The sequence below is a fragment of the Misgurnus anguillicaudatus genome, chromosome 4 (genome assembly GCF_027580225.2).
Source record: "Misgurnus anguillicaudatus chromosome 4, ASM2758022v2, whole genome shotgun sequence".
NCBI classification, from domain to species: domain Eukaryota; kingdom Metazoa; phylum Chordata; class Actinopteri; order Cypriniformes; family Cobitidae; genus Misgurnus; species Misgurnus anguillicaudatus.
The window spans coordinates 10,108,562-10,180,650 of NC_073340.2; the positions used below are offsets into that span (position 1 = coordinate 10,108,562).

The 72,089-nt window shown below is 40.1% G+C and overlaps 2 protein-coding genes and 2 long non-coding RNA genes across 5 annotated transcripts in view; 2 read left to right on the forward strand and 2 right to left on the reverse strand.

Annotated features, from left to right (window-relative positions):
- Positions 1-8,977: 8,977 nt before the first annotated feature.
- LOC129421409 (uncharacterized) lies at positions 8,978-22,018 on the reverse strand. Its single transcript, XR_012369214.1, has 3 exons — positions 21,886-22,018; positions 10,850-10,901; positions 8,978-9,103 (listed from the first exon to the last, which is right to left on the reverse strand). It is a non-coding gene; the product is annotated as an uncharacterized lncRNA (long non-coding RNA).
- LOC141363696 (zinc finger BED domain-containing protein 4-like) lies at positions 12,522-16,557 on the forward strand. The gene is made up of 4 exons (XM_073866652.1): positions 12,522-13,129; positions 13,258-13,463; positions 13,572-13,770; positions 14,795-16,557. Exons 1-4 carry the CDS (start codon positions 12,791-12,793, stop codon positions 15,077-15,079), a joined length of 1,029 nt encoding a protein of 342 aa, XP_073722753.1. The 5' UTR covers positions 12,522-12,790; the 3' UTR covers positions 15,080-16,557.
- On the forward strand, positions 18,533-20,022 carry LOC141363633 (uncharacterized). Its single transcript, XR_012369113.1, has 3 exons — positions 18,533-18,937; positions 19,108-19,675; positions 19,890-20,022. It is a non-coding gene; the product is annotated as an uncharacterized lncRNA (long non-coding RNA).
- A 35,505-nt stretch (positions 22,019-57,523) lies between the features above and the next one.
- The window catches only part of top2a (DNA topoisomerase II alpha), a 17,240-nt gene continuing 2,674 nt past the window's right edge, over positions 57,524-72,089 (reverse strand). The window contains exons 7-35 of one of the 2 annotated variants that reach the window (XM_055176141.2): positions 71,925-72,089; positions 71,633-71,806; positions 69,964-70,065; positions 69,733-69,870; positions 69,469-69,607; positions 69,232-69,389; positions 68,930-69,055; positions 68,734-68,844; positions 68,540-68,645; positions 68,239-68,348; positions 67,742-67,834; positions 67,542-67,656; positions 67,304-67,425; positions 67,076-67,224; positions 66,545-66,776; positions 66,324-66,458; positions 66,013-66,213; positions 65,703-65,898; positions 64,986-65,077; positions 64,739-64,882; positions 64,570-64,653; positions 62,583-62,780; positions 61,104-61,224; positions 60,323-60,484; positions 60,024-60,201; positions 59,738-59,805; positions 59,502-59,642; positions 58,873-59,114; positions 57,524-57,881 (exon numbers count right to left, since the gene is read on the reverse strand). The exon at positions 71,925-72,089 is cut by the window's right edge and continues 48 nt beyond it. In XM_055176141.2, the coding sequence (XP_055032116.2) occupies positions 57,738-57,881; positions 58,873-59,114; positions 59,502-59,642; positions 59,738-59,805; positions 60,024-60,201; positions 60,323-60,484; positions 61,104-61,224; positions 62,583-62,780; positions 64,570-64,653; positions 64,739-64,882; positions 64,986-65,077; positions 65,703-65,898; positions 66,013-66,213; positions 66,324-66,458; positions 66,545-66,776; positions 67,076-67,224; positions 67,304-67,425; positions 67,542-67,656; positions 67,742-67,834; positions 68,239-68,348; positions 68,540-68,645; positions 68,734-68,844; positions 68,930-69,055; positions 69,232-69,389; positions 69,469-69,607; positions 69,733-69,870; positions 69,964-70,065; positions 71,633-71,806; positions 71,925-72,089 (4,146 nt within the window). In that variant the 3' untranslated portion in view covers positions 57,524-57,737. Of the gene's footprint in view, positions 57,882-58,872; positions 59,115-59,501; positions 59,643-59,737; positions 59,806-60,023; positions 60,202-60,322; positions 60,485-61,103; positions 61,228-62,582; positions 62,781-64,569; positions 64,654-64,738; positions 64,883-64,985; positions 65,078-65,702; positions 65,899-66,012; positions 66,214-66,323; positions 66,459-66,544; positions 66,777-67,075; positions 67,225-67,303; positions 67,426-67,541; positions 67,657-67,741; positions 67,835-68,238; positions 68,349-68,539; positions 68,646-68,733; positions 68,845-68,929; positions 69,056-69,231; positions 69,390-69,468; positions 69,608-69,732; positions 69,871-69,963; positions 70,066-71,632; positions 71,807-71,924 lie in introns of both variants that reach the window. The other variant, XM_055176140.2, reaches the window with a different exon arrangement.

The window sequence follows — 72,089 nt, forward strand, 5'->3', positions numbered from 1 at the left end:
CTCGGTCGAGTCAAGTGCCAAACGTGTCGGCACGACTCCGTCGAGCCCGTCCCAACGTTGCCGACGCGACTCGGTCGAGTCAAGTGCCAAACGCGTGGGCACGACTCCGTCGAGCCCGTCCCAACGTTGCCGACGCAACTCGGTCGAGTCAAGTGCCAAACGTGTCGGCACGACTCCGTCGAGCCCGTCCCAACGTTGCCGACGCAACTCGGTCGAGTCAAGTGCCAAACGCGTGGCCACGACTCCGTCGAGCACGTCCCAACATTGCCGACGCGATATGGTCGAATCAAGTGTCAAACGTGTCGGCACGACTCCGTCGAGCTCATCCCAACATTGCCAACGCGACTCTGTTGAGTCAAGTACCAAACTTGTCAGCACGACTCAGTCGAGTCAAGTGCCAAACGTGTCGGCACGACTCCGTTGAGCCCGTCCCAACGTTGCCGACACAACTCCGTTGAGCCCGTCCCAATGTTGCCGACGCGACTCGGTCGAATCAAGTACCAAACGTGTCAGCATGACTCGGTCGAGTCAAGTGCCAAACGTGTCGGCACGACTCCGTCGAGCCCGTCCCAACGTTGCCGACGCAACTCGGTCGAGTCAAGTGCCAAACGCGTGGGCACGACTCCGTCAAGCCCATCCCAACGTTGCCGACGCGACTCGGTCGAGTCAAGTGCCAAACGTGTCGGCACGACTCCATCGAGCTCGTCCCAACGTTGCCGACGCGACTCGGTCGAGTTAAGTGCCAAACGTGTCGGCAAGATTACGTCGAGTCAAATGCCAAACGTGTCTGCACGACTCCGTCAAGCCCGTCCCAACGTTGCCGACGCGACTCCGTCGAGTCAAGTGCCAAACGTGTCGGCACGACTCGGTTGAGTCAAGTGCTAAACGTCTCGGCACGACTCCGTCGAGCCTGTCCCAACGTTGCCGACGCGACTAGGTCGAGTCAAGTGCCAAACGTGTCGGCACGACTCCGTCGAGCCCGTCCCAACGTTGCCGACGCGACTCGGTCGAGTCAATTGCCAAATGTGTCGGCACGACTCCATCGAGTCAAGTGCCAAACGTGTTGGCACGACTCCATCGAGCCCGTCCCAACGTTGCCGACACGACTCCGTCGAGTCAAGTGCCAAACGCGTCAGCACGACTCCGTCGAGCCAATGTTGGGACGGGCTCGACGGAGTCGTGCCGACATGTTTGGCACTTGATTCCACGGAGTCGCATCGCCAACATTGGGACGGGCTCGACTGAGTCGTGCCGACACGTTTGGCACTTGACTCGACTGAGTCGCGTGTCAAACGTGTCGGCACGACTCCGTCGAGTCAAGTGCCTAAACGCGTCGGCACGACTCTGTCGAGCCCATCCCAACGTTGCCGACGCGACTCTGTCGAGTCAAGTGCCAAACGTGTCGGCACGACTCCGTCGAGCCCGTCCCAACGTTGCCGATGCGACTCGGTCGAGTCAAGTGCCAAACGTGTCGGCACAACTCTGTCGAGCCCATCACAACATTGCCGAACCGACTCGGTCGAGTCAAGTACCAAAAGTGTCAGCACGACTCAGTCGAGTCAAGTGCCAAAGGTGTTTGCACGACTCCTTCAAGCCCGTCCCAACGTTGCCTACGCGACTCGGTCGAGCTCGTTTCAATGTTGCCGACGCGACCCGGTCGAGCTCGTCCCAACGTTGCCGACGCGACTCGGTCGAGTCAAGTGCCAAACGTGTCGGCACGACTTCGTCGAGCCCGTCCCAACGTTGCCGACGCGACTCGGTCGAGTCAAGTGCCAAACGTGTCGGCACGACTCTGTCGAGCCCGTCCCAACGTTGCCGACGCGACTCCGTCGAGTCAAGTGCCAAACGTGTCGGCACGACTCCGTCGAGTCAAGTGCCAAACGTGCCGGCACGACTCGGTCGAGTCAAGTGCCAAACGTCTCTGCACGACTCCGTCGAGCCCGTCCCAACATTGCCGACGCGACTCGGTCGAGTCAAGTGCCAAACTTGTCGGCACGACTCGGTCGAGTCAAGTGCCAAACATCTCGACACGACTCCGTCGAGCCCGTCCCAACGTTGCCGACGCGACTCGGTCGAGTCAAGTGCCAAACGTGTCTGCATGACTCCGTCAAGCCCGTCCCAACGTTGCCGACGCGACTCAGTCGAGTCAAGTGCCAAACAAGTCGGCACGACTCCGTCGAGCCTGTCCCAACGTTGCCGACGCGACTCCGTCGAGTCAAGTGCCAAACGTGTCGGCACGACTCCGTCGAGCCCGTCCCAACGTTGCCGACGCGACTCGGTCGATTCAAGTGCCAAACGTGTCGGCACGACTCCGTCGAGCCCGTCCCAACGTTGCCGACGCGACTCGGTCGAGTCAAGTGCCAAAGGTGTCGGCACGACTCCGTCGAGTCAAGTGCCAAACGTGTCGGCACGACTCCGTCGAGTCAAGTGCCAAACGTCTCGGCACGACTCCGTCGAGCCCGTCCCAACATTGCCGATGCGACTCGGTCGAGTCAAGTGCCAAACGTGTGGGCACGACTCCGTCGAGCTCGTCCCAACATTGCCGACGCAACTCGGTCGAGTCAAGTGCCAAACGTGTCGGCACGACTCGGTCGAGTCAAGTGCCAAACTTCTCGACACGACTCCGTCGAGCCCGTCCCAACGTTGCCGACGCGACTCGGTCGAGTCAAGTGCCAAACGTGTCTGCACGACTCCGTCAAGCCCGTCCCAACGTTGCCAACGCGACTCTGTCGAGTCAAGTGCCAAACGTGTCGGCACGACTCTGTCGAGTCAAGTGCCAAACGTGTCGGCACGACTCGGTTGAGTCAAGTGCCAAACGTCTCGGCACGACTCCGTCGAGCCCGTCCCAACATTGCCGACGTGACTCCGTCGAGTCAAGTGCCAAACGCGCCGGCATGACTCCGTCGAGTCAAGTGCCAAACGTGTCGGCACGACTCCGTCGAGCCCGTCCCAACGTTGCCGACGCGACTCGGACGAGTCAAGTGCCAAACGTGTCGGCACGACTCCGTCGAGCCCGTCCCAACGTTGCCGACGCGACTCGGTCGAGTCAAATGCCAAACGTGTCGGCACGACTCCGTCGAGCCCGTCCCAACGTTGCCGACGCGACTAGGTCGAGTCAAGTGCCAAACGTGTCGGCACGACTCCGTCGAGTCCGTCCCAACGTTGCCGACGCGACTCGGTCGAGTCAATTGCCAAACGTGTCGGCACGACTCCATCGAGTCAAGTGCCAAACGTGTTGGCACGACTCCATCGAGCCCGTCCCAACGTTGCCGACGCGACTCGGTCGAGTCAAGTGCCAAAGGTGTCGGCACGACTCCATCGAGTCAAGTGCCAAACGTGTCGGCACGACTCGGTCGAGTCAAGTGCCAAACGTCTCGGCACGACTCCGTCGAGCCCGTCCCAACATTGCCGATGCGACTCGGTCGAGTCAAGTGCCAAACGTGTGGGCACGACTCCGTCGAGCTCGTCCCAACATTGCCGACGCGACTCGGTCGAGTCAAGTGCCAAACGTGTCGGCACGACTCGGTCGAGTCAAGTGCCAAACTTCTCGACACGACTCCGTCGAGCCCGTCCCAACGTTGCCGACGCGACTCTGTCGAGTCAAGTGCCAAACGTGTCTGCACGACTCCGTCAAGCCCGTCCCAACGTTGCCAACGCGACTCTGTCGAGTCAAGTGCCAAACGTGTCGGCACGACTCCGTCGAGTCAAGTGCCAAACGTGTCGGCACGACTCGGTTGAGTCAAGTGCCAAACGTCTCGGCACGACTCCGTCGAGCCCGTCCCAACATTGCCGACGTGACTCCGTCGAGTCAAGTGCCAAACGCGCCGGCACGACTCCGTCGAGTCAAGTGCCAAACGTGTCGGCACGACTCCGTCGAGCCCGTCCCAACGTTGCCGACGCGACTCGGACGAGTCAAGTGCCAAACGTGTCGGCACGACTCCGTCGAGCCCGTCCCAACGTTGCCGACGCGACTTGGTCGAGTCAAGTGCCAAACGTGTCGGCACGACTCCGTCGAGCCCGTCCCAACGTTGCAGACGCGACTAGGTCGAGTCAAGTGCCAAACGTGTCGGCACGACTCCGTCGAGTCCGTCCCAACGTTGCCGACGCGACTCGGTCGAGTCAATTGCCAAACGTGTCGGCACGACTCCATCGAGTCAAGTGCCAAACGTGTTGGCACGACTCCATCGAGCCCGTCTCAACGTTGCCGACACGACTCCGTCGAGTCAAGTGCCAAACGCGTCAGCACGACTCAGTCGAGCCAATGTTGGGACGGGCTCGACGGAATCGTGCCGACATGTTTGGCACTTGACTCCACGGAGTCGCATCGCCAACGTTGGGACGGGCTCGACTGAGTCGTGCCGACACGTTTGGCACTTGACTCGACTGAGTCGCGTGTCAAACGTGTCGGCACGACTCCGTCGAGTCAAGTGCCTAAACGCGTCGGCACGACTCTGTCGAGCCCATCCCAACGTTGCGACGCGTCTCGGTCGAGTTAAGTGGGACGGGCTCGACAGAGTCGTGCCGACGCATTTGGCACTTGACTCGACGGAGTGGCGTCGGCAACATTGGGACGGGTCCGACAGAGTCATGCCGACGTGTTTGGCACTTGACTCGAGGTCAGATACGCAGCTAGTGGAAGTGCAAGAAAGATGTAAATAATGCAACGCTGACTATTATACAGCATTTTAATGACGAGAAATATAAAACCTCAGTCATTGTCAAGGTGACAAGACAAAAACATTACTGCATCTGAGCCACATGGGTGTCCAAATTTAATGCGCTGCTTTCACTCCCTCAAGTAATTCACTTCCCGTTATTCAGCGTGTTTATTAACAAAATTCAACGCCACTTTTTAATTCTTTAAGATATATTTTTACTGTATGATTAGATTCACTGTGTTGAACCTAAATGGAGTTTAAATGAGCCCATGTTCATCTTTTGGCTTAAACATTTTATTGAATTTGGTCATAAAGCCTAATAAAAAATACCCTTTGAAGTCATCAAAGTTAATTAAATAACAAAAGAAGAAAAAATCACTCACTCGTCCTGACTGTAACTTCTGTGTTGAGCTCTGCTATTTAAAGTGAGTTTAAGGTTTATCATGGAATTTTGATTTCCTGAACAACTTTTACTAAAGTTACTGCAGTCAACAAGAAGCCTTTTGCTTCATTAACAGACAGTAAATCAGATGTGAGAAGTTTAAAATTAATAAATAAATCTTACAGTTAGTATAATGCATGCAGTAATACATGCAGGGCAAGAAAAATATTTATCTAATGTGGGGTAATGTGAAGTGATCATAGATTAATTTATGCTTTTTTAATAATTACAGTGTTCTTTAAAGCAACACTTTGTAGTTTCCATGTAAAAATGACTTACAGCTCCCCCATGTGGTTGAAAAACGCAACAGTGCCTGGTATCAGACACTCTTCTGCAGGCAGGGGGAGGGGCGGGGCTGTGTGCTCTACCCTCCACCGCCACTTTCAGAGTGTGCTTGTAGCAGCTAGGAGGCTGCTCAGGTTGCAGCAACAGTACAATTTGTCCAGTTAAAAGTTGTTCTATCACTGAAATAATTTTAGAGACATTATTTAAAGGTAAAAAACTACATAGTGTTGCTTTATTGGGATATGGACCCCCTAAAGTAGCCTTGGCCAACCCATTTCTACAATTCTAGTTTCAGCACTGCATTACTGATGTTGTATTTCAGCATATTAAGTGTATAATAAGTGTGTGCATATTGTGAATTAATTTAATAAATAAATTATTGATTGAAATTGTTGCAATATAAATGGCTAATGTACGGACCTATGTAACTCCAGTAATTTTGCACAAATTCAACAGTAATATTCCGGACCTGTGTCAAAGGTGTAACAATGCTAAGGGCACTTTTTTCCATTGCATTTGGGAGTGCAGCTATATACAGCAATTCTGGAAAGATGTAAAGGTCATCAAATTTTAGACATTAAAATATTGTTAACACCCTTGACTTTTATACTTCATTTGTACCCTGTGGAAGTTAAACTTAAAAAAAAGAATATTATTTTTTGGATATGTGCTTATTACAAGCTAAACGGCTTATTTCTCTACATTGGAAATGTGTCAATGCTCCTGACATAAGACGCTGGCTTAAAGACATTAGAGAATCCATATCTGGATTCTCTAATGTCTTGAAAAAGTATGTTACATTCTAAAGGATTAATATAAAACTTTTGAGGAGATATGGAGTCCTTTTGTACAATTTCTTAAAATGGAGGAATTTGATGTTTAAAGGCATTTAGAAAGAATGTGGAACACATGCATAGACTGCAAAATATTGTAAAATTTTAATAGGGTCAGCGTATTGGAATTGATACTGTAAATGTTATTTTCCCTTTTTATGTATGTTTTTTTCTTTTATGTTTTGTGTTTTTATTCATTATATATTATAAAAGCAATAATTATTTTATAATTTTATTTTCTATCATGACTTATTGTCACTATTAGAATTAGGCTACTATCTTATTATTTCTCTAATCTTTGTTGGTCCTTTTATGTTTTGTCTTGTTGGTCGTAAGATGTATGTATATAATACATAAATGTTAAAAATCTAAAAAAATAAAAAATAAAATTATTGATAGCCTTCAGTTAATTCACTAAAATTATCCTATATTCAGTTAGCCTATGTTTATTTTACTGACACAGTCCAGTGTGCCCAGAATAGTAAAATAATTATTACAATGTATTCCTAATGACCAACACAAGTCTTCTGCATACTGACATGGTTTGAAAGCTATAGTTATTTGATTCTTTGGTTTTCTGATGTATTAAAATTCATATATGTATAGCAGAGAAATAAGATTTTTATGGACCTCTGTATTTATAAAATCCTGCATATGGCCCTGGACTCCTTCAACATATTAGTTCAATGCATTCTTTGGCACCTTTACTGAAGGCCGTGCAAGGACAGTTTGAGGGACAGTGGCCCAAACCAAAAAAGCGCTAACGTTATGTAGAGGTGCATGGTACTATTGATATATTTTTAATAAAACGTGTCTGTAGTGTGTTATAGATGACTAGCATAAGTGATTATAATGTAACCTCCTAATACCCAAGCTTTGGTTTGGATTTTAGATTTCTTCCAGCTATTTTGGGGTTAGGAAGAACAAATACATATAATATCCAAATATTTTTCTTTGAACATGAAGCAGTGTAATTGTTCACGTTTGTGTACAACAGGTTCCAGTTACACAGAATTAAGTATTTTGGTGCTAAACAACAATAAAATGTGATTTCCACGTATGTGGACACACCAGGTCTTGGGAGGTTAAGATAAATATACTTAATTACAAGAATTAAAGTTTGACAAACTGCTAAATATTCTATTATACGACTTACCGGCTGGCTTGATGGAGATTTGAATCCAGTTGCAATGTTGAATTGCCTTTAGCAGCCTTCCAATCCTTAACCCTCTGTCTCTGTCTACTTTTTTGTGAAGGCATTGTTGGTTGGTTTTTTGTCTACAAATTGTGCCAGCAACAACAGACATTTTTTGTTACTTATATTAGATCCCTACTGAAAATTCCAGCTAAAACCAGCATAAGCTGGTGAGCTGGTTTAAGCTGGTCTCCCAGCTTGGTTTTGCCAGGCTGAGAAAACCAGCTTAAACCAGCTACCAGCTTATGCTGGTTTTGATCGGTTACATTAATTTGATTGTAATTCTAAGTGTGGATTTTTATTGTTATTTGATTGCTAAGTTGCTTTCACTTTTAGAAGACCGAGAGCAAATCATTACAAATTACTAATTCAGCGGATCGACAACTGAAGTAATGTAATGAACCTACCTGTTAATGCAAACGAACTTCGGGAACTATCGCCTCCACTATGATTGTGAGAAAGATGCTGCAGAGCGGGCGGGAAAACACGAAGTGGATCATCGAAATCAGTGGATCTTTAGCGGAGCGGTTGAGCCACCTGACTGTTTTTCTTTTTACCATAAAATAATCCAACAGAGTGTAAACATATCGGTTACTACAGTAACCTCGGTTCCCTGCGAGACCGGACGTTCTATGTGACGTTTTACATTCTATAATGAATTATGTCATCGTGTCACGTCGTGAGGGACGGGGAAATCCCTTATATTTACAACTGTATACTGTTTGATTTCATTGAATACACACTATATATTTATCTGAGATTTCATCTCAAGACTTTTCTCACTGATTTTATCTTTGTCAGCCGAACCCCATTGACCTAAATTATTTACTTGAAATCCCACTGAGAATATAAGAAAATATTTCAAAATTTAATAGCATTTTTGTGTTAAACTTTATAAAGACATTTATTCCGTTTTAAAGTTTTTATGAGTGGTATTTGGTACATAAAACACATCTGTCCATTCCAGTTTTGTATATCTTGTAGTGTTGTATAGTGACATGACATGAAGATTACATTTTGATAAAATTAAGCATCATAAAAATAATATATGTTGTTAATATATGTATTTTATGAAGAAAAACAGCTTGCTTAGATTGTAGTAGTATACAAATATCTATTTATAAAAATATTTTTATTCAAAAGTTACAACAGAAAAATAAAAACTTCACAGACAAAAAAGCTAAAGATTTGATGAAAATGTCAACAGCAATCACTAAAGGGATAGTTCACTCAAAAATAAACTCTGTCATCATTCACCGTTTAAAAACTGTATGAGTTTTTTTAAACACAAAAGAAGATATTTAGATAAAGGATAATAGGAACACAATCAACAGTATCCACTAACTTCCATAGTAGGATAAACAAATACTATAAAAGTCAATGGATCCCGTCCACTGTATGCTCATCATCATTTATCAAAATGTCTTCTAAATGGCAAAACATAAAAAAGTGCAACAATAATTAATATTATAATTAATTAAAAAATTTAAGTATCAACTTTGACAACATTTTCTCTTAAAAAAACTGAAGTGTACAGTTATACAAAGCTCTTCTCTGTTTATTCACATCACATTCTTGCGGGTGATATATAACTTAAAATCACACAGTCTGTTAAAATAAGCTAATAGGATTCATAATTTTCTAGTAGCTGGTCACTTCAGTACAACATGGTAACCATCATTACTTTCATCTGCAATCACACAGGTAAAAAAAGAGGTAAAACATTAACCAAATACAGTATTATAATAAGCACAAGGACATTATGAATTAAATGTGAATCCATTAATTGGATTGGTGTTTTACATTGTAGCTTGTTATTTAAGTCAGAACCATTCAATTACAGTGGCGAACCGTGAGTACTTCAGCTGGGCCTTCAAAATATGCAATGAAGTGCAAATGCCTCTCCATGAGCAATTACGCATGGCGCAATAAATGAAAGTCACAAATTTAATGGATAGGTTCTACTTACTACACCGCCTTAATTCTTAAAAACAGGAAAATGGAGACAAGTGAGCATGGGGGAAAAACACCAAAATAAATTGAGAGTAGTTTGTTTTTCGTAAATTTTAAAATTCAGAATATAATACTAGGCTATTCGTATTTCGTTAAATTATACAGTGAACGTGTAAAAATTCTGAGCACGCAAAGTTAAATTACAGAATAGGCATCGTTTGCTTTTAAATGCAGTTTTAAAGTTTAAAATTACTTTAACTGATAAACACAAATACAGACTCTGCTGCTCTGTAAATTTGCATTTAACAAGCTTAAATTATGTTCTTTAATTTTTGTTTTTTGTAAATATATATTTAGCTGTAGGATAGCTTGTTAATCTTTTTTCATAAGGGGAAATATAGCACCCTGCGTTCTCAGTGCACCTCCTTGTGGCTTATATTTTATAACTGTTATAATATAACCAGGGCTCGCAAAATCCCTAGCCCGAGCCCCGGTGAATGTTTTTGCATTCTCTGAGATTTAGTTAGGTAATTATATTGTATGTAATTTGGCGTCGCCTGTCAGTCATTACTATCCTCAAGTGAAACTGTCAGGAAGTGAAAGTATAATTAAACTCATTATTTTTCTCGTGTTCACGTCTGATATGCGCAGCACAGCTGCACGCGCATCTCTCGGCTGTGCTCTTCACGAGTACCCGCTTAAGTAATTTCGTTTTTACCTCAGCCCTATCAAACTAGCCACAACGTCAATCACGTTTTCTGCCATTTACCTCAACCACTCTCACCGCAGAGATTCGGGCCATTAGATGGTCTATGATTAGGGTCTATGATTAGGACGACTTCTTCTTTGGTGTTTTACGGCAGCTCGCATCCAGTTTGTTGCATGATTAGGACTTCATGAAGGCTTACAATGTTTTGTTTTTTACCCGCCCACTTGAAATCAAAGCGTGATTGGTCGATTTGCCCGTCACTCTCCACACCAAAACACATAGCTTGGCCTTCCTTGGGATTCTTGAAGTCCTAACCAATGAATGAGCCAGTTTACCGGGCCTTAATAGAGACAGACGATTCTGATTGGATATGAACCTGACAGTAAGCTTAACGTTAGAACATAGATGAGAGAAAATATATTACATGTATTAAATTAAATTAAATATAAATTTAAACATGTAAAAACATATTTTTATTGAATACTTTATTATTTATTAGTATTATTATAAAAAATATTTTTATTAATTTTTTTAGGCCTTCTCTGAAGGCGTAGAAGGCCCTGAAGGTTCCCCACTGTTCAATTACGACACAATCATATTGTATTCTTAAAAACACACTGATTTACTTCATATTTGTATCTATTATATAAAAGTCCTGCTTATAAAAGCACCTTTAAGCAACGGACATCTGGTTTATTTTCTCCTGATAAGTACAACCTGGCAAACAAAAAGCTATCAGTATAGTTGAGATAAGTGTCATGTCCATGAAGTTACCTTTCAAAGTGCTGATTATGAAGCTGGTCTCCTCTGTGAAGTTCTGCACCATCTGAACAAATAGACCCTTTGCACGTGACGTCACGCTCTACTCGCGCGAATTATGGACGCCATGATGGACGGCGGAAGTGCTATGTTGTAGACGGACGGCAAGCCGAAAAAGTACGTGTTTGTGTTCGTTAGGGTCATTAAATGGTTATTTCGTGTTGCTATGATGCACCTACCATTACAAAAAAGTGGCATAAATACATTATTTTTACATGAATGTTATTGTTTAATGCTGCAGTGACACCATAAATTTCATAGCTGCCAACTCTTACGCATTCACCGTGAGACCCACGCAATTGACCCCATTTTCACGCCATACATCCATTTTCACGATGTAAGTAGCTAAACCAGTGCTCGCAGTACTGACACTTTTATATTTTAGCGTACCTTCACTGTCTTTTGCGTGCCACCTTCTCATGTTGCTGGTACTTTGCTGCAAAGAGTCAAAGAGTAGGGCTGGGAATCGATTCCAAAAAGAATCGATTCTTCGATTCCGAGGCATTGAGAATCGAGAGTCGATTCCAAAGGTTGGAATCGATTCCATAAGGGGAATCGATTCCATTAAGGAGAATCGACTCCTCTTTAAGATTGATTTTTAATACAAATCGCGGCCATGGTTCCGTTCTTCGTACGTGGATTACTCCGTTAGCTGGATTTTAATGGTGATTTGGCTTGATCTTGGATTATTTGGTTCTTCGAAGCTCATCCTCAAGTTGCTGTCATAGCAACCGGTCCGTAAGATGCTCGGGAGCAGGTTTACTTCATGTAAACAAGATTAGATCGCACCTTTTTAATCAGAGGTGATACGTAAAGTCTGACGCATTCATGTATTCTCCATTATACGAGCGCAATCTGCGTAAGATGCACGATTAATATGAAGAGCTTTTCAAATTCAACACGTAATAAAAAAGGTTAGATTGAATATAACGATGTTATTTAAAATATATATAATATAAAAAAGCTGTACTTGTGGAACTTGTTTTTGTAAAGCAGACGTTTTGATTATTATTCTTAAACAAATGACAAGAAAAACGTATGACCATATTATTGAAAATTGATTTAATAAAGTCATTTAATAATTTATTTAGTAATTTGTATGCTATCTATTCTTTAAAATTCTTTTTACAAAGATGTTACCCTGTCCCTTTCATGTGACAAAAAAATGCCAATAAACAATTTTTTTTATTTTACACATTTTTACATGGGTATCTTCTTTACTGCACCTTTCTGTACAGACTTAGCAGTTAATATGGACTCCTGTTAATATTGTTGCAGTCAGAAATCAGTTATATGAGAACATTGCAATTGAAGTAAACTTATTTAGTGCATTGAAGATAAATTGTTATTTAAAGAGTTGCACTTTATAATCTTTTGGTGTAGAATAACATTTACTTTCACTAATTGCACATCATATTTCATTTATCAACCCCAAGTGATCTACAAATAAAATAAAGAAATTATTAAAATAACGAAAGTATAGCCAGAATTGCCAGCTTTGTCTTTTAGGCAATGGTTTATTAACCTGGAAACCTCCATACGGACATGTAGCCCTGTCATTTGGGTTTTGGATTTATTAACGCATTTTAAAAACATTTATTGAACGCTACTTCTTCACATATTATTTGCATATCATTATCATTATAAGCTGCATATTAATATATTGGGAGAAAGCTTTTATGTGAAATCAGGTACACTGTCAGAAAAAAAAGGTACAATAAATAATCTGAGCTGAGTATATCTTATTTCTTTGTTAGATTTGAAGGAAGACACACAGCTGATGCCATAGCTACACACCTCCGCAGTATCATTCTGGAGTGGGGTCTTCAGGACAAAGTTTTTTGTGTAACTACAGACAACGGAGCAAATGTGGTTGCAGCAGTAAAAAAATTGAACATGAGACATCTGCCATGCTTTGCGCACACTCTCAATCTTATTGTAAAAGACAGTCTTGCTGCAGTCACTGAACTTGATGACTTGAGATCCAAAGTGAGGAGAGTGGTAGGATTTTTTAGATCCAGTTGCACAGCAAAAGAGAAGTTAGACAACTTGCAGAAAGACTTGAAAATGCCCCAACTGCGCCTTCTCCAGGAAGTTGAAACTAGGTGGAATTCCACCTATTTAATGCTAGAGAGGTTTTTTAACCTCCGGGAACCCCTCTCTGCAGCAATGAGCAACATGGACCTACCCATGTTTTTCCCCCAGGACTGGGCTGCAATGGCTGATGCAATTGAGGTGACCATACTTTGTATCATATTTTATATATAGACTTTGTTTGTGGGGCTTGTTTGCAGTAAAACCATTGTTTAACCTTAATTTTAAACAAAGTTTGTTTTATATTTATCTTAACTGTTTTTGTATAGGTCCTGAGACCATTCCTGGAGGTGACAGAGGAAATGTCTGCAGAAAGCAATGTCACATCCTCGAAGTTGATTGTGTTGGTGCGAAACCTGCAAAAACTGACAAGAAATATGGCAAACTCGTATGCTCCGGAGTCTGTTGGTCATAGGCTTGCAGGCTCTTTAAACAAGCACCTGACCAAAAGGTGTGGTGACTATGAATCAACTAGGTTTGTATAGATTAGTTTGTATACACACACACACACACACACACACACACACAGAAATGTATCAATTTATAACTGAAGTTGTTTAATTTGCCAAATGTACAACTTTAGATTTCTTGCAGTGTCAATGCTGCTAGATCCTAGGTTTAAGAAAGTAGCATTCGGCATTGATGCAAATGCAGAAAATGCTATACGAGCATTGACATCAGAGGCCAGCCAGCATAATGCGGAATCCCAACCAGAGGCAACAACTTCACAGCACATACAACAAACTGGGGCTAGTTGTGTGTGGTCTGATTTTGACTCGAAGGTTAGATTTTGTCATCACATTCTTGGAAAAACTGTTTATTAGGGATGTGTAATGAGATCTTGCAAGGAGTGAATTTTTGGAGGTCAAACTTGTGCAGCCTCATTTAGAAGTTCTGTAAGCTCAGAATTCATGTAGAGTAAGGTCTGAAGCGACTCGTGTGAAATCAAACAGGAGAGAAGCCATCCAGCAAAACCTTTTACAGTGCTTGTATATTGTCTTTTAATGCATTTGATAATTAATACTCAAAGTAGAACTGAAATGAAATTTATTACAAGATGATTAGTTATAACATTTCAATCTATACCAGCCGAATATTTTTCAAATCATTATTTTTATTATTGAGGATTTCTTTAAAATACAGCAAAAAGCTTCTCTTGTTCTTGTGAACCCAATCTCTGGTCTCGTGAGCTAAGTGTCTCGTCACACACCCCTAATGTTAATAAATGAGAAAATTAGAATGTCTTTTTCTACTGAATTCAGGGATTAATAGGCTAAATTTTTCTTACACTGCTTTTTAAAAAACAACCACGTTTACATGGGCACATTGGGCAGCAGTAATCAATTTTTTTATAGAATATTTTAGAAGTATTGTGATAAATGATGAAAAAGATATTTTGATAGTTGATGATAAGCACACAGGTGTTATTGAATTCCATCTTTTTTTTATTCCTACTATGAAAGTCAATGGTTGCAATCAGCTGTGTGCTTGCCATCATTTATCAAAATATTTTCTTTTCATCAGAATAAAGAAACTTGTACAGGTTTAGAGCAACAGTGTGATGAAATGATGAAGAATATTCATTTTTGGGTGAACAATTCCCTTTAATTATATTAGCGTTTACTTCGATTATGATTTAGCCGGATTAAGGTAATTTGTAATCGCTGTTTACATTTTAGTTTCTTAATCAGAGTATTGTTTTAGGCCAATCAGGTTAATATCGATGTATTGTTGTCCGTGTTTTTTAATTATGTTCCATAGAGAAAAGGCACCACTATATTCTCTTTCTCTCTCTATCTCTTTCAGGTAAAACAGCAAATAAACACTAATGTGGATACCATCACTGAAGTGAAATTGTACCTCTCGCAGCCAAATATTAGCAGAATGTCTTCGGCATTGGACTTTTGGAAAGAACAGGGACAAAAGTTCCCAAACTTACAGACACTTACAAAGAAATACTTGGCCATAATGGCAACATCTGTGCCAAGTGAGCGTGTATTTTCGAAATCTGGCGAGCTTATTTCAAAACGCCGCTCTTGCCTAAAGAGCTCTCAGGTGAAAAGGATGATGTTTTTGCATTACAATATGTAATTGGTCTAGGTTATGAGTGTGTTGAGGCCTAAAAAGGTTCTGTGTGTAAAGGCCTAAGAAAAGATTTTATGTGTGAAGGCCTAAAAGGTTCCGTGTGTAAAGGCTTAAAAAAAGATTTTATGTGTTAAGGCCTAAAAGGTTCCGTGTGTAAAGGCCTAAAAAAAGATTTTATGTGTGAAGGCCTAAACGGTTCTGTGTGTAAAGGCCTAAAAAAAGATTTTATGTGTGAAGGCCTAAAAGGTTCCGTGTGTAAAGGCTTAAAAAAAGATTTTATGTGTTAAGGCCTAAAAGGTTCCGTGTGTGAAGGCCTAAAAGGTTCCGTGTGTAAAGGCCTAAAAAAAGATTTTATGTGTGAAGGCCTAAAAGGTTCCGTGTGTAAAGGCTTAAAAAAAGATTTTATGTGTTAAATCCTAAAAGGTTCCGTGTGTGAAGGCCTAAAAGGTTCCATGTGTAAAGGCCTAAAAAGATTTTGTGTATGGCCTAAAAGGTTCCATGTGTAAAGGCCTAAAAAAAGGTTCCATGTGTAAAGGCCTAAAAGGTTCCATGTGTAAAGGCCTAAAAAGATTTTGTGTATGGCCTAAAAGGTTCCATGTGTAAAGGCCTAAAAGGTTCCATGTGTAAAGGCCTAAAAAGATTTTGTGTATGGCCTAAAAGGTTCCATGTGTAAAGGCCTAAAAAAAGGTTCCATGTGTAAAGGCCTAAAAGGTTCCATGTGTAAAGGCCTAAAAAGATTTTGTGTATGGCCTAAAAGGTTCCATGTGTAAAGGCCTAAAAAAGATTTTATGTGTTAAGGCCTAAAAGGTTCCGTGTGTAAAGGCCTAAAAGGTTACATGTGTAAAGGCCTAAAAAGATTTTGTGTATGGCCTAAAAGGTTCCATGTGTAAAGGCCTAAAAAAAGTTTTATTTATTAAAAGGACACGCTACTTTTTTGAAAGTGTGCTCATTTTACAGCTCCCATGGTGTTAAACATTTCATTTTTGCTGTTTTGGAATGCATTCAGTTGATCTTCGGGTCTGGCGGTACCACTTTTATCATAGCTTAGCATAATCCATTGAATCAGATTAGACCATTAGCATCATGCTCAAAAATGACGAAAGTTGCTCAATATTTTTCCTATTTAACACTTGACTGTTTTAGAAGAGTCAAGTTTTAAATAGGAAAAATATCAAAACTCTTTGGTTATTTTTTAGCACGATTCTAATGGTCTGATCAGATTGAATGGGTTGTGCTAAGCTATGATAAAAGTGGTACTGCCAAAACCGTGGGAATCGAATGTTTAACTCTATGGGAGCTGGAAAATGAGCATATTTTCAAAAAGTGAAGTGTTCTGTGTGTAAGGGCATAAAAGTTTGTATGTGTAATGAGTCTGTTCCTGAACTGTTTTTAGGTTTAAATGCTTTTAGGAATTTTTGCTATTTTATGATATTGGATGAAATATATGTAGGCTGCCACAAATAAATTAAAAATCTATCCACAAACATTGTGTGTGTGTGTAGGAATGCATGTAAATAAAATCTACCGCATATATGTATATGGTGAACATAGTCTTTACACTGTCTAACTGACGCAGGAAGCACGACGTGACAAATCCCCTAAGCAAATGTCTCGTTCTATTTATGACTCGCAATTAATACATCTAATAGGAAGGACAAATGGATTTGCAACAGTCGCTTTGACACGCCCGGTATAGAGTGTTTCTCGTTGTGTGGCACGGTAAGACGGGCCAATGTTAGACACTGTTCGTATAGAAAAAGAATCGAAAATAGCAGTGAGGAATCGATTCTTGGAATCGATTCTTTCGATTCCAGAAACAGGAATCGGAATCGGAATCGATTCCAAAAAATCCGGAATCGAACAGCCCTATCAAAGAGCATTTCACTTTATGTGGCGCTGCGCAGGAAGTTCGGCAGCGAGGACATCAGAGTACCGCGAGAGCAAGTCGAAATGTTACAAAAGGGTCCGCCTTTACCTTTGCTCTCGCGTTACCCTGATGTCATACGCCGATCAGTCAGCTCCGCACCAGTCGAACACACAAAGCGTCAAGGTCTGGATGAAAAGCAGAGACCTGCCCGGATTCCACGCACGCAGATACCCTCAGAAAACAGCTATTTTAATCAACCATCACTCGCGTGTGCATGTTTGCAAGCAGTACAAGCCTGCGTGATGTTTGCGGTGACAGGTTTTAATAAAAGAGAAAAAAGTCAATTGATATTTGACATCTATAAACAATAATATATACGAAATATAATTATATGGTCTTGACATACACATTATCTGTTGCTTTAGTTTAATATTAAACTACTCATTTGGTTTATTTGATTGTGACAGTCCCTCTATCACCAATCACAAATCATCACTTTACGCTTTTCTTTCTCAGTGGATAAACTGAATCAAAGCTGCTGTTATCTGCAGTTACAGAGACCAGTAGCCTATTCATTAGATTTTAACTGAACTTTTTTGGCACTTTTATCAGAAGGAAAGCATAATAGAAGTGTATAAAATAATAGTAAAGACTCTAATCCCAGTCATTTAAATTCAGTAAAAGCTTTTATTTCAATTTAATTTCTAAAATATGATTCGATGTGTATTGTGAAACATTTTAACGCAGTCTTTCCCAACTATTTAACACAGAAATAGCTAAAATCCACACTATTATCAATTGGCAATTGGTTAGGACTTATATAAAAAATTATTACCACAAACCCGCGGTCAGCCACCCCCCAAAAAAAATCTCACTCCAAGCTGAACTCAGAAGTTGGCAGCTCTGCAGACTTTTAAAAGCCTTTAAAGTGCAACTTTCAGGTAACATTTTTTTGTGAGATAAATATATAACCTTGTATGAAAGTACCATATGAAAATTAAATGCGAAAGCAAAAAACATTTACAAAACTCTAAGCGCATAAATTTAGTAAAAAAGTTGAAATTTTCTAAGACCGCTCTCAAAATTCCTGTTTTTTTAACAACGCGTCATATTACGTAGTCAGAGGCGCTCGTCTGACAGGCTCTACATTGGCAGTGCTGCGGTTGTATTCAGCAACAGCAGTCGCAAATTGATGTGATTCTCCGTAGTTTCAATTTAGCATCGTCATGGTTAATAACTGTGTTAGTGGAGGTTTTACAAACTCCAGCCTGTCAGGACAATGAGTCCACAGGTTTCTTTTGAAGAATAAAGGCCGCGCTATCTTCCGTGTCTGTGTGTGTTTAGCGCAGCACGGGGAAAGAGACGAGAGACGCGACTTCAGTTCAGCATGTGCTTACGAAAAACGCGGTGGTGTATAGCGTTCACGTTAGATCGGAGGATTATCATCCCGGCAATATGATGGAGTTAAACATTGGATGCCGAAGCAAGAACCACGTGAGGCCTGTGTTTTTGCCGCCGCGAGAAAACGTGATTCGATCACGGTCTCTCTGAGATGCAGCTCGAAGATAACGTGAAAACTATGCACAGTAAGTCTTGTTTTTTAAACATTTGCTACTACCAAATCATTTAACATAATGATTTCATTCAAGTTTCTTATAAATATGGAAATCAACTAACTGATAACCTTAGTTTGCAAATAGTATAACCATCAAATCGAGTTACATCTTATTTACTTTGTTTGCATAGCTAATTCGTAATTCGTTTTTTGTCATGTGGTGTGTTCATGTATGTACCTAAGAAGTGACATGCTGTTATACAATTATATAAAGGTGAATCTGTTTTAATTCTAGTTGTCCAGCTACAGATGAAGATGCTTAGTATGATGAATCATCCTCTGTTGTCATGGACGAACCTGGCGATGTGTTATGGAGGAGGAAAAAACAAAAAAGACTCATCTGATGAGAAACCACTGCAAGAATCTCATCCTGTTCACACAAGTAAGACTTATTCATGTCTGTCAAAGTCAAAAATAATGTTTTTCTTTTTATTCAGGGCTGTTGGCAAGTTGTTTGCTAAAGCCAGCTGATGTCTGTTGTACCATAACCTGTATTTTTTGTTTTATATGCTATGGTATAGTAATTTTCTGCTTTTTATATACATCTTTTAGGTCTGTGCAGCATGCATGTATCAGCATTTTTGGTGACCAGTGACTTCTCTTCTAAGGGGCGTGAATTCCAAATGTGTGTTTGTTGTGACGTGTGTGAACCATGTGCATCATGCCTCTTGTCACAATACGTGCCTGCTGCACACGCGTTGAAAAGGTTTATGATAAAAAAGAAGCACTCATGTTCACAAAATACTCGCAAGACACTAACTTGACACTAAACTGTAATTACACAGGAGATTAAGTGAGTATCAGGCATACGTGAGCATATCTTTTATCATAAACCCTTTACATGCGTGTGCAGCAGATTTTGACATCACGTGTGATGCACATAAGTTTACATGACGCGCTGAACACATATTTTGAAATGACGAGCCACACACATGACGAGCTCAATGCATGTGACCAGCTTCGCAACATGCGCCCTCAAAAAAGAAGTCACCGGCCGATAATGACCCAGATCATCAAGATGTTAAAACTGTTTGGGCTTTAGAGCATCTTGTCAGCACCTTCTTCCACCATGTACACAATTTCTACCATCGTGAAGGTGTGGCAGAATGAGAGATTTGCAGTAAGCGGTTGTTTTTTGTTAAAAGATTGTAAATGTTTGAACAATAGCATTGTATATCGCTTTCAAAAAATAATATAAAGCTGACTCATCACCAAAACCATCAAAACCACTTTGACTATAATTTTTTTATCAGAACTGTATTACTTTGGTGTACACTGTTTACAGGGACAAATAAATTTAATCTATTTAAATATTCTGTTCTGGAATACTCCAGGTCACCACAGGCTCTACGAGAATGCAGCACTGTCCTGTCTTCCACTACACCTGCTCCCCTCTCCAGATCCACCCAGAGGATCAACAAGGATGAAGCTGTTGGGATCTATTAATCACATCATTCACAATTTAACATACTTCAACACATTATTATAATACCCGCACATACAGTATGATGGGAAAGATACTGAAAAATTGTTAAATGTTTTTAAATGGGTCAGATTGTATATCTTTTTTTCGGTGCTACATAAATAAAACTAAATCGAATTACAAATGCAGATCTACTTGGTATATATCTGATCTAAACTTCATAAACCAGTTTTTATACGGTAAGACAATTTGTGATTATTGTTTATTGATTGTCACAAAATGGGGGTATTCAAACCATTTATAAAGTCCTCCTTCCTCTGGAACCTGTCCTCGAATGGCTGACACATGCAGGTAAGGGTAAGTTCCTTAGACGCCCAGCGGATAACTTGCCTATGCTGTATTTAGTGGTATTGTTTGGAGATGGGAAAACTATTAATATTGTTCATTTGAATATTGACTAGTGCCAGCAAAAATTGTGACTTAGTCATGACCTCTAGGCAACTTGTAATTAAAACAAATTCATTAAGATTGTTTTAAAACAAATTTATTAAGATTGTTTTAACATTCAAATCTTTAGTTTACTGTTCATTTATACATGCATATTAAATAAATTAGTAATAAATAATCTCTGCCATAAACATACTCATTTCTACTGGCCTGGCCTGTAGCACATATGGGTTCAGACAGCTCACCTCTCCTGCGGTGATGAGCAACATCTGTATCACGTAACGTAAGTGTGGATGGATATTAACATAACTTATAAGCATTAAAAAGACAAGGTATCAATATTACCTTTGCTATTGCATGATATATGATAATAATCTGTACAATCTTGTGATCTGAGCACAGTATTACATCTCGCCAGATCACTGATCTCACCCAGACATCTGTCCTTTTCTCCTCACATAACACTTCAATTTGTCTCCTCTGACCGTTCTGTTTAATCCTGACCAGTCCCTGCACTCTTGGCTGCATAGCAAACTCATAATTGTATGGCTGTAGTTCGTCATACGAGTATGAATAAACATTTGCTCGTTCCTCAGCGTCCGAAGAACTGTCATTGCGATCCATCGTGCGCCTCTCGTGATGTCACTTCCGGTTTGGCGGTTTTTAGAGGCGGGTCTAAAATTTTCTTACAAAAATGACCCCAGAAGCCTAATTAGTGCATTTAGAAAAAAATTTTTTTTTAAGCTATTTCCTACAGTATTTTTCTGTACTTTGAGTGAATGGGTGGTTTAACTTTCAAGTTGCTCTTTAAGATCAGCACCAGTGTATGGGGATGTCCCGTTTACCACATAGTGGTACAAATCATGCGGGCTGAAGTCGGGCAGACTCGGCGATTTAATGAGGTCCGTGAAAATTGAAGGAGGAAGAAGGTAAGGGTCGGTATCCAGTCCCGCTATCTCTAACTTCTCTAAATAGCGCTTTTTGTGAGGACCTACCAAATGCCCTACCTCGACCGATAACGGCACAACAACTTCCTTAATATAAGAAGCCATGTATTTTAGTGTAATATATATTTAAACTGTTTAAAACTAATAAAAAATCCCGCTCGTCTATTACTAATCAACCTAGTGCGTCAGTGATTTTGCCGTCCAGCATGGCGTCGTCACGTGGTCTAGGTCACGTGTTTGCAAAGGGTCTATACAGTATTTGTATTATATTCGTGGATAATTATATTTTCAGGCTCTCTATTTTAACAATCAGTAGCTGGATTGATTAGATTATGAAGGAAAGGTCTGCTGCTAACATGAAAACCTGTGTGCTTTTCAAAACCATGACTTACATTGACCTGTTATTATACAGTAGCCATAAATGTCAATTAAAACTTTAAAATAAAGCTTTTTTCTAAAAAAAAGCACCCAAAACTTCTAGCTAATCTACAGGACCAACTTCTGCCCTCTTACCGCATCCGAAACCAAGACGTAAATCCCTGTCGGCCCTTGTCTGTATACATGATGAATCTGCTGTGAGGGCACATTGTATAGATTGGCTATCTTCTCAGGAAGCTCAAACACAGGAAGGTCCTCTAGGTAGAGGCAGGGGCGTTGCACAAGATCTCGGGCCCTATGCATAGGCAGACCTGATGGCCCCCCATGCCCCATCCCCATAATATATTCCAGACTTTACAGGGCCCTATCTTCCTTTGGGGCCCTGGTAATCAGTACTGGTTTTACCCCCAGTCCGACGCCCCTGGGTAGAGGGCATGGTAGACTACAAACAAAAAAATGAAAAGCCAGAGTATTAGGAATACGTCTGAATGGTATCATAAACACTTATCTCCATCAGCCCCTCCTTTGGCATGTGATTGATATCTATTCTGCAGCTGAGATACATAGAAAGTGAGACGTGGTTGTACGCACCTGACAGACAATAAAGTGAAAAGATCAAACAACATGATTATGAAGCATAAAATTTGGATCATGGTGACGGGTGAGCAGTGTTTATTTAAAGAGACAGCTCACCTCCCCTCGATTCTATTAAAAAGACAGATTCCATCAGCAGGCCCACAGATTTGAATGAAGTCGTCTCTGCTCATTTTTAGCAAATCAGAACCTGTCGTTCAAATTAACATTGTAATTTTAAGAATAATCGAGCACTAACATTTTAAGTAAAACATGGGTACTATGGCTCTGTTCTGAAATTTAATGATCTGTCCATAAAGACAGCACTTTAAACATCATAGTTGCACTCCTGACATAAAAATGTTTAGGTCAAATTGTAATCTAGTGTTGCTTTGTGGAGAAGGCTATCCCAGAATGCACTGCGGTGAGCTCACAGAAAAATATTACTGAGCTGGAAAATGTATACGTATATAAAAAACAGTGCCTTGTGCACTTTACATATAAAGTGTTAGTTGGATTGTCAATCAAGCAATGTTGGTAAAGTCCGTGGTGTGCTTCTAAACGAGTCAAAAACTCAAGACACGACCCATTGTCAAAATTTTAGTGTCCATCACTGTAGTTCATCCAAAACAAACCAGAAAGGAGACCCAAAGTGTTAAAAAACAGAATTATTATTTAATAGAGTCAGCGCTTACGGATCCCAAATAGCTCTTCATTTAGTATCACTCTGAGCTTTCTATTTTAGCACAATTTAGCAATGTAAATGGTTTGTGTGATAGTAAGCAATACTTAATTCAGTGTTTTCATAAAATTGTATACATTTTTGGTTACAATTATAGTTACTATTATTTAACTTTATTTAAATACAGAATCACAGCAAACAAATCAGATAAATAAAGGCAAAGGTCTTAACATTAAGGCACTTTAGTCTTTAGTGCAGGTTGGCATTTAGAAATATCAAATGCTTTAGCATGAATGGGCTGATGCGATTTCTCCTCTGTGATTATTTGTCCTGTTTTTGAGAAGACTCTTTGTGAGGCAACAGATATTGCAGTTCAGTGGGTCTTCAGCTCTTTAGATGAGGTGCTCCTCAAGATAGGACCTCAGTATAGCATCAGCTGTGGGATTTCTCCTTGCAGTGTCCCTTGTTGCTCGTTCTTCAAGAGAGCCTCTACACAGCCGAAGCTTGTGGTTCCTGTGAACCCGCCCCTGGTCTAACTTCTTCCTCTTGGCCCTCTGGTGGAGGAGCTGACAAGCTGCTGGGGTTGCATCTTGCTGCAGTTATTCTTTGAAGTGCCTCATCCACAGCTTTGTTGTTGCTAAATTCTAACTTTTTAAACCTTGGGTCCAGTGCAGAGTTTCATAAAGCACAGTGTTATACCCCATTCTTAGGCATTTTGTTTCCATGGATAAATAAAGAATGGTGGCCAGCTCCTTCATTCTATCCATTGTTACACTTCATTGGTGGTGAACTGTCAGCCGCTGCAGAACTTTGCAGGTAAGCATTTTGGAGGCTGTGACATAAAATACAGCAAATGTATTTGTTATGTGATACATTGTTCTTTATACAATTAATAAATAATTTGTCTGTTATAAATAGTATATTTACCCATCTTTAATTGTATAGTATTTTAACTGTATAGATCTGTCACCTCCTCAAAGGGCTCCAGTATAGTTCCTTTATTGTCTCCCATTCCTCTTGACTTAGAGCATCAACAGGAGTGTTGATGACAGCCAGGGTGGAGATTATAGCATCTTTTGACTTAAGGATGAGTTTCAACATATAAAATGTTAAGTGTGCACCTTGTAGCACACTCCTGCTTGGTCCTTAGCTCTGGCATCCCCATCTGCCGTTTTATGGATTTCAGCTTCTCTGTGGCAACCATGCTTTTGTTGAAAAACTCTACAATACCCTTCACAGGGTTCCCACACCTTAGTTAACTTCAAATTCAAGGACCTTTCAAGGACTTTCCAGGTCCAATAGCCTCAAATTCAAGGGGACACATTTCAAGTGAGAGTAAGGTTACATCGTGTTACTTTTTAAGATATATTGTTACAGTGTCCTTTCGAGGGAACTCGCACTGCGTCACTGCGGTGACACTTTGGGGCACCTCCACTGGTAAGTGCATCTGAATGTGTATATCAACTTCAACCAATGTTGTGGCTTAACGACAAAGACAGGGTGCAGGAAGTATATCGCTATATGAAATATTGCCAAAGATGGCGTTACAGTGATGCAGGAAGTATGGCAAGGGAGATGCAGCGTCTCGTTCCCTGCTCAGGGAACAACAGTTACACACGTAACCCGAGAAGTTTTCATTTGTCAAACACAACTATGCAAAAAAGCATTTTTGTATGAATCAACATTCACATACAGAAGATATAAGCATTTAAAGCGAACAGTTTAGCAAGTGTGCTTAAAAATGATATCATCTTACACTACACAGGGAATAATATGGATTTTTTTCCAGAAAACTTCTTGCATAAAACAAATTCAAGCACTTTCAATGACCTGTTTCTATGTATGTATATTTTCAACAACTTCCCAAGGCCTTGAATTTTTCCCCCCCATTCACAAACTTTCAAGGATTTTAAGGACCCGTGGGAACCCTGCCTTCACTTTATTCACAGTTGGTTTCACCACCTTCAGTGCATCTTTAATCATTAGGTTTATTGTTATTAGGTTTAAAAATGTGTATGGCTTTTGTCATGTTTGCTGCATTATAACATAGCTCACCACTTTGTCGTCACTTGCCACTTTATTTCCACCCTTTGTAACTACTCTGCCAGGTTTTCTGCAGTGTGTCTCTCTGCAAACGCAAAACAGTTTATAAAGCAAGATGTCATCTTAATGTCTTCAATAAAGTGACAAGTTGCAGTTGTTATGTAAACCGCTGAAGCTTTTTTGATCCTGTCTTGCCACAATGCATGCTCTGTGTTACATAGTTGTGGAATAATTGTTTGGGACAATGTTTTTCTACTGCTGACTGAGAACATACATGAGGTTTATGGCCTGGACAGAAGTTTTCCACAAAGGAAAATGGATGAAAGTCATTGGCTACTATTTTAGCCAGCTCCTCATCAAAACTTATCCGTTTGGCTGGGGTCATTGGTTTTAGAATAAATGTGCTCATCTTGGTTTGACCTTTTTTGAGTTTTCGGCAAGACTTGGCTCAGGGTCAGTGGATGGCAAACTCGCTTGCTCTCTCTCCTCCAGCTGCACAGATTGGTGGGCAGTTCTTAGATGTCTGTGTAGGTTTGATGTTGACTCTATACTCTAATAAATATTTTCATTGTACAAATTCTGCACTGACTCACCTTTACAGTCTCCAGTATCATTCAAATGCAGCAAGATTGTACTTCTTTTTCAGGTTTGGCTCATTTTCAGTTCACTTTTTCCCAACACACTTGCATTTGAACTCAGTTCCCCCGCCTCTCTCTGTCGCTCTGTGTACCTGGTTTATACCACTACACTCACTATCTTCAGAGCGTGTGTTTGCTTCCTTCTTTCACTTAATGGCATGATCCTAGTTTATTCTTCTATTTGATTGGCAACATGGGATGCCCATTCAAATAAAGTCCCGCCCCTGCCTGCAGCTGAAGATTTAACTCTCCACGATGGAAGTCGATTCTTCTTATTTGCTTCAAAGAAAGTTTGTAAACGACACATCACTAGACGTTTTCCATTGAACATTTCCAGACCTTAATCAAACTGAAAATCTATGGAGAGAGCTGAACAGGGGCGGTTCGTGACTGCTCATCTGAGGGGCGCTAATTCAAAATAAGTGTTTTGGAGTGTCGTGTGTGGTTCTTTTTTCAAAATATGTGTTCTGCGCTTTGAGAGATCCTGTGTGCATTACATGTTTTGTGAAAATAAGTGCCTTCTGCACATGCGTCAAAACCGTTTATGATAAAAGAGATGCTCATACAAGCAAGTCACTCCTTTAACAGTAAACTCTGATTACGCATGACATTATGCGAGTACCTGGCAAACGCGAGCGTCTCTTTTATCATTAACCCTTTAGACGCATCTGCAGCAGGCACTTATTTTGACAAAACACGTGATGCACATAGGATCCCTCGATGCGTAGAACACATATTTCGAAAAAAGAAATCACACACATGATGGGCTACTATCGCGTTTAATCAGACCCAAAAGTTGCGCGCACAAAAACACAAGCTTCCTCAGGGAGTGCGCAGAACATTATTTGCACCGAAAAGTGTCCTCGCGAGAGCAAGGGCTCCTCTAGTGTGTTTATCGTCCTCTTCAAATGTCTTTCAGCCTGACAGCTTCTACATCTGACAAAAGCCAGAACGTTGTGCATGCTGAACGGAGGTGTGCTCTCACGAGGACACTTTCCGTGCGCAAATTGTGTTCTGCAAGCTTGCGAGGATGCTTTTCCGCCGCAAATAGTGCGCGCTCGCGAGGATGCTTTTCCACGCGCAAATAGTGTTCTGCGCTTGTATCTCTCGCTCGGCCGTGGTTTTTGTGCGCACGACTTTTGGGTCTGATTAAACGCCGTAGGCTACACACATTTTGTAACAAACTTCGCATCGAGCGCCCTCAAAAAAAGAAGTCGCCGGCCGCCACTGGAGCTGAAAGGTTCGTATTGCCAAACATCAACCTTGAAACCTAAAGCTATTTCATGCATTCTGACTGTTTAACACCGTTTAAGAAATGGTTGGACGTTGGACGTATGACAGAGTATTTCTGTGCCGAATGCACTTTACCACAACAGGGTTCGTAAGTTTCTGAAAGTTCTTTTTCGAACATGAAAGATTCATACGTAACAATCTTGCTTTATTTATTTTATGTACAATTTCAGTGCAGGAAGTACAGTGGAAGTCCTTATATGGGCACTTACCTGGAATATAGCGCACGCACACATCAACCAAGAGCTGACACGAAATCAACGTCACCAGAGGAGTGTGTTTTTATTTGTGAGGGAAATCCAAGTTTGTTTATGTTCCCAATGAACCCAGAATTATAGAAGCAATGTATATAGTTTGTATATCCAGGGTAGCAAATGGGGCGGTCCCAACCATGTCATGAGTCGCAGGCATTAAGTTAAACTGCATCAAATGTGTCTGTTTTTTCTTGTCAACAACACAAACATGTAGTGAATCAAACACTCAATAAATATTGGGTTTGTTTACCCAGGGCTGGGTAACTATTAGACAGAACACATTTCTGGGTTAAAATGACCCAGTTGTTTTTACCCAACTCCTGTGTTTTTGTTAATCAACCATGTTGAATCAACCCAGCAGTTGGGTTAAAAACAAACCAATATTTTTTAGAGTGTAAGTTAACCACAGAAGTGGGATAATGTTTTGTGTGTGTTGCTTGCTTGTGACTCACTTCACCCGCGGGACGCGTCGAGGGGGTCGGGTTTATTCGGAAAGAATTGATAAAGCTGATCTGTTTTTTATCAATCTGATAAAACTAAAGACTCTTTGAATATACAAAGGATGTAATACTACTCTATAGGTACTCAAGATTAACATGAGATAAGCAAAAACAGCGGATGTAGATCTTTTCTGAAACCCCGGTATAGATGAGGATTTTTCTTTTTAAAACAATTTTTGAAACAAAAATGCAAATGCTGTAATGTAAATAGGGCCTTTCAGTGCTTTCAGACATTTTTTTATCAGTATGTATGTTCCCTGGGATCAAACTCATGACCTTTCCGGTGTTATTTCAATGCTCGACAAAGCCACAAGAACATTGTTACATGTTCATATATTTTTTACTATAAGACCACAATTTCATATTCATATCTGGAGAGAGAATTATACATTATTTATTGGTAAAGTATGAACAGAAATATACATGACAATACTTGCAATGAGCATTATGCACGCTGGCTGAGAGCATGAATCTGTCCTATTGTGTGTGTGTGTAGATGAAGTTATCTCTCAGTTTGTTTGGTTTCATGACTACAGACAACTGTGTCCCACTTTCACACAGACTCATGCTGTGTTACATCATCACAGCGGGAGACATTTTAAAGTTTAACATCCCACTCAGTACAGAGCAGAGCAGAGTGATACTGTAAAGGAGACACGGAGCCTCCCGTCCCCTATCATGGCCTCTCAGCATCCCCCTGTTTCTCTTTTATCTAACAAATCATCACCCCATCTCCTCTATCAACAACACCCATTAACTCACTATCGCTCTTTCCCTTCTGAAGTGGTTTTGTGGAGTCTGGCTGTTGTCAGATGTAGAAGCTGTCAGGCTGAAAGACATTTGAAGAGGACGATAAACACACTAGAGGACAAACTAAACAGACAAGAGTACCTGAATAACCGAAGTCACACGGGAGTTTTTATTCATGTTAATCTACCTGACAGTGAGACACAAACGATTATTCTCTCTCTCTTTCTCTCTCTCTCTCTCTCTCTCTCTCTCTCTCTCTCTCTCTCTCTCTCTCTCTCTCTCTCTCTCTCTCTCTCTCTCTCTCTCTCTCTCATTTTGTTCTAAACCTGTACACATGTCTTTATTCTATTCTGTTGATGCTTCCCATCATTTATCAAAATATCTTCTTGTGTATTCAGCAGAAGAAGAAAACTGATAACAAAATTTTCCTTTTAGGGTGAACTATTCCTTAATAAAAGGAAAACATAACTGTTTTTCAATATTTTACTATGTTTTTACCTCAGTTTAGATTAATTAATACATACCTATCTTTTTTTCAATGCATGCTCTTTTAATCTTTGTGTTAGCATTAAGCCTAGCCCCATTCATTCCAATGTCTCCAAACAAAAGTTTTATTTTGTGCCACCATACTTGTGTAACTACTCGTAAAGGGCAATTTATAGTCGTGCGTAGGTCCTACGGCGTAGCTACGGCGTAGGCTATCCGTAGCCTGTGCGTAGCTCTGCGTAGCCTGACGCGCACTTCACAAAATTTCTAACAGCGCGTCGGCTCTACGCGGACCGTAAGCGCTGTGATTGGTCCACCAGAACCCCTCCCGTCAGGTAAAAAAACTGCGTCATAGGTATTTCCGTTTGAGACGGTGAAAACAAAGATGAGCCAAGTTGAGGAGTGATTTAACTCAAACTGAAACATAAGTCGCTGTTTATTTACTTCCATCATTGCTGGTCTTCTCAAATTATACACAACAAGTTGCTATTTCTTCTTCGTTTGTGGGTTTACTTGCTTAGCTTCTTCTTCTGTGACGACTTCTGCTGCTACTGTGGTTACACGCGTGATTACTGCCAACCAGCGGTTTCGCGTGTGTTTGCACGTCGACGCGGACGGCGACGCACAAGTATAAATGAAAACCGACGCGGAACCTACGCCGTCGCTGCTACGCCGTGGGACCTGCGCGGGACTATAAGTCGCCCTTAACAGTCTTTAAATAGGGAAAACATGGAAGTGTTTGGTGGCTTCTAAATTCATCCCTGTTTGGAGCCATAGGAATGAATGGGACTAGGCTAAACACATTCATGAGGCACTATACAAAGATTAAGTGCATGCATTGACAAAAGATAGAGATGTATTAATTTGTCTAAGTTGAGGTAAGAACATAGTAAAATATTGAAAAATGGTTGTGTTTTCCTTTAATGCTGCGTTTACACCAATCGCGTTTGAGGCGTCAATATCGTGTCTACCGCGGCTAGTTTGCCGTTTGAACAGTTTGAATGCATTCGCACGTCTAGAGCAAAGTAGACGCGCGAATGCATTCAAACTGTTCAAACGGCAAACTAGGCGCGGTAGAAAAAGCAAGCATTTGTCGCGTGTCAGAGGCAAAATCCGCTTCTTGTGGGAGGGGCAAGTGCTATGCGGTTGTCTGTTTGCAAGATGGCTGATGTTGATTGTGCATTTATCGAGAGTTACCGGTTTCTATTTGGTCACCTTACTATAGACCCTTTCAAGGTTTGTAAACATTGAATGACTATCGGGTGCACGCGCAGCATGGGGTCAAACTGTTCATACCATTTAGGCTTTCGAGTTTAATTTAACAGGTCTGAAAAATGATGACTTACCTGAAATGAAGTGAGCACTACAAAACACAAGCCTCTTTGATATTTGCATTGTCCCAGTCTGCATGTTAATTGCTTGCAGCCGCAGATGTTGTATTTTTTGTTTATGAGATTATGCATGAATCGCGAAAACTTAACGGAAGACCTGGTGCGATTTTCACGGCCCACGACGTAAGTAGGCATTTTTGACGATACCGAATAATACGCAACTCAATCTGCTGTAATGGCTTTTCTGACCCCGACATGCGCAGTGGGAACCGCCTGTGACGTGAACCGTGAAGGGGTCTATAGGGGGAAAATAAACGATGCGGGTCGATAAACGTCACGTGACTCAAAAGTAAAATGTGTATTACAACTTACCAGGTTGCCCAATGTGTTCACTGACACTCTTCCAAGCGAGGTCCTTTTTATTCCTCTCTCTATAGAAATAAGAACTTGTGTCGTATAGCTCCGGGTGATTGCTCACGGACAATATCAAGCCTTCATGCTGAATGAGTGACTCCAGGCGGGGCTGCCGCTACAGCAGCAAGCAGGCTCCTGATTGGTTAACGTGGCGCAAAAATCCGCCAAAGTTCAAAATTTTCCACTCAGGGTCAGCCGCAAATTCGCGTCAAACGCAAAAAGCACCATTTGCGCGTACCCCGCTAAACGCTAAATTCGCGCCATTCGCGCGAACTAGATCTACTCGCGCAAATCGTTGAACTCGCATCTGGTGTAACACATGTTGTAACACACATACAGTATGAAACTCTAAATCTGAAATCTCAATATTTTCATGTGCTTATTTTATTTTAGGACAAAAGCATTTTTTGCATCAGTAATAAGTGTATTAAAAAAGACATAAAGCAAAAATATGCTTTTTAGCCAACAAAAGTTGGTTTTCCATCCAAGTTGGGAAAAAATGAAAATAGCACAAAAAATGGTGATGGTTTTATCCCACGTATTCATAACAAAAACAAAACTGTCATCTCCAGGGAAACTACTAATGGATTTCTGTGATCATCAGCAGATGCTTTATATCTGGGAACTAAATTGTTTCAGGCAGGTCTTGGATGTAATCCTTACCATCATCAATCAGTTAGTTTAATGACAGGTTTTGGCTCCAGCAGACGATTTAAGAACTATTAGATGATTTACACCACCACTACCACATACACGATTTTTATAGGAAAGTTTATACATCTTTATAAGAAGTAGTTTATACAGTAAGGAGTGAAACATGTATCCATCTCATGCACTTTTGGAGTTTTTATTCACATCTTGGCATTAATTAGTCATACAAAGGTATTTTTTAGCTAGACATCCCCAGTCTCCATCAACATTTGTTGTATGGAAAAGATCCTGGTGAAGTTGAGTGAGTCAAGAGCTGACCGACCGGTGTGTGATGTAATGCATAAAGTAAACAGTGAGGATCAGACAGACATGCTAGGAGAGAAAGGCCGTCTCTGGCCTCAGGCTGCGCTGGACAGCTAAACTCTTGCAGAATGAGCCAGACATGCTTGATACCACAATAGCAGATGAATATACTGTGAACAGAAGACAAGCTACAGGGCATGAATGAATGAGGGAGAGACATATGAATGAAACATCATGCTGTAAGAAGCCATACAAATACGATGAAGAGATAAGTGAAAGGAAATGAATGAAACACGAACAGCTATAGTTTTGAAGATTCATTAACAAGATTCATTGACCACAGAAGCAGCGAGCAATTTAACTTCCTGTCCTCACAGGATGCATGAGATGTGGAAACCCACAGGGGAAGGTGTCTGCTGTGAAAATTGGTCTTTTTGCAAAGCCGAGAACATGCTGTGTGTGCATGCATTAAGATTTATTCACCGCTGTCAGAAAACTTTGACCCAAGAGCTGTAAATCTGTCACGAGGGTCCGACAGGAAACAGTGTGTGAGGTTCAAGTGTGCAGTCCACCGGGTCTCCGCTGATATAAAGGAGATACATTTATAGTAATGAAACTGATCCACTTTAACACATACACAAATTCACAACCAGCTACAGCATCTTACACACATACAATACAGTGTGTGGATGAGGGGTTGAGCTGGGTCTGAAATGAATACAGATGATGACTTTATTTGACAGTCATTCAAAATCAGTGATTCATTGGGTCTCAGCAAATTTAGAAAATGGTTAGGTTACATGTATTGAATTAAAAACTGGTAACACTTTACAATAAGGTTGTATTTGATATATTTGTTAACAATATAGTTTTGCAGCATTTATTAATCTTTGTTAATGTTAGTTAATGCCAATGCAATTGTTCATGTTAGTTCATTATGCATTTTTTATGTTAACAAATTTATTAGTAAATGCAGAAATTAAAGTGGCAATCCGTTACATTTATCAGTGAAAGGTGGTGTTTGTAAATTTTAGCGGCATCTAGTGGTGAGATTTGCGATCAACAGTTCACGCCTCAATTTCAAAACGCATATGGTAGCCGCCACAGGACAAACATGTCGTCGTCTAAGGCTATGTTTACATTAATGCATTTACCTTTTAAAACGCATTACTTTTGCCACGTTTACGCCTTTCATTTATAGTACGCCACCTTTTTCGACCCTCATAAACGGAGTCGTTCGTAAACGCTGAAAATCCTGTTTTTAGTTTGAGAACTCCAGGGTTGCGCTGAGTGTAAATGAACATAGACGGAGTCTTATGTAAACAAACAGCTGATGTTAACGTGACAGCGCATCATTTTCAAAGTAAAATTTTTTTATTCAGGTAAATGGAGGTTTGCAACAGAGGTTTTGCCAAAAATAGTAAACATCTACCAACCAGCTATTATAAACGCTATCAGATTGTTTTAAAGGACAAGTTCTGTATTTTACACTTAAAGCCCTGTTTTCAGATTGTTTATGATGAAATAAAACGGTTTTGACTGAAATTTCGACATATGCGGCTGCCCCAAGAATTTTCGGGTGTTTGTGTTTCAAAGCTTGTCCTTTAACATGTATCCTTATAGATAATGTCTGTTTTATATTTATGTTTGAGTATTGTTGGGTTTGAATATTGTTGTAAAGTTGTTTATGTTTTGTTTAAATTTAGTTAGCTTATTACAAAAGATAGACTGTCATTTAAACGCCGTATAGGGCTTTGTAAAGGCCAATATAAAGGGAGAATTGTAATGGGTCAGACAATATTTTCGAGTTTAATTTAAGTTCCCCTTCGAGGGAACTCGAGCTGCGTCGCCGAAGCTACGCTATGGGAACGCCCTCTGCGTGATTGCGTCTGAAGCACGTATGTCAAATCAGTCCAATGGTCAAGTGACACGTCATAGGCGGGTGACGTGGGAACCAGGAAGCTATAAAAAGAGCACCCAGCAAGCCAACTTCAGCTCTTTGTGCCTCAGCAAGCGAGTGTGTGTCATGTCTAAGTCCAAACAAAGTTTTAAGGAGTGTGCTTCCCCGTGTCCTCGTTTCATTACGAGCGAGGACTCGCATCATCTCTGTGTTATGTGCCTCGGGGCACAACACGCACGATCGTCTCTTGAGAGGGGTGGTTGTGCACATTGTGATAGGATGCCGCTCCGTACGTTGCGCTCGCGGCTCGCACTCTTCGAGGAGGGTGGTGAGCCGCGTGTTCCCCACGGTTCTGGCCCCGCTGCTGCCGAGGCAGAGCGGAAGCTGCGATCGTGGGGATCACAACTAGATCTCGCGGACGAGCTTGAGACGGGTCTTCCCCTTTCTCAGCCTTCACCCGCGGGATCTAGTGCCCCGTCTCTGGATTCGGAAGCCCGCGCTGCGGTTTCTTCCGCCCAGGGCGGGAGCCCCAGATTTGCATTTATCGTCATCCGAGGAAGTCGATATTATGTCTGTAGACGTGGTGGACGCTGAGGAGCCCTCTCATTCGTCCCCCGCGTTCGATGATTTATTGGAGGTTGTCACTAATGCCGTGGCTCGCTTAAAATTAGACTGGCCGGCGGAACACAGAGCGCGCGTCCTCAGAGCATGTTAGACGAGCGCTTTTTAAAACAGAAACCTCAACCTTCGCGGCGCAACATGCCTTTCTTTCCTGATCTCCACAGCGAGCTGTCGAGATCATGGAAAGCCCCGTATTCAGCCCGTGTTCATACCCCTCACGCCACCATGTATTCCAACATTGTGGGGATGGGTGAACACGGATATTTAACGATGCCCCGGGTGGAGCAGACGCTTGCGAGCTATCTCTCCCCCGCTGCGGCGTCATCATTGAAATCACCTTCGCTTCCCACGAAACCGGTTCGGTTAACTTCATCGTTAGTGGGTAAAGCTTATAAGTCTGCAGGGCAGGCTGGGGCTTCACTGCATACCTTAGCTGTCTTGCAGGCGTACCAAGCAGAACTGCTTAAAGATTTAGATGCCGAGGCGGGGGGTACGTCTGATATATTTAAAGAGCTTCGTCGAGTCACTGATGTGTCACTCAGGGCGATTAAAGAAACTGCGAAAGCCGTGGGTAGATCGATGGGAGCTCTCGTAGCCACGGAACGCCATTTATGGCTTAATCTTTCTGAGCTTAAATCCTCAGATAGGGCATTCCTTTTAGACGCGCCTGTTGCGCCCTCCGGTCTTTTCGGCGATGCCGTTAATACTGTCGTCGAGAGATTTGCGGAGGCTCGTAAGCAGTCGGCGGCGTTCGAACGCTATCTCCCCCGCCGTGCTCTTGATTCTAGGGCTGCTGGGCGGGAGCAGCCATCGACATCATATAGAGCATCGCAAAAGCACAGTGTTGCCACTCGTGGTCCCCCTCAAAAGAACTGGGGTTCGGGCGGTCGTACTCAGACATCATCCAAGCAGAAAACAGACCTGAGGGCTGTTATTATGGCGAGGAAGGCGTCGGCTAAAAAGAAGTCCTGAGGGACGTAGTGTCATATTTCCGAGGGCAGCCCCCAATCGGGGAGAGCCGGCAGTCACCTCACAACACGGTGCCCGTCTCTTCTCGATGCCCTCGGGATGCCAGTGTGTTAACCCCGCCGCAGTGTGTGTTTCGGGGCACAGCGGCTTCATATTCTTGTGTGCCTCGTGCGCGGGGCACGCAACACCTCTCTCCGAGGAGGGAGGCATTAATATCACCCAGGTTGAACCCTGCCAGTCTGGTTCAGGGCACCGGGAAAAGTTTAAGCAGTACACAAAAAGCCAGTCTCGAGAGGCTGGTCCCCCTTATAGAAAATTTGGCAGCGTGGAAACTCCTGCCAAACGTGTCTCAGTGGGTTCTGCAAATAAAAGAAAAAGGTTACAAAATTCAGTTTTGCAACCAGCCACCCCAATTCAACGGCGTGTTATCTACCATAGTGGGTGCTGGGCAGGCTCTAACAATGGAACAAGAAGTAGAAACTCTCTTGTGCAAGGAAGCCATAGAATGTGTTCCTCCTCACAACAGGGAGTCAGGGTTTTACAGCCGCTATTTCATAGTTCCAAAGAAAGACGGGGGGTTGCGTCCGATTTTAGATCTACGTCATCTGAACCGGTCTGTTGCAAAACTAAAGTTCAAGATGTTAACTATAAAGCAGATCGTCACACAAATCAGATCCGAGGACTGGTTTGTGACGATAGATCTAAAAGACGCGTATTTTCACATATCTATCCTCCCGCAACACAGGAGATTCCTGAGGTTCGCCTTCGGGGGCGTGGCTTACCAATATCGGGTTCTCCCTTTCGGTCTATCTCTGTCACCCCGTACATTTACAAAATGCATGGATGCAGCGCTGGCTCCATTACGACTCCGGGGCATCCGTGTCTTAAACTACATAGACGATTGGCTAATTTTAGCCCAATCAGAGAGTATGGCAGCGCAGCATCGAGATGCTGTGCTGACCCACATGAGAGAACTGGGGTTAAGGCTAAATGCAAAGAAAAGCATGCTCTCTCCAGTACAGAGGACAGCTTTTCTTGGCGTTATATGGGATTCAACGACAATGCAGGCACATTTGTCCCCTGCTCGTGTGGAATCCATTCTTTTGGCTGTAGGCAGAGTGAAGTTAGGCCAGTCACACACTGTAAAACAATTTCAGAGGTTGTTGGGGCTCATGGCAGCAGCGTCCAATGTGATACCCCTTGGGCTGCTTCACATGAGACCGCTACAGTGGTGGCTCAAAACCCAAGGGTTTTCCCCGAGGGGCAACCCGTTCCGTCTGATCAAGGTCACGCGCAGATGTCTTCGTGCCTTAGATCTTTGGAAGAGACCATGGGGTCTCTCCCAAGGTCTGATGTTGGGGGCTCAGTACCGTCGAGTTACACTGACAACGGATGCTTCCCTCACAGGCTGGGGAGCAACTATGGGGAGCCATCTGGCTCATGGATTATGGGGGGCCAGACAGCTCAGCTGGCATATAAATTGCCTAGAGATGATGGCAGTGTTTTATGCCCTGAGATGTTTCATCCCTCACCTGCGGGGCCATCACGTGTTAGTCCGGACAGACAACACGTCGGTAGTCGCGTACATCAACCACCAGGGGGGTTTGCGTTCACGCCCTTTGTACAAATTGGCGCGGCATATCCTTCTGTGGACACAGGGGAAGTTGCTGTCCCTCAGAGCAGTATACATTCCCGGGTGTCTGAATCGGGGAGCAGACGTCCTGTCGAGACAGGGGCTGAGGCCCGGGGAGTGGAGGCTCCACCCTCAGGTGGTGGAGTCCATCTGGACGAGATTTTACCAGGCGGAAGTGGATCTGTTTGCGTCCAGAGAGACGACACACTGTCCGCTATGGTTTTCTCTCACACATCCAGCACCGCTGGGACTGGATGCCATGGTTCAGCCATGGCCGAGGCTACGGCTGTACGCTTTTCCCCCGATCGTTCTGCTCCCGGGAGTTCTGGAGAGGGTTCGTCGCAACAACGTCCGCTTGTTGTTGGTAGCCCCATTCTGGCCGAACCGAATATGGTTCTCGGACCTGGTGTCCCTCCTCGACGGCTCACCTTGGGAAATACCCGTCAGGAGGGATCTCCTCTCTCTGGCGGGTGGCTCGATTCTTCACCCCCGCCCAGAGTTATGGAAACTGTGGGTCTGGCCTCTGAGGGGGCTAGACTCATAGATTCTGGTCTCTCAGCTGAGGCTGCTGAGACCATTCTTCACTCCAGAGCTATGACGTGTCACTTGACCATTGGACTGATTTGACATACGTGCTTCAGACGCAATCACGCAGAGGGCGTTCCCATAGCGTAGCTTCGGCGACGCAGCGTCTCGTTCCCTTCTCGGGGAACAATGGTTACATTCGTAACCCGAGACGTTTTGTTTGCTACTTTAAAATGATTTTCGTTTCATATAATTTGTCTCTAAATTTTAATCGATGTTTTGTTGATAAGTTTTGTGAATATAAATTAATAAAAACAAAAAAATCAATGTCATATTAATATTTAATGCTCGTTTAGCCGATTGCGCTTTTTGCTATTTCTGTGTTGCTAGCGGAGGACATGCACGGACCTCGCATACTTTTAAAAATTAACGTCATATTAATTTTTAATACTTTAGCCGGCCACATTTTTTGTCGGAGAACGCGTGTGAGGGAACACACACACGACAACGACAGGTAAGGGAAGATAATTTATTTGGTGTTTTTCTGAAGAATACAGTCAGTTCGTACAAAATGTACTATAAGACCATAAATATGAGCTGCGAACAATGAATATCATAAATATAACAGCGTGAAATGGCTGAAGAGGAACTCCCTACATTAAAGCAAAAAGCATTTCTGTAGGCTAAAGCTATACTTCACCTCTTTTTATGTTTGATTGAAGTTTGCATTTGCTGAAAATTTATTTTTGCTTCAAGTTCGCTACTATTTAGTACTGTTCACTTGAATGCTTCCTTTTTAAATCATAAAGACCTTTCTGTTTGGTTTATAACATCAACATTAACCTATTAATCATATTAATATTTTGTAGGGGGGAGCTAGAACAATAAAAGACTTTCCCAAACACATTTTTATAGGTTCAAAAATGGTGTCTGTTCTAGTTGCCAGCAAAGGATCCAGGTATGACTTTTTTTGTCAATATTGCACACCCCTAGGCTGCGTAAATGCGCAAAGGTAAGCTATTATTAGAGTAATAAGATATTTTAGGCTTTTATGCACATGCCCAGTTACGTGATTGGTCATGTTTCATGCGTTTATGGTCATGTATAGTGTGGATGAAGATTTTTTTTTAAATGCCAGTATAAACGAGGATCGTTTTCATTTTAAAATGCCTTTTTAAAATGCAAATGCTCTAATGTAAACAGGGCCTAAGACAACGTAGGGACGAAAGCAGTTTGTCCGTTTAGGGCTACTGTAGAAACATGACGCGACTTCTATGTAAGGGGACCCGCAGTGTATGTAGTTAAAAATGACTCATTTTACACCACTGATAATATAAGTATGTATATTAGATTGCATTTCTGTCAAGAGATCCTTCTAAAAGTTATACAATGCAACTTTAAAAGTGAACAAAAATCTGTGTTTAAGGCTATATCCACACAAAGCCGGTGCATTCCCTATCCGATCATTTTTTTTCCTTGCTCTAAAAAATAATCCGTAAACACGAAACCACTGAAACCGGTGTAGTATATATGCCGGACCAGTATGGGGCGCTGTAATTCTGCTACAGATATACACTATACACGGAGAAGAAGACTTTGAGCATGCGCATAACCAACGTATGGTGTTGTCCATTATCGCTTGTTGGTCACCACAATTGCATAGAAGCAATAGATTTTGCTGTAATAAAGCTAGTAGGCTTTAGTTGCTTCTGTAGCACAAACACAATCACATAGTCCGCCGTTATTGTTGTTGCTGTTACGTGTGACGCTTCCGACACGTGATGTGATGACGTTTTCGCTTCACAAAATATACGGATTGGCTGTACAGACGAAACCGCAAGGGTGTCGGTTTCAGATTTATCCACTTTAGGACCAGGTTTCAAAAAATAGCGGTTTCACTCTCTGAAATCGCCGGATCCGTGTGGATGAAATGCCAATACGATAACAAATTTATGCGTATACAGTGATTCGCGTCTCCGTGTGGACAGCCCCTAAAACTTACCTTGCCACAATTCACAATGTAAGCTTATAATAATAATTTATAATTTAAGCTGTTGGGTCGATTTTCCCGGGAAAAAGTTTGAAAAGGTCATTCGTCTTTGCGTGATAACGTCACTTCAGTAAACAAAGAAGAGGAGCCGGCCGCTTTATCGCATGTGCTCTGGTTGGGTGTAGCTTGTTTAGAAAACTTTTAAACGTGTCATGGCGGCGTTTCAAAAGATGATCATCTGGGGAACGTCATGTAAATATGTGCGTTTTTACTTTCTTATATCCGGGGAATCATCTGTTGTTGAGCTTGTGCTAAAACAAGAGTTTTTCAACATCAGAAGGGATTAAATACTTGTCAACCGGAAAAGGCATCTGTTGAAACACTTGCGTTGTCGTGTAGGCTGCATTTACATTGCATTACATTTGAAGTGACTAATTTCCGTTTTTTCTCTCATATGGCACAGATTAATTTGGATATGACCCACAAATGTGTAAGCAGGGAAAAAAACGCAAAGATTCCAAAATTCTCAGATCAGTTATAGGCCTCACATGTGGAAATAAATTGAATATGAATCAGATACATGAATTTGCGTCTGCAATGTTAGCGGACAGATCAGATATTCCCATCTCAAGACTTATCATGCGTCATTTTAAATGCGATGCTGGCACATGACGTCAACTCAGGTGGACACCACCAGCGATCACATGACTCTTCTTAAAAGCGCATCTTTGGCGTGACAACTCCACTTAGTGGAGTAATGTTAAAGTTTTATGTCTTTTATGTTACAGAAATAAAATCTTTTAGCCTATAATTAATCTGAATATGTCCATTCAGCACACCTGAAATAAGAAGAAATTCGAGGAATAGAGCTGGTATCCTTTCAAATGGAGGTAGCAAAGAGGATTAAATAAAGGGGTGCCCATATGTCCAGTGAGTATAAGAGAAAATTATTTATTACGTAATGTAATTTTCCCCTCACTTTCAATTGTTTTACTTCAATGAAACATTATATTTTTGTGATTTTTTTTTAATTAAAGCTTAAAAGAAGAAACATTATAGATAATTTTTTATAGCTTTCTATGCTCATATTTACCAAGGGTGCCCAAACTTTCGAACCCCGCTGTCTATGTCATTATAATTACAAATGATTAAACTAAATAGTGTGTTCGTGAAATTTGAATGTCTTGTCTTATCTTAAAACCGAAAGTAAACATGTTTTACTTGCGCAAGGTCTGAATTATTTAAAAATGAGCAAATAAAATATTTTAAATCAATATTTAATGTTCCTTACCTTCCTTATGAGGTAAATAGCTGTGTATTAAGCATTATAATGTACAGGCAGGGTTTTTTTATTTGAAATAAGTGAAAACAGTATAACCTGCTTCTACATTATCCCTTACTTAACAAATACAACCTATTGCAACAGTATAGGTATTACCAAAAACCTTACATTATATTTTTGCAAATATTGGCTGTCACAGTCTCACTTCAATATTTATTGAATAGGGTTTTCAGTTTATTTTTGTTATGGTCAAATCAAGTTACATTTCACCAGTTTTCCAGCCATCTATGCTAATATGTTATAATACAGTGTTCCCCATGAGCCCCATAGGATTGACGGTAGAAAATGGATGGATAATTGTTTAATTTAATGTCCCATTAATGCATTAACCAAGCGTGTTAGTTTTTATAACTAACTCTAAAAATCATGAGATTTTTATAACCAAATCAGTTTTTACCACACCCTTCACGCCTGTATGCATCTGAGCTGGTAACATAAAAAAACTCTTTGGAAGCCCAGGGTTCCTCTGAGAGGGTGGAGACGCTGAGCCGTGACACACTAATCACATTTGAGTGTGTGTTTGTGTTCGCTTCGACCCTCTTTAAACACTTTCGCTGAACTCCATCTTTGAGTCGGTCTCTCCGGAGTGTTGGCAGGGACTCATGTAATCAGCTACGCTCTGGGGGGATAAAAGAGCTGTTGTCAGGGATTACTTTGTACTCGTTGCCCTGGTCTGAGGCCTGTCCTGGGAAAGAGTCGCTGGCAGAAGATGGCACGCTGTCTCAGGGACTCGTGATGACAGCTCAATCAGAGCAGAAGATTTTCTGTAAAATATTATTGATCAGTGATTGAAACACTGTTGTGTTGTTTGTTTAGTATAAGCATCCTCTTTTTGCAGTGTACGTGAGTGTACTTTATTATCTGATAATAAGTAAAAAAAGTTGTCTGTTCCTTATGCATACTGCCTCAGTTCAGTTCAAGGTTCCTGTTGAGAAGCAACTGCGGTGTACCCTTGAGAGGGTGTCATTTATTTGGTCCTGGTGCCATAAAGACGTCGGTGGTAGAAGATGTAATATTCCTAACCTAAAAAATTTAGTTTCTAGAAGAAAACGAGTCACCATTGTGTGTGCAGAAACATCCTGTTATTATACAAATCCATCTTTTCTTCTTTGTGTTATCTCCTTTAAACCGCAACAGTCACACAAAACAGGCTGTTGGGGATCCCCTATCAATGTGATGTCACATTGATTACGCCCCAACCATAACCATTCACAGACTCCGACTTATAAGTATGAAGTTAAACCTTCTGTCAGAGACACATGTTTTGATGTAGTCCAAAGCATATTTGTAAGCGCTCTACCCCCTACTTTGCATACGGGGAGGGGAACAGAAGCTATCTTTGCATTTAAAGAGACACACACACAAAAATAGCACATTTTTCATTAAAGCCACAAATGGCCATGTTCAACATCTTACAATGAAAGGTCTGTGGTGTATTTTGAGCTGAAACTTTACAGGCACATTCTGGGGATACCCAGAAAACACATAGGTTAACAGTATTTCATGCATTCTGACATAACAGAGTTTTAACACAGTTGAAGAGTTGGATTCCTCATGCTAAACAAAGGCAAAGTGTCAAAAAAGCAGTTGAGCATCTGACAGAGTATTTCTGGGTCGAACTCACTCCTCCTTTTTCCTACAAGTTTTGAAAAGTTTTTTTGAACATGGTTAACTGTTACATAACATGGACCCCTTATTCCTTTTATGGGCACATCCCAGGCAAAGCACACCCACATGTCAATCAGAGTGATCGTGAGAACGTGCGTGCTTCAAGTGGCAAAGGTGCGATTGACGCGATTTTGATGCCTGAAACGCGGTTGGTATAAACGCACCATTAGCATTGTTTCTTCGAGTTGAAGTCACAAGGATCACTGCACACGACAACTTTGTTATATATCAAAAACAATGGCACAACGAAAGAAAGCGTGTGTTTTGCTTTCCAAGTAACCCTGTCTTAAGACAACAATGGAAACAGTTTGTTTTTTTCCCGGACACCTGCATTTTGAGAACAATTTCTTAACAAACAAGGCCCAGTTCAAAGCCGAATTTGCCAATCGTTTACAACTGAGTGAAGAAGCGGACCCAATGTTAAAAAACCCCGTTCAGGAGTCGAAACAACTGGTGGTATGTACATCAAAATCAAACTTAAAGTGTTTTGTATGCAATCAGTGCATAAGTGCATATCATTTAAACAACACGAACATAAAGCTGTGCTGTACTCGTAACTTTTTATTTCCTCCCACCGTATGCTTCCAAGAGTTTGGCCTTTTCAGGAAAAAAAAACGGAAAGGCTGTTCTGTCTGACAACACAAAAGACTTTTTGGACAAATGAAGAATGAAATACTACCCTATAGGTACCCAAGATCAACATGAGATTGTGTGTGTTATGTGATCTTTAATGACAAACAAACAATAGCTGTAAAAAACATTAGCGCTGTGAGGAATCTATCTTCACCTTTCCAGTCACACCTACATCTGAAGTCACCTACTTCCATACTCTAAAGCAGTGCTAGTCAACTCTGGTCTTGGAGGGCTCCAGTCCTAAACCAACAAGCCAGAAGAAACTAATCGAAGTGTACAGGATTATTTAAAAATGACAGGCAGGTGTTTAATAAAAAATAAGAAATAAACTCTGTAGGAAACTGGCCCTTCGGGACTTTAATTGACTAGTCCTGTTTTATAGCATGCAAAAATCAGTACGCATAATGAATAGTGGTTGGTTTTCAAAGGCAGAAGACTGTGTCACAGGAACACAGTGTACTTCCTAGATTAGTTCTTGTAGGTTACATTCCTCCTTAGCATTGAATGCTAAATAGTAAATGCTTGAGTAAATGCGAATGGCAACATCATAAAGGTTTCCAACCCATCACCGTTGGTCACTGGGAAAATTTTGAAGAGAAAAGCTAAAGTTGACACGTGTCACAAAAGCTTTCCCTTAATCCAGTACAGTGAATGAGAATCCTATAGACCGCTTCATCGGGTGCCCGTCTGGTCCGAGCTTTACCTCCGGTTTCTGTTCTTACTAGTTGCTAAAACTGAATTCTTAAACAAATACCTCGTTGAAAATAACAAATGTTTTGGGTTCCTATGTTATCTACGTGTTATTTATTTTGCTTGTTATATAAATAAACTACCTTAAAAGGACTTTGTTGTTATTTATTCTTCGCGGAGTTTACCAGAAGTTACGTGATGACCACGAAAGCCGCTTGTTTATGTTGTACTGCTGAAATGGTTTATATTAACTGCATGTGATCTCCCCATGCTTTATAACATGGGCATATGAGCATTAATTTACCACAAAATTAAAGCAAACGCAAATACCCCAATTTCTGAAAAAAAAATTCATCTTACATTTCATAAAGATTTGGGTGAGGTCAGTGCAGAGTGCCGATAATGTTTTTGGAATGTGTGCAAAGGATTGTGGGTGATTGGAGGACATGAAGGATACACTCCACGCTTCCTTCAAAAGAGGCTGAATGAATTCTAAGGTGGTAGACATACATGTATTGCCAAGTCTGTGGTGTTTACGCAGAATTGGATTACTTTAAAGGGGACATTTCACAAGACTTTTTTAAGGTGTAAAATAAATCTTTGGTGTCCCCAGAATACATATGTGAAGTTTTAGCTCAAAATGCCATATAGATCATTTATTATAAAATCAGATCAAATTGCCACTTTGTAGGTGTGAGCAAAAATGTGGCGTTTTTGGGTGTGTCCTTCAATATGCAAATCAGCTGATCTCCGCACTTAATGGCAGTGTCGTGGTTGGATAGTGCAGATTAAGGGACAGTATTATCCCCTTCTGACATCACAAGGGGAGCCTAATTTCACTGAGCTATTTTTTCACACGCTTGCAGAGATCAAAACTAAGTTACTGGGTTGATCTTTTTCACGTTTTCTAGGTTGATACAAGCACTGGGGACCCAATTATAGCACTTAAACATGGAAAAAGTCAAATTTTCATGATATGTCCCCTTAAAACTGTTGACGCAGATTGTTTTTTTCTAGCAAGTAAAATGTGAAAGGATTTTGCTCGTCAGCTGTTAATGTTAAGGTAGGACACAAATACTTACAAAATTACAAATATATTAACACATTCTCACCTGTGAAACGTTATCCCATTTTTTATCCCATTATAAATCTGCACAATTTTGTGGTATCCTGGAACGCGTCCAAAATGGAAATATTGAGCGATGAATGCAATTTTTAGACATAGATGTTCTATGAAACCCTGTATATATATTTCTGTTCATTCAGACCCACTTCGCTAAGTCTTGAATATCAATCGAGTTTTAATTCTGAGCATTTATGTTTGTTTTAGATTACTCTGTTTTGCCTTTGCCTTCCGATATGGATTTGCACACACTGTTTTTGTTTGTTAGACTTCAGCCTGTTTTCGACTGTCACATCTCTATCCATTAAACTCTCTGCATATTGATCCCTCCAAGTCTTTTGAGTCTTCATTGTTACATGAGCTTCATCTGCCAGCTTTTACTTCAGAAGTACATAGCAATGCATTCTGGGATTATCTTGCAGATAATAAGCGAAAGAGCGAAATGTATGTTTCTGCTTAATTTCTTGAGCATATAGAAAAAAATAAGACACAAAGGGCCAGATTTACTAACAGCTTGTGCCAGCACAAACGCCTCTTTTGCAATTTTAAAAACACTGTCAGGATTTACTAAAGACCATGCTAAAGACACGCAGTGAAAAATCAGCGCTGAAAAGTTGTTTGTGCGACTGACCATACTGCCTATGCATTTGTAGGAGTTTCCCTTTCAGATGCAAAATTTATGGGAGGAGATTATTTAAATGAATCACGCAACTCGATTTAAAAAGGTGGTTCTCAATCTTTTCAGCATGCAAAATATCTCAATCTGAAAGAATCAAACTTCAAATCAGGAAACACATTTTAACATTGTATCATACAGTGATGTGGTCATAAGATCAAAGTGCATTATGAATGTCCGAAAACTGGTAGTGTGACACATAATGGTACTTATGGTACATGACTGAGATTACCATAGTTATATACCATGGCATTTACATTTATCTCCAAAAATATATTGGTATTTTCTACTATTTGGATGAGGTTCTGGGCTTGTAACTTGTTATTGTATGGGGTTAAGCTCTGAAAACTTAATAATGAAAATAAAAACAAAAGCAACACTTTTGCTCTGAATAACACAGACTAGATTCTTAGTTAGATGAAGCACTTATGCATACAAACACACGTCTGTGTTGTGACATCCCTGCTGTGTTTGCAGATTAGTTGAAACCTGACACGCACGCACACACAGACACACAAATGCGTTCCCATAAATTGTACCGAATCCTTAAACAAGACTAAATCATGCAGAGCGTCTCCAGATTTTATAGCTTGTATATCTTCTAAACTGGTTTTGCATTTTAAATAAAGGAGAAGTCAAGATAATGATTGTGCATGAATAATTTGAGGGAGCTCAACTAATCCACAAACATTTTTAGGGGAACCAACGAAATATTGCGCTTGCTTATAGTGTCATTTATTTGCATGCGCTGTCTGCATTGATTTAGCAACCGATTAGCTTAAAGAATTATGCTAATTGGGAAGCTGCGCTAAACTGGCCACAATATAAACACTATTTCCACAAGGCAGTTGCACACATTGCATGGAAACGCACCCAGACAATGAATGAACGAGCATTCTTGGAAATTCGCGGTTCATACAAACTAGGTTAAAACAATGCATAAATCTTAACTTGCTGACAATTAGTGTGTATTTCCAAACAGAAACGCAACTTGTGTATTATATTGCAATTTTTCTGAAGTCATACAATACAATTAAGTTTTATTTATGGTTGTGTGCTGGAATACTGTGTAATGAATTTGCTCCCTGGCTTCCTAAAAGTACAAAAGCTTCATAGGCCACATAGATAGTCCCAAACAAAACCACATTATTATGATACAAGTACAAAAACATGTCATCATGCTTAACTAATGGCTGTGTCCAAAATAGCCCCTATACCCTTAGTGCACTATTTATTGAGGTACAAGCATTATGTTCCTGTAGCTCAACTAGTAGAGCATTGTGTAAGCAGTGTAAATGTCTCAAGCTTGAACCACATGATATAGAAAACAACATTTGGATAAAAGCATCTGAAAAAATGCTTAAACATAAGTGGTGTACATTTACAGCTCATACATTATGAGAGTTGTGCCCAATGATTTATTGTGTTTTGGCTGAAGATGGCACTCGCATGGGTAGTCCATATGAGGGGCCCTTTAGACATAAGGTGCGTTCAATTCGACAGGGTCCCTACAGAGTGTTCACTGCTCCCTACTCCCTGAGCACGGTATATCAGTTGAAGTGGACTTCACGGACAATAACCGCTCATTTGGAACGGCCTGCAAACGTCATGAAAGAAAGTCAATGACGGGGCCGTGCAGATTGATATAACATAAATATATATAGTACTACATTCATATTTTAATTTTTATTTACTATCACCTTTAAAATATGTACACTATACAATAACAAAAAAACATTGAGTACTACGTAATAAAAAATGTATGTTTATTATACACTTAAATTGACTATTGCTGCTATTACTTGACTATTAACAGAATTGAAGCCCTGCTGTAACTGTCATGCAAATATGAAAGTAAACTTTTATTTGGTTAACTATGTGTATTTATGTGTTTTTAAACGATTGTCATATAATAATTGCATAGCGGTCTGACCGTTCTGACTGGTGATCATGTGATGCGCGCAATGACAGTTGGGTGATTATCGCTCTCCACTTCCTGTGAAGTGATGTGTCAATGTTCCCTGATTCCCTATGCCATGAGCAGTGCCCTTCGAAATGAACATGTTCACTCCCTTCGGATTGGAATCTCACTTAATATGGCGGAATACCCTGTGAAGTCCACTTCGCAGTCCACTTACGGTCGAATGGAACGCACCTATTGACAATTACTTTACTTAAGGATGTTACCAAAACACTCCCCCAGGCCATATTAAATTGAAGGAACAGATAATGGAATAACTTTAAGTGAATATATATATATGTGTTTTTATGTAATTGTACTTGTACTGGTACTGCAACAACAGGGTCACCATACGTGCCATTGTTCCCGGACGCGTCCTGGCCAGGATTTCGGGTGCTTCTTCCGAAAGCTGTATTTGTCGACCGCACACGTCATCAAGGTCCTCACATTTCAGTTAAAAACATAAGACATACGATCATAGTTTCATTCTTACCTTAAAATGTAACGGTTGCTTTTCTGAAATAGAACCTGAAATAATAAACCTCAATGACGTATGTGGTCGACAAATATAACTTCCGGAAGACACACCCGAAATCCTGGCCAGGACGCGTCTGGGAAGAATGGCACGTATGGTCACCCTAACTGAAATATGTTAAGAAATATGTTTACAAAAATGTTGAAAAGGTTAAAATTAAATGTTTTCAACTGCAAAAAAAACTTTTTTATACAAACTTATACATTTTATACTTAAACGTTATACATGTTATACAAACGTTTATATTTTGACCAGGAAAAATATATATTTTATGCCGTAAAATTAGAGATGTATTTGTTGCACCTGAAATAAATGGTAATATATGAAGGTTAAAAACTAAATATATTATCAAATTCAATACTTTCTACAAAATGTATTTAGCATATATTGAAAACAGATTTTTGGCACAAAAATATATAATTTTTTTGCCATATGGGCCTTCTTGCTGTGAGGCAACAGTGTTACCCACTGATCCGCTGCGCCACCCATTTTTTTTGCGTGCCGTAATCCGAACAATTGCGACTATAATTTGCTGGTTTGTTGTTTGACAAGTAGCCTACAATTAAATTACGAGGAATATATTTGTTGTTACCTAAATCACTTATAGAGCCGCTCGGTATACAGTATAGATCAGAGGCGTCATGCCCATTTAAACTGTTGGTACTTGCCAAATCGATGTTTACATACAACCTCAAAATCAAAGAAGCGTCCATTAATCTGTAACTTGTCTTTTAATCTGTTTAATATGCACTATATTATTAATTCTGCGCTGCATCCTTGTCACTGTTCAGAGATTTTTGCTATTTACATTTACTTTATTCTGGCGGCAGGCGCTGCAGTCAGCGCAGTCGCAGATGTCATCAGCGTCTGAATGCGCTCACGAGCTCTTTGTTGTTGCTGCTGCATTTTGCTATCTGAGGAATTAAAACGTGTAAGAAACGCTAACAACATTTCCAAACCCCAGTACGGTAATGTGCAGTTAAGCTCCTCTGTGTAGAAAATGTATGGTTTAAAATTTGACGGTCTTAATGTTAAATTAGTAGAGATTTCTAGATTCATCTTCTTGGTACAACGGCAAAGTTCGCCAGAGTTCACAAGGGCGCGGAATCACACATGCTCATATGAGGTAAAATTTAATGCAAAAATCCGTTCCTCTAATAATTTTATCTAAACATATTTTTTTTATCATTATTAAACATTAAACTCAATCACGTGGCTATAGCTAATGTAATTTTCGTTGTTTATGGATTTAAAATTACATTAATTTCATAGGATAATGAAGTTGTTGTGCAAAATGCATTAATGACAAAATTAAACAAGTCCATAAACAAAACATAAATAAACAAAATATGCCGTTTAAATATGATGCCAATATGTAATTATTCCGACTGAATAGTATTTGATTGTTAGTCAACGCTTTTCTTTTGGAGGTTTTTGCATGAACGCAGGGGCGCTCAAATTGTTAAAAATGTAAGTGCCATGGAAAAGACTGAAAGCTCTATTATATTTTGTTTGATGTCTCTGTATGCACAAATTTCTGTGAGCTGTGCACACTGTGCCCCCTTAAAATAAAATTGGTGCATGATGCCCCTGGTATAGATTTACAGTACATTTACATTTCTAAATTTGCCGTCTTCTGAGCTTGCTTGGCCTAACGAGAGAGTTTTCACCGAATGCACACTTAAAAATCTAGCCCGAAGCAGTAGTTCATTTGGGTCCTTTTTACCCACTGATTTTTTATGTGTTTGACTACTATGTGCATACTACTCGCCTCGGATACTGATTTTCGCCTACTATATGGTATGGAGGCGATTTTGCAGCAGGTGACTGCTGGCAACAGGAAGTGAATGTGTGATGCAGCAAAGTTGGTTAAAGTTCAACTTTATTCAAATGATGAGTAACTTTTCAGGAAGAGTGTGAAGCAGTGGAGTTCACATCATCAATCTCTCATCAGTTACTGCAGTGGACGCTCTGCATTTTGTTATAGAACAACCAGAATTAGAAACGTCTCCTAACGATCTCATTGAAAGAGACGGTTGACACACATCCACAAAGTCGCTGGCAGCGTGAACTTTAGTCAGGACACTTAAAAAAAAAACGCTGACTGGACTGTCCTATGAAAAACAGGACATCTAGTCTACTTAGTGTCAGAGGATTGGCAACGTGTAATTAGCATATCTAGAGACTAAAATCATTTCACTACAATCAAATGTAAAAATGACCATGAAAGATCTCTGCTAAATGTAAATACCGACACGTCAACAGCAGAACAGAACATACAGTACATGTGAAGTGAGAGGAGTAAAAACAATGCTCTTGAGAAACGCTTCAGTATTTCCAGGCAGTGATGCCGTTGAGTGGACTGAAGTCCTGCAGAACAGCCAGAGAATGAAAAGAGCGTGTGAGGAAAAACCCTGTTTATTATATTGAAAAGGATAAATGAACAAATCCAGGAGAGAAGAGGCTTGTCAAACAGAGAAGTTGTGAACAGTTGATGTTTAGACTTCCCAGACCATCACGTCTCAAGTACAGAGCAAAACCACTCATCTGTTTCTCTCTGTTTTCATACCGTAAATCATCAAGCTAGCCAACAGGAAATGAGACACTACTTGGAAAGATATCAAATGTGGGTGGCGGAGATAAAATACACAGAGAAGTATGGATAAATTCAAGTATTTTGTGTTTTATGTCTTGAATCATATCACTACAGCACCCAAGGAGCAATTGCTCCTTGCTAACCTACTCCAGGAACATCTTCAACAAATAACTTATATGAACAGTTTCAGTCCAGTTTTCATGTTTTTATAGTGTTGAGACTGCATTAGTTAAAATCTTGAATGATTTACTGACTGCCGTTGATGCAGGGCTCTTATCAATAGTTGTCTTACTCAATTTGACAGAAGCGTTCGATACAGTTTTCCATGCCATCTTACTGGATAGACTAGGAACTATCGGGATCACATGCATTGCTTTGTCTTGGTTCTTAATTTGTACAATTGAAAAAATATACATCAAAGTCTACCTGTGTTTACACTGGAGTTCCCCAGGGGTCAGTCCTTGGTCCTCTTTTGTTTATTATTTATCTCTTACCTCTCGGTTACATTTTTAGAAAATACAGTATTTAATTTCACTGCTATGAAGATGACACCCAGCTTTATCTTTCTTCTAAATCTTCTTCAAACTTTCCTCCAATGATACTTGATACTGTGTAGCTGAGATCAAGCAGTGGTTTACATTAAATTTTTCTAAATTAAATGGTGGAAAAACTGAGATTTTACTAATTGGTTCGGAAAAAAAAACAATTTAGCTAAATCTAAATGTACCTCAGTGTTTTTTGATGGTTCATTAGTTTCAATATCTACACAGGTTAAAACGCTTTGATAGCACTTCGAAGCACATATAAATAATGTGGCACGCTCTGTATATTTTTCACCTTCGCAATATAAATTGTCTTCTGCCTGCTCTTTTAAGAGAAAGTACAGTAACACTTGTCCACGCTTTAGTCACCTGGCAAATTGATTTTTGTAATTCGCTCCTTTATGGTCTTCCTGTGAAGGTTCTGCACAAATTACTACAACTGGTTCAGAACTCAGCCGCACATATTATTAGTAGGTCCTGTTTAGCTGACCATATCACTCCCATATTAATAGATTTACATTGGCTTCCACGTAAGTACTGTATTGAGTTTAAACTACTCCTACAAAGCACTCAATAATCTTGCACCTTCTTAATTCCATCTCATGTGTTAACATCTGCTAATTCCCTAGCACTTGTCCCTCAACAGATTCATACAATGTCTCTGGGGTCTTAAGCATTTAGCTATGCAGCTCCTCACTTGTGGATTTTGCTACCATTAGATGTGCGTACGAGTGAATTTTTTTTATTTTTAAATCTCGTCTTAAGACTTATTTTTTTAGGCAGGCTTTTATGTGACTATGTTTGTAATAAATGTATGACCAGTGGCGGGTCATCCGAGGGGCGCAAATTTAAAATATGTGTTTGTTGGGTCATGTGAACCATATGCATAACAGGTTTCGTCAAAATAAGTGTCTGCTGCACACGCGCCAAAACCATTTCTGATAAAAGAGACGCTCACGTTCACAAAATACACGCAAGGCACTCCCTTAACAGTAAACTCTGATTACACATGAGATTATGCGAGTATCTGGCAAACACGAGTGTCTCTTTTATCATAAACTCTTTAGACGCGTCTGCAGCAGGCACTTATTTTGACAAGTCATGTGATGCACATAGGATTACTCGACACGCAGAACACATATTTTGAAAAAAGGAACCACACACATGACGGGCTACATACATGTGACGAACTTCGCATTGTGCGCCCTCGAAAAAAGAAGTCATCAGCTGCCACTGTGTATGACGGATCAGTATTAATGTATTATGGTTGTAATTATTGTATTGCTTTTTATTGTAAGGTGTCCTTGAGTGTCTAGACTGGCGCCCATACATAAAATAAATAAATAATAATAATCCTGCAAAAGGTGCCTGGCACAAGGGCATCTCAGTTGCTTCCTGCCGGTCTTGGGAATCGAATTGGCGACTTCAGATTAAAACCTAGATTTTAATTTTGCAAAGGTGCTATGCAACAATAGTTATTGTGAAAGTTGCTGCAGTATAAATACATTTGACGACTTCTACATTTGATTACTGCATCCAACATTACTCTGTGTAGACAATTAGTTAAGTCTGATAAAGCAATATGTTGTCTTTACAAAATCTAATTTGCTATTTATCTAACACAGTTTAAATGTTTCTTTATACACTGAAAAAACACCACACTGTAAAAAAAATTTACAGTATAAATTACAGTATTACTGGGTATTATTTACAACTAGCTGCCAGTAACTTACTGTAGATTTTACATTTATGTTATTTATTGGCAACAGTTTGTTCAACGTTAAATGAACATGAAACATTTTCAGTCTTTATCTTCTACAGTAAGTCACTGGGAACCAGCTGCAAAATTACAGCAAACTTTTTACAGTGCAGTTCCACAAGATTGAATTAAGTTTTCTTAAAATTATTATTATTTTGAAACTTGTTGAATTTACTTAATTTAATTATGGACACTGGTTCAACATGATTGAATCAAGTTTTCTTAAAATGAAATGAACGTTCATTCATCTTACATCTTAATTCAGTCCCATGGAACCGGTGTCCACAATGGTTTTTCAGTGTACATGTATAAATATATAAATTAATACTTATTTTAAAAAGGAGGTCCCTCACAAACATTTGATTTGGGGATTTGAAAACCCCTGGCTCAGAGCTTGCATTTTCATGTTAGTATTAAATATTTTCAAAAGATGTTTCTTCTTAATTTCCGTATAAGTATCTCTAGATTAAAAACACTGTAATACATTTTAATGTAATCTTACTTACATTCAGATTGCTTTGACATTTGATGTCACATCCATTTTAGTATAATCATCTATCTTCAGCTTCAGACTTGATTTTTCATTTTATGTAAAACATTATTACACATATACAACATATTAATGACATTTTAAAGACATTGTCAATATTTTGTAAAACTACTGATCTAGATTTCTGTTAGTTGCTAATAAAGAAATCCACAAAACTAGTAGCTGTTCAATATTTCATGAGGAATTGTTTGTTTGTAAATGTTTGCTGTCACATGATCAAACAGCCAAAACTTGCAGAAGGGACCTAAGACAGAAAACATCCACCCATGATACACATCCATCTATCCATGTTTACAAATTCATAAAAATTTAATAAGTACAGACTATCTTTACTCAAAACTTTATTGCATTTTCTCAAAATATTAATTTATTTGGTTTTAAATAAAGCAGTTGTAATCCTAATAGTAATATATTTTACTTTATGTAATTGTAACAGATTACAGTTATCTACTTTTTGCATCCTGGCTACGTAGCCCCATTACATGTAATCCGTTACTATCCAACCCTTAAAATATCATCTGTGCTTGTTTCTCTCCTAAATAATCATTGATCTGCTTTTCCTCATTTTGCCTGATTCTCTTTAGTTTTCTCATCCTTCTCTTTATCTTCCATGTCAAATCACATTTGGTGGTGCTCTGAGGGAAAAGGGCACGGTGGCTTCAGATGAGTCAAAGCTTCAGGCTGATAGGCAGATCTGCTGTAAAGGTTACCCAGGAAGGGGGGCCTCTGACTGGGCCGTCACGCAAAGTTCAGCACCCGTTCCCTGGAGAACATGCCGTCACTGCTGTATTCATCACAAACTCACCTGCTCATGCATCTCGAAATTCACGCTGGAATGGCTGAAACACACATGCAAACACTCGCAGACTGAACATATACAGAGCTGAACACAAAATATAAATTATATATAAGACAATACTGATCATTTGTACAATGTGAAACAAAATGAAAAAGGAAGGAGAGGAAACGCACGCACACAACTTAAGACTGTGTTTAATAGGTCAACGACCCCATCTAGAGGTCACGATCATGAATCTGCTGGCAAATTTAATCATTTAATCAGTCTCTTCATTTATCCAACCCATAAAGATCTTAAAGCTACATTTAATTTATCATAACTGATATAAAGTGTCTCGACTCTGAGTATCAATTTTGATACGTTTTTTTTTTCATTTTAAAATTGTTTTGCAATCTCATGGGTTTGAATGCCATGCTGATACTCTTAATAGAGGTCCCTTAATAAAAATGTCTGCCAAATGTAAAATTTTGTGTGGGAAATAAAATTAGATTAGTAACTACTTGTTACAACCGAGGTATGCAGCAAAGCATTTGTGAAGCCACAACACGCACAATCTTGAGGCGGATGGGCTACAACAGCAAAAGACCCCACCGGGTACCACTCATCTCCACTACAAATAGGGAAAAGAGACTACAATTTGCACAAGCTCACCAAAATTAGACTGTTATAGACTGGAAAAATGTTGCGTGGTCTGATGTTGAGACATTCAGATGGTAAAGTCAGAATTTGGCGTAAACAGAATGAGAACATGGATCCATCATGCCTTGTTACCACTGTGCAGGCTGGTGGTGGTGGTGTAATGGTGTGGGGGATGTTTTTTTGGCACACTTTAGGCCCCTTAGTGCCAATTGGGCATTGTTTAAATGCCACCGCCTACCTGAGCATTGTTTCTGACCATGTCCATCCCTTTATGACCACCATGTACTCATCCTCTGATGGCTACTTTCAGCAGGATAATGCACAATGTCACAAAGCTCGAATCATTTAAAATTGTTTTCTTGAACATGACAATGAGTTCACTGTACTAAAATGGCCCCCACAGTCACCAGATCTCAACCCAATAGAGCATCTTTGGGATGTGGTGGAATGGGAGCTTCATGACCTGGATGTGCATCCCACAAATCTCCATCAACTGTAAGATGCTATCCTATCAATATGGGCCAACATTTCTAATGAATGCTTTTAGCACCTTGTTGAATCAATGCCACGTAGAATTAAGGCAGTTCTGAAGGCGAAAGGGAGTGAAACACAGTATTAGTATGGTGTTCCTAATAATCCTTTAGGTGAGTGTATAATTAAAATTTTCAATGTTTTATCATTGAACACTTTGAATGTGGAAAATATGGTATACTTCACTCTGTGTCATCTTATGAACTGTAAAGACTCTTGTTCCCTTCAAACTCAATGCATGAAAACTAACCATTTATTACACTGAATTACTATTAGCGATATATTATAACATTTATTTAAATCATTCACTTAAAGAATCATTGTACACAACTCTAATGCAATAAACAAAAACTGATAAACTGAAACTTTGCTTCATTTATTATTTGACAATTTATTTTTTCTTATGAGATAAAACTAGTAATGCACCGATGTATCGGCCGCCGATATTTATCGGCCAATTTTTGATGAATTTGAAACCATCGGCATATCGGCAATAGCACGAGAAAGGCCGATACCGATTGTTTATTAATTAACTGCATAAAGAAATCCATTATATGTAAATAATTAGTTAATGTTGTTAATAAAATAAATACTGAATAGCAAAAACCACATTTGAAGGTTGTCATGCTGTCTTATATTTGTTTTAGCTTAATTTGTGCCTCTCTTATTATGTTGGTCAGTTGAATGTTAAATAGATCCAATCCATGTTCAGTAAAAGTAATTTGATGCAGAAATAAACTAGCTAATAGACCAACTCTATAGTATTGTATACAAGTGTTTAATATCGGTATCAGCCAGAAGTTGTCTGTTTAAATCGGTATCGGCCTAAAAAAATGCTATCGGTGCATCCCTAGATAAAACCAAACAACACAAACATATTAAAAAACGTATTCTTATGAAATGTTTGAAAACTTTGCGTGTGCCATATTTCTTTAAAATAAATGCCACTTGCCACTAATGCTATATAAAAAGGGGTATAGAAGCACCAGTTTATTCACTTACTGCTCCTCTTTATTTCTTATCTCCATGCAGGGATTCGTTAGTGCAGATGACCTAAATACAGATCTGCACAGCACGAGAGGAAACACAGAGGAAAGCTGAGAGTAAAGTTTGACACGTTAATCTTTTTTGGGCAGGAGGACAGTTACGTAACAGCCATCTATAATTCCTCTCATGCGGATCAAAGGAATACAAAAACTCAATCTGCATACATCTGGCTACACAATAAAATTAGAAAACAAACAAAAATGTATTATAAAATAACCTAATCAAATTTTCAAAAGAGAATTACAGTCACACAATAACATATTTTCAGATAAATGAAAAAGTAGTATTATTGAAATTTTTGTAAAGTAACCATCACAATAAATCCAGTCTTAATTTGATACATGTACTATACTAGGGGTTTCTACTTCTGCTCTCCATCCATTAAGGATCCTTGGACTGTAAAAGATTGAGGACCTTTGCTCTGGACACATTTAAATATTTACTCAAAATTAATTCTAACATTTTATCGTTTAAACGTGACTTTGTCCATGCATTACCCTTAATGAGGTGTACTTACATTAAACACCTTCAACAAATCAAAGTTAGGGCAACGAAACATGTAAAACATTAGATTGAATTGACTGTACTTGATGTTTCAATTTACAAGGTTGAGGTCATTAAAACCATTTTAATGCTGCCTAGAAGGCACAGAAACTAAAATAAAACAATCCCACCATCTACTGGCTGCAGGAAAGCATTGCACAGATATCCAGCAGGATTCTAAGGATTGTTGTGCTCAACTTTGTGTCTTATTACAAAGAGCATTATATAAAAGATAATGTACAACAAAGTCATGTCCAGCTTGTTCCAATCACTACTTGCTAAATAAACAGACACAAACATGAGATGAATTATGCGATTTGATAAGAAACAAAACTAACAGCCATGCAAGAAAACTGCCTTACTGAACAAAAACTAATGTGTAAAGGGCCTTGGGAGAGATAAAAATGCAGAATTATGCATAACTATGTTAATATTAATATGCATAACTATTCCCAAATGTTTTGCTTCATTTAAAAATGATGAGCCTTAACTCAAGGTAACACCATGTACATTATACACAAAGAAAGCAAAAATACACCTATAGCTGAATCATAATTGTAAATAATTGTAAACTTAAACACAAAGAGTTGATCTCAAAAAGATTTATTACAAACTTAGAACATAGAAAATATTTACAGGACAACACAACACTTATAAAATCCAATAATAAACATGTCAATAAGCAACTGTTATCAAAATGTTAAACAAGAAACTCACAAGTGGCCAGTCATTAGTTTCTAAAAGTAAAACGGGACTATAACAGTTTGAACTATCAGACGTGAACATTTACAACATAACGTATCAATAATCTTCATCAGAGTCTGAGTCCAGCGTGTAGGTCACTGGTTTGGTTGGACGTGCAGCTCGGCTCCGAGGAGCGGCAGATGATGTCGTGACCTTCTCGTCCAGCTCAAAGCTGTCGTCATCGTCCCAACTCTTTGCTTTCTGAAATGAGGAAATAATAATAGCAAGATTAAACTCACAAAACACATTGTTAGGTTTTTCAATGTTGTTTCCTCGCTGTCATATGTGATAGTCTATTGCTAAACCCCATTAAACCAAAGCAGTCTCATTAGACATGCTGTTTTGATTCTCTAGTTAATGTGACGTCACACTGATGAAGTTTGATTGACAGTCTTGCAAGTTTCCAACCTTAGCAAGTTGAATGCAGTCCTCATATTAAAATAGTAAGATACTATTGACTAGGATGTTTTCACAGGAATCAGATCTATTTTAAAGTGCTCACTGTCTCTTTTAGTAAGGAAGTGATGAGCTGTAGTTCATTTGCATTTAAAGGTACACACACAAAGCGGCATATTTTTATCCCACCCAATAGGGCATTCTTTGCATGAATTACGGTGAAATGCCGCCACATCCAAAAGTCAGGGGGCGCTCTCGTGCAGAAACTCCCTTTGTGCCACAGAAGTAGTAGGCTAGCATTACAAACGCTATTCCAGGAAATGTCTACAGGAATATTTATATCACCGTTCTTCAAATAATTTCAGGTATTTTCATGATAATAAAGAATATTTTGAATGATTTTGTTTAACGAGGGTTGCTTTTTAAAACGCACGTTATAAACGACTCCGACTCATAATGATTTTAGGTTGATAATGACTTCTTACTGACTAAAACGCCATAGTACACACACAAGCTGCGCATGAAACACAGAATTGCGATGCATAATCGATTTTAGGCGGGTCTTTTTAATGGGACAAGCTATATATCGTTACAGCCCTACCACCCAAATAGCGACATTTTAAACATGCTATAACAAATGATTTTTAGCTGAAACTTCACAGACACATAACATCTTGTTAAAATGTGCACATGTTTCCTTTAAAGAATGTTGATCAGGTGTGGTTTGAAATGCGCGTCAAGAATTATGAGATATCACTGGTTTGGACTCCTCTGATAACCAGGAGGTTTAAATTACCTTTCCAGCAGTAGTTTTGCCCTTAAGGCGAGCCATGAGATTGCCGCTGTCCAAATCGCTATCGGAGTCGTCGCTGCTCAGAGCGGTCTTTCTTTTCTGGGCGGGTTTCTTCTGAACGACAGCAGGGCTGGAATCGTCCGAATCACTGGAGGTCACTTTAACAGCTGTAGGCTTCTTGACGGCTTTTGTTTTTTTAGGACTCGTCTTGGAAAGAGCATCAAGGATTGAAGGCTGTTTGGAGTCTGCAAGGATGAAACCAAAGAAAAATTGCCATTTTGTATATCACTATAGATTTACAAAACAAACACATCTGGTTGCGGAAACGGATAATCTAAAGCAGGGGTTTCATGCCTTTTAATGGCGGGGACCCCATATATGATAAACCTTTAGTGAGAGACAAGTTCCTAAGATAATACATTTTATAAATAATAATATATTTTTATAAAGAAACATTAAAACAGTTATATAAATAATAATTGTGAGATTATAAAAAGGGCAAATTGTTTACAAACTTAAATAATTGGCTCCACAGACTTGTTTGTTTTTCCTTTAAAAATTTGAAAGACCCCAGTAAAAAAAAAACATTGATCTAAACAGCTTACTGCAAAGGTATGAGCATTTTTTAATACCTGCAGCTTTCTTCTTTGGAGCAGCACTCGTCTTCTTTGCGGCAGGTTTCTTGGCGGCTCCTTCGGCCGCTTTTTTTACCGTCTTCCCTTCAGCTTTTGCTGGAGGTTTAGTGACCGGCTCTTGGCTGACCTCAGGATAAGCTAGTTTAACAGACAAAGTTAACAAATCAGACTTGCAAGGTCATTAAAAACCGAGATGAAGAAAAACAATCTCAATGCAGAAATGTTGCACTTACAGCTGGGCTTGCTGACAGCTTCCTTTTTCTCAGCCTTTGGTTTACTGGCCTTTACTGGTGCTTTTTTCCTAAATAAAAGTAGGAGAATTTTATTCTGCATCCATAAAACTGAACAATAAAGCACAATTTTGCAGAAAAAAAAAGGAAAAGTTCATATGAATTATTTAGTTACATTGTGCTAAATAGTTATACGTGCAAGTAGTCTGTATATAATACATAAGAGTTAGAAGATCACAAGGGGAAGTAACAGATGTTGAAGTCTTTGAGGAGGTTGAGGTGATCTTACGTGGGTTTGGGTTGAGGGGAGTCAATATCACTGTCTTGAGCTTCGGGCTCTGGATTGAAGGACTCGTCGTCGTCGTCATCATCATCATCAATGGTTGCACGCTTTGGTTTACTGCTCGTCACCCAGTCATCAAACTCATCTTCACTGCTTGACAGACTGTACTTCTTTTCAACCGCGGCTGAAAGCAGCACAAGTTTACATTTTTAGGTTTGCTTTTTATATAAAAACTTGTTAATGAGTCATGGAGTTGTTGTAAATACATCATGTAACATTAAAAAGAACACGAACAAGATCTGCACCTTTACGTTGTCTCTTATCTCTTGGAGCCACTTCTTCAGCTATGACTTCCATATCAGAGACTGACTCCTCATCTTCGTCTTCATCATCATCTGAAAAGGCATTTTTCTTCTTCTTCTGCATTGGTTTAAAGTTGAGGGTGGTCTGCTTGCCTGTCTTTGAGCCTGAGACGGACACAAGATTAAACATCTTGATTGGTCTCTCACAACATTACATCCACCAGATCGACCCAAAGTAAATACAGGGTTCCCACACCTTGATAAACTTCAAATTCAAGAACTTTCCAGCCGTAAAACCCAGGCTTTAAGGAGAAAAAAGTGGATCACGGACTACGTTTCCCTCTAGTGGACGCAGTTCTACTAATAGGAGTACTATAAAAAGTTGCCTGTTTCCACTTTTTTCTCCTTAAAGGCTGGGTTTTACGGCTCGAAAGCTTATAAAAAACTTATTTCTGGGTTCTTTGGCTTGTTAGCTGTATATATTGTCACACAGCAGCTTTTAGGCATTATTCTGTTTTTTGTTAAAAGCCAGAAATGACAAGGAGGCAGCCTCTCGCAATACAAAGTCAATGGAGACGGTTGGATTGTTTCCCCCCCTGGTGGGCGTGGTTTTCAGGTTATGACGCGCTGCGCTCTGTCTCTATTGTCGTACAAGTTTTTATTGAAAGATTAATGTGTAAGAAACTTGCTGACAAACCGAAAGCGTGGACTGTTAGTGTTGTGCTCCTAAAAACCTGGGTGAGAAATGTGGTGTGTAATAACTCTAATGTGAATGTGATCTTACCCTTGTCTTTGACCGTCTCTTTCTTGATCTTCTTGGTGAGTCTTGCAGCCAGTCCCACATCAGAGCCATCAGCTGCAGCATCTGCATCCTCATCAAACTCCATCTTCATTACCACATCCGCCTTCTGAAAACATCCCAAACACAAACCATCAGCATAAATCAAAAACATATTTCAAACATCTATTCAGACTGGCCTCAGATAACAAAGTGATGCATATTGCTAAAAATGTCTACACAAAAGCATTTTAGGGAACCTGAAAAAGCATAACTGTGGTGTAACTGACTCCAGAATTATTAAAAATTAAATGTGAAGCCAAGATGACTTAACACATTGAATTTTCTCTGCATTGCAGCTAGACAACATTTACATTAATAATTAACTCCAGACTGTTGACTTGGAGGGGGAGGTCTAAAAAGCGATTTCATGAATTCTGACTTATTAACACTGTTTAAGAGTTAGATTCCTCATGCTAAACATGCAGTGTTAAAAAAAGCTAGTTAAAATGTGTAACAGTATTTGTGCTAAATGCACCTCGCCAGGGTTCGCACAAGTTTCGGAAAGTTTTTTCAAACATAAGATTCATACATAATCTTGCTTTTACTTTTAGGGGCAATTTCAGTGCAGCAGGAAGCACAGTGGAAGTCCTTATATGGGCACGGTTTATACAGGGTAGCTGCAGAGTTGTGCGTGTGTAAAGCCCGGTAAACACAGTGCGATTTTAAATAGTCCTTTAGGATTGTTGCTTGCCACACTGTGCGATAAGGATTGTGGTAAAGTCCATGTCACACAGTATGATTTCAATTTCCATCAATGTCAGACTGTATGAGTTTAAAGACTTTTTAAAAGTTGGACACACGCAAACAAATGCGCCAGTTTTACGTCATCGATCGACGACGGCTGGGCAAACACACGCTGAAGCGAAGGCTAGCAAACAGAAACAACATCTATAGCGTTAATTTTAAACATGATTTGTCTCAAGCATATAAAAAAACGGAGTACCTGGCTTTTGTATTTCCAGCGCAATTTCTCTCAAGTTTGCGTCATTTTTTCAAACTAGCGATCAAAAACAGCAGATTTTAGCCTAGGATTCCAGGAATCTTATAGGATTTCGAAATTTGTCAATTGGCAAACTGAAAACAACTTGCATTGACATCTTAAAATTCATCAGTGCCCTTTGTTTTGCCTTAAAATGCACAGAAGTAATGTTTTTAGTAAGGCATGTTTGTTATATTTCCTACTTGGCCTAGTCCTGGTTTAAGATAATCCCTGTCTGGGAAGCCACCCCATAGTGTTTCTGCTCATCTCATGTTAATAACAAAATTACTTAAAATCACACATCAAGTGAAGCACAGTCATACTAAAATGACTAAATTACTCAAATTTGACCATGTCACATGTCCAAAAACACTTGCCAACATAAATAGCAAAAATGCATTAATGAGCTACAGTGAATCAAGTTAAAAGTCCAGCACATGCACCTTTACAGTTTTGCCACGTTTGGCTCCCTCCTTCTTGGCAGCCTGGTCCTTCATTGTGCTGGTGATGCGAGGGATAACACGGCGGCCCTGCGGGGTGGGCATCGTCTCAGTCTTCACTTTCACCGGCTTTGATTTGCCCACTTTCCCCTTCACCTGAGGCACCGCGTTCTGAGATTCAATCTCCTTCTGCTCCAAACGCTACACAAACACAAAACAATACAAGACATGCATAAATGCAACGCTTTTAAACATACAGTACTGTGTGTTTTGCAGTTGCTTTAATCCAAAGTGACAGAGCATTGCATTCATAGCAGCACTGAGGTTGTGGGTTTGATCCCAGGGAAAACACAGTGATAACAGTGATGCAGAGATATAGCTCTTGCAAAAACGGTTAATAAGGTATTCTCATTGGTTGCTAGGGAGTGAATTGGCAACCACCAATGATTATACTCCAAACCATGAAAGGAATAATCCATGATGACTCAAGGTTTTAGATGTACTGTTGCAGTAATTTTAGGCAAAAAATACCATATTCAAACTCAAAACCACTAGGTGGCGCAATGACAAAATTGTGCATGCAACCTCCAGTCATAACTGTTTTACATGTAGCTAGTTTCATGACTATACACTTTAGTTTAGTGAAGAAACAGTTGTATGACCATAGGGCTGGCTTTAAATCAAAAGTTTTGTTCAATTATAATGCCAACTAGTGGTGCAAGCATAGAATATTTTTGTGTAGTCTCAGACTGTGCTCATACATCAGCTTATCAAATCTGGTGAAAAAATCTCTTTTCGTTGCGAAGTTATAACCATTTATGTGTAAAAAATACAAAATTTAAAGGTAATTTTTCGTTTTTTGCAATTTTCGGCCATTTCTGATGGAAATTTTAATATAATGCCAATAGAACTTTTTGTTCAGAAGGTAAGGTTAGTTTCTTCCTATGTTGTTTTCGAGTCGATCAGAATTACGCTCGCGGAGATATTCGCGCGTGTTTTTTAAGCGCTATTTTGCCGCACAGGGTTAACCGTAAGGCGAATTCTGGCATGTTTGGTATCGTTGGACTAGGCAACTATTCAGAACTCCAAAGAAACAAGTCCCGTGAAAATACGTCAATCGGAGCCAAAGTTATAGGCGTGTAAAACCTAAGCCTGACCACTAGGTGGCGCTGCAACGAAACTGTGCATGCACCCATAGTTCCTGACTGGCATCTCAAGTACCAAGTTTCGTGTCAATATGCCTAAGTTTGGCGAAGATACAACCTAAAAGCTGTTTTTTTGCGCTCTACTTCAAATTCTTTGAAGCGCTATACGACAACGGATTGGTTTATCAAAATTCTTTTAATAACTTTTTGCCTTGAGTGTCTCTAGATGCTGCATACCGATTTTTGTGGCAATCGGTTAAAAACTCTAGGACGAGTTCGCAAAAGTAGGTTTTACGAATAATTCAAAATGGCGGAAAAATTTTCATGACGGAAAATGACGTCATAGGGTCCAATCGAATCGGCTTGAGCCAAGGAATCAGAGGAAACAAGAATTTTGTTTCTAGGACATACGGATCAGAAGTTATAAGCAAACACGTAAGTGCAACTTTGGACTGTTGGTGGCGCTAGCGGGTTAGACATAGAGACTCCAAATTTGCTGTGGATAATATTTGGACTGTCCTTTATCAGTGTGCCAAATTTCATAACTTTCCTACGTACGGTTCTATGGGCTGCCATAGACCGCAATGGAACAGGAAGAAGAATAATATGTAAGAAAAAGAAAAAGAAGAAAACTAACGGATACAATAGGGGTCTTCGCCCATTCTGGGCTTGACCCCTAATGAATGCACAGCATTGGTCAATACATTAATTTTAAGGACTTTAAGGCTGTTTGTTATCAGGGATCAGATCTGGACCTGACTCACAGTTTGACTAGCAGATTATATGTGGAAAAACAAACACTAGTGGTTCACCAGTCGTCTTAGCTAGATCAATGTCAAGTTTACCTCCAGTTCTTCAGTAAATGCTGCCAGATCCGCTTTCCAAAGATCAGCTGGCTCCTTCCTCTTCAGCGTGTTCAACTCTGTCATCTGCAGAACAGACAAAGAACCTTCAACACCGCTGTCATATCAAACACCAGCTCTGTGATTTCCTCAAACACACACTCGTGGGCACCTTAGCATCCCTCTGTTTGCACAGCTCATCTTTCTTCTCCTTGGTCAGGAACCACATGGGCATGCTGAGCAGATAGTTATAATCAGGACCAGATGTGTCCTCTTCTTTCTCCTCCTCATCCTCTCCGGCGTCCACCTCTGCATCCTGACAAACACATACACACTTACTGCCGTGCATGTAGATGTAGGTGTGGTCGGCAGCAGCGTACAAGCATCTCATTGGCTGAATGCAGGTGACATGGGCTTACCTTCTCCTGAGCTTCTTTCCAAGCTTTGACAGGGTCAGAGTCATAACCCATCTCCTGGAGCATACGAATCAGCTCCTTCTTGGGTTTATTTTCTAAAAAATAACAAAAGCTTAATTTTTTTCAATTTAAATAAAGTTGACAGTAAATGACTGTGCATTAAAATCAAATCAAATATCAATAATGCCTGCAATTTCTCTTCTTAAAGTTTAATACAACTTTCCTAAAAGGTTTTTTGCCAACGTTTTGCAATATACCAGCAAACAGAGGCAAAAAGGGACTCTCAACTTTAAAGTGCACCTATTTCATTGCTAGAAAGCGACGTTATTTTGTGTATTTGGTAGAATGCAACGTGTCCGCGTGGTTTATGGTTAAAAAAACACATTATTTTGATTATGATAATGTCGTTCTTGTCTACAATACCAATCCCATGAAGTAAACTGTTGCCTACAATGCGTGTTTGTTGAAGTCCAAGAAAACAGACTTATGTTGGAGATGATAACTAGCGTCATTGTTTACTTTGGGGTTTGTACCTTTTGCATAGCGTTAACATGGACTAATATACACTTACACACCAAAGGAAATGTAAAATTGTGAAATCGGACCATAGGTGCTCTTTAACATTTCATTAAGATTTTTTGTGCAGCCCATGAATCTGTCTCAATCTCATGAGGTATTAATTTAGAAACCAACAAAAGGAGAACAGAAATTAAGCCTCACCAATGACCAGCGTTCCCTGGATCTTCTCAAGAATGAATCGGGCCTGGTTGGAGAGTCTAGCACTCTCGGCTCCCAGCATTCCCAGCAGCCAGTCTTTCCTGAGGACGTAATACTTCATCCTGAGCTCAAAGAAGTCTTTCAGGATCTCCTGAACTGAATCGTACTTCTTCAGACTCCCCACGTGATCGAACAACACCTGCAATGAGGATTAGACAGTGATAATTTGTCTCATTCCGTTCTTGTCCATTATACTTAAATAAAATTAACAATAGCAATCAGAGGAACGTTGCTGAACAAGATGCGAGTTTACCATGGAGTTACAGGTGAGAAGGTTCTGTAGTTTGAAGACTTTGTGTAGTCCAGCGGCCTCTGCCTCTCTCAGCCGGTCTTCAGTCATCTTGACGACGAATCGTACGGTGGTGTCCGTGTGATACTCTTTATAATCGGTGATCAGAGCAGGAACCTTCTCTGTGCCGTTCACCATCACCTCCAGCACGTTCTCCTTATAGGTCTGACACAGATTAAATCACACTGATAATCATGTCCCCATTTACGGAAACATACATCTGTGCTCAGTTAAGTACTGCAAGATACAAAATAAAGATTTAAGAGTTCACAAACCTGAGTCCAAGTTTTGACAGGCAGCTCTGTGATCTCAATGGTGGTTGAGTCGATGATAGCCACCTCTCCATTATTCACATACTGATTCTTGGTCAGTTCTTCAATTGAGCCTTTGAAACCCTTGTAACTGGGCAGCTAGATGTACAAGAGCATAACATAAGACATAAACATTGCACTATAAAATACGACACTAACATTTTCGATACACATGCAACACTAACCATGGGAAGAGGATCTTCTCCATTGAGCAGGCGGTGGATATTATTGATGATCTCACGAACGTCGTAGTTGGGGATGCGGCTGGCCCATCCTGTGCCGATGCCTTCGCCTCCATTGGCCAGCACCAGGGGGATGATGGGAATGTACCACTCAGGCTCCACACGCAGATTATCATCATAGTTGTACTTGAGCAGGTTATCATCCACCGGAGGGAACAGCAGACGAGCCAATGGACTGAATGTTTCATTGGAAAAGGTTTTTTAACAGCATAATTTATGCAGTAGGTTATGAAATTTATTTTCTGCAGTACATGTGCTATGTTTATTTCTGACAATCCATTACATTGACCTCACAGTTTTTCTGTATTATAGTTGAGATGTATGAACAATCAGAAACAGTGGAGGCACAACCTTGTTATCTCAGCATAACACCAAAACAGTGACAGTCAATATTCAAAGACAAACTCAAACTACATTGACCAAATTTAAGTGTTTATTAATAGCAAAAGTCAATAACTGGCTGCACGCATGTACCTGAGCATGGTGAAGATGTATCTGGGACTGGCCGAGTCTTTGCCTCCATGCAGACGTGTGCCAAACTGACCCTGAGGTTGGAGCAAGTTCAGGTTATTACTGCCCACAAAGTTTTGGGCAAGTCCAATGATGGTCATCATGAGAGAGCTCTGAGAAAGAGAAAAGCAGATTTAATATTAGATAATCAAAAGCGGTTATTAAGTAAAATGACACGACCGAAAGTTTCACCTCGCCGTGATGGTACGCTGACATCTCAGCTACTGAACCAGCCAACTGAGCGACCTTCACTTCTCTCTTATCGTTCCTCTTAAAACAGCTAAACATAACCTTCCTCTGTCCCGGCTTCAGTCCTGAAACACACATCATATATACATACTTTCATTTGTATTAAGGAAAATTTGCATTGCAAAGGTTGGGAGCTATGTAGGGCATGGGACCGAGCCTTGATAAAAAAAACAAGCCTTACCGTCCACTAGGCAGGGGATGGACCTCTCATTGTCAGAGTTGGAGAACTGCACAAGTTCTTTATTGATGAAATCGTGATAGCTGAGTGACTTGGTCTGCTGTCCATACAGATACTCCTGCACAAAGCAAACAAGGAAATTTTGAATGGCACACAAATACATCAAAATATCTCTATGTTATCAATGTAATATAATTCGGTACCTCAGGCAGGTTGTGTTCTCTGCGTTGTCGTCTGTTGATCATAAAGCTTGTCAGCCACTCCTTTCTCTCATCCACCTTCTTCTTACTAAAGGCCTGCAAGTACACAATGTTCACAATATAATTTTTAACCCCAATTTCAATGAAAAAGTAGCCACTTTCAGCAAAAGTATTTGAAAAAGGCATGTTTTCTCAATGTGGAAAGATTTTTTGTATATTCATATGGCCGTTATCCACCCACACTTATTAAAATGTCTTTACGTATAAGAAAAGGCCATGCAGAAACTTCATGAACCATAAAATAATAATTATGCAACTGATTAAACGGTTAAACCTTAACTTAACACTTACTCTATACTAGATTCACAACCACAAATACCAGGTCGAAATAAACACTGCACAGAAAACTGGTTAACTGACGCAGTATTTATGAAACCTTATGGCCAATAAAAGTGCAAATCATTGAAAGACCAAACCATTACTAATAAAGATGTGCTTACAAGGGTGATAGCTTCATCGTCGGCAGGCCCGGAGTACTTAAAGGGGATTCGATGTCTCGCCATATCCGAAAAATACTCTTTGGCCTCCTTAGATGTGCTGGTACCCAAACCTGGAGATAGACAAACAGAAAACTACACATGAGGCAGATGCATTTCAATCCACTTTATTAAAAATCACCCAGTGTGTTTTTGACCAGTCTCACTGTCTGTGACCATCCTTCACATCTCACACGCACACAGACATCAAGTAAAAACGATGCTTACGTGTGTCAGCATACTACCACAGGTGTTTAAGACAAACCTTTGTAGTATTTGATCTTCCAGGATTTGATGTTACTCTGCTTCTCCTTCCACTCTGTGAATTCTGGGATACTGTAGAAAGAAAGTTCCTGCTTCTTATTGGACGCCTGTGAAGTGACAATGGAAAGTAAGACACCTGCACAAGTATAAAAAATGTTTAACTTGCCATCTATGATGCAAACACCTGGCATTTACCTTGATGATGGGGGTAATGAACTCCTCCAGGAAGTTGTGGTGCAGCAGTGAGGGCCAGTTATGATGGATGAAATTGATGAGCAGACCTTTAATGTGAGACCCATCCTGATCCTGTGTAAGGCAAAATATCACTCAGCATTACAAACTCTACATCAGCCACGTGCGCTGTGATGGATGTATGGTGATGGCGTCTGACCTGATCTGTCATTATCATAAGTTTGCCATAGCGCAGAGTCTTGAGAGACTCTGGGTCACTGTAGTTCTTCCTGTACTGCAGACCCACGATCTTTATGATGTTATTGATCTCAGCATTCTCCATAATCTAAAGAAACACAACATAAGGGACATAAATAAATTAGTTATTAAAGCAAAAAGTTGCTTTTGGAGAACAGTCTTGTTCTTAAGGCTAACAAACTTGAACTAACTTTCCATTTAAAGACCTTGTATAATACAAATCAATGAAATAAATGTATTTGTCTTTTAAATTTGACTACAGACCTGTTTGTGTGTTGCCTCCCGAACGTTGAGGATTTTACCCCGCAGAGGGAAGACCCCGTAGCGATCCCGTCCCACCACACCCAGACCGGACACGGCCAGAGTTTTGGCCGAGTCTCCTTCAGTAAGGATCAGCGTGCAGCCAGAGGAATTCTTCCCACCTGAAACCAGACCAACTTTAAATTAACATCATCCTAATAGACACTTAACACACAGAATAAACCTCTATCGCTGTCTTACCCGCGTCGTTGGCGTCATCCAGTTTTGGCACACCCTTAATCTTTGTGTGCTTGACAGCAGAGCACTTCTTGTTGAGTTGAGTCTGGGCTTTAAACTTCACCCAGTTCATAATGCTCTCCACAATGCCACAGCTATTAGCCTATGAAACAGACAGTTTCAAGTAATCTCTTGGCAAAACAAACATTTACAATAACTATTCCTTTACATTACACATTTAAGCAAAGTTTTGGCTTTGCAGGTGCACGCTGATGTGCCATTTCTCACCTGTTTAATAAACTGGCTAGTCAGAGAGCAGGTGGATCCGAAGCTCTTCTGCTGTAGGGTCATGTTCTCTTTGGTTTGAGAGTCAAAGCTGGGATTCTCAATCAGACAGTTCACAAACAGCCACATGTGGTTTTTCACCTGCACACAAAATGAAAGAGCACGTTACATTAATAGCTTGAAAAATGAACAGTGAGATGAAAGAAAAGTAGTCTGCTGAACATCTAGATGTACCTGAAAAGGTTTGACGGTCACTCCAGCCTTATTCTTTTTCTTCACCACCTCAATCAGCTTGGACACAATCTGGTCGGCAACATAATCTATGTGCCTGCCACCCTAAAACAAACACATCATCATGAAACCCCCAAATTAAATTAATAAGGAGCGTAACACACTCCACTCACGGTTTAAAACAATACACCAATGACACAATATAACAGTATTCTTTTTTTCTTAAACACCATGCAAGCTTCTAAGGCTATATTCATAGCGAGGATAAAGTCTAATTTAATGAATTTTAAATGTCTTTTCTAGTCTTACTTTATTTCATATAAACATCTTAGAACAATGTTTGGATTAACTTGATTAAAAACTTATTGAAAAAAGAATCAACAGAATAAAAAAGGTTTGATATAACGGTATTACAATATTTGGAAACTAATTAAAAATTGTTAATGTTTAAGCAACAAACATTTTCATAAGATCTTCTGCTATATACAACTTAAAAAGTATTGTAAATTAGTCGAAATGGAATAGACTTGAAAAATGTAGCAATTTTTTACTTAAATTAAAGGAGCAGTGAATCAAACTATACATCCGATAACACAGATTGCCAAATTGAAGAAAGTCAACATGGCTATACAATACCTATAGTACATTTTAATGCATCACAATATATCATGCCATTATGTAAGGGATAATGTAGAGGCAGCCGGTAGTTATTGGGAAATAAGCCCCGACAGCGTGATCAGGACCCGACGCAAAGCGGAGGGTCTTGTATCACACTGAAGGGACTTATTTCCTACCGGCTGCCTCTACATTATCCCGCTTATTACACGGCTACTTGCCACATAAGAAAAAAAACTGGACATGAATATGAATTTAAAACATTTTATTGGCATATTTGTTTTAAATTAACATTTTATCCTTCCGCGAAACTTTGCACAGATGCATAAAATTATCGTAATACCTTATAAAGATCCTCTTCATACTTGTCTGTCTCCATTTTTTCTCTTTTAGCCAGTCTTTGAGAAGTTTTAATCCCCATTCTGTATTTTTTTGTGTGTTGGCTTCGTAGCTGTCATGCTCTATTTTGTCAAGTTCAGTCTCAGTAAGCTGCCTGTGTCTTGTCGTGGTTGTCCAGTGTTTGTCACAAGATGGCGCCAAACAGTAATCTTTATTGGCGCGGAGCGATTTTACTCGTACAAGTAGTACCGGCTATGCGTTATTACTTTGAGCGGTTATCATTTGAAAAGAACGAACCTGCAAATGTCTTAACTGACCAATCAGAATCAAGCATTCCAGAGAGTCGTGTAATAAATTTTGTTATCATGCTAGTAATACAAAACGAATGTGGCCCTGGGCAACAAAACCAGTCATAGGGATAATTTTTTGGAAATTGAGATCCGGAAGCTGAATAATTGTATGGTTGTAAATTGATGCATGCTTTGTCAGGAAAAGACAATATTTGTCCGAAATACAACTACTTAAAAATCTATATTTTGGCTATTGCTACACATATATCAGTGCTACTTATGGACTTTATGGTCACAAATGTTTTATTGATCCTTTAATATAAAATAGTATCGAACAAGAAAAACTTAAATTTTTCTAAATTGATTGTCTTAAACATTTTGTCATTATATTAGTCTATCTTTTTATGAATAATTATGAAAATGTTTACCTTGGTTGTGGCGATGCTGTTGACGAAACTGACTTGTTGGAATCCTTTATCACTAAGTGTAAGGCACACCTCCCAACGCTCATTCACACCCTCGTGTACTATTTTCAGAGGACAACCGGTCTCATCCACTTTATCCTTTACATACAGATCGACATAGCTGCGGAAACCAGAAATCTGAAATATAGAGAAACTTCATGGTCAGCTTACCCATTCCAGTGACAAAGGTAAAATCACTCAAACAGAACACATTGACACATCGAAGAAAACAAAGGAAGAATAGTGGTGTACTTACCGGCAGCTTCTTTCCATTAAGAAAGACTCGAACGCCCTTCGAGGAGCCAGCGATGTCATATGCTCGTCTGGTCAGCAGTGCCACTGTATCCTTGTCTAAAGCCTGCATCTTAAACTTAGTCAGGTCAGGCTGAAACGTGATGCAGGTGTAGTCGTCACCATCAAA

Bases quoted from the DNA above. Each gene is read 5' to 3' on its own strand.
- LOC141363696 (XM_073866652.1), top strand. From the start codon at position 12,791: ATGAGACATCTGCCATGCTTTGCGCACACTCTCAATCTTATTGTAAAA. The intron at 13,464-13,571 runs GTTTGTATAGAT...GTACAACTTTAG, and splicing joins GGTGACTATGAATCAACTAG to ATTTCTTGCAGTGTCAATGC. The intron at 13,771-14,794 runs GTTAGATTTTGT...TATCTCTTTCAG, and splicing joins GGTCTGATTTTGACTCGAAG to GTAAAACAGCAAATAAACAC.